The 72,089-nt window shown below is 44.5% G+C and overlaps 1 protein-coding gene and 1 long non-coding RNA gene across 2 annotated transcripts; both read right to left on the bottom strand.

Annotated features, from left to right (window-relative positions):
* Positions 1-2,780: 2,780 nt before the first annotated feature.
* Positions 2,781-5,174, bottom strand: LOC311247772. Its single transcript, XR_014620874.1, has 3 exons — positions 5,073-5,174; positions 4,242-4,311; positions 2,781-2,979 (listed from the first exon to the last, which is right to left on the bottom strand). It is a non-coding gene; the product is annotated as an uncharacterized lncRNA (long non-coding RNA).
* A 27,853-nt stretch (positions 5,175-33,027) lies between these two features.
* Positions 33,028-55,705, bottom strand: LOC311247770 (adenosine 3'-phospho 5'-phosphosulfate transporter 2-like; the record flags this gene model as incomplete). Its single annotated transcript, XM_084338771.1, has 7 exons — positions 33,028-33,229; positions 34,456-34,525; positions 35,290-35,401; positions 36,045-36,137; positions 38,222-38,324; positions 55,542-55,549; positions 55,655-55,705. The coding sequence occupies 7 exons, from the start codon at positions 55,703-55,705 to the stop codon at positions 33,079-33,081; spliced, it is 588 nt and encodes a 195-aa protein (XP_084194897.1). The 3' UTR covers positions 33,028-33,078.
* Positions 55,706-72,089: the final 16,384 nt, after the last annotated feature.

Below are 72,089 nucleotides of genomic sequence, written 5' to 3'. Positions count from 1 at the left end.
TATAAACAATACTTTGCGGCGTCGTTTCTTGCGCTAGCTCCTGTTAGCCAGCATTAGCCTTAATTAGCGTGAGCAAGTAAACTAACAGTAAACGTTTTTACATGAAATACAGCCCAAAAACCCTGCTGACAAACGTTTGCTTATTAAATACATTCTATACTATAATAATACAAACGTTTCATTACCTCTCTGTGACGACAAAGTCGTTTAAATAACGGGAGAAAAGTAGCTAAAAACAATGTATTTGGATGGGACAGGAAGTACCATTCGCAACCTGAAGTCAGCCGGAAGTGCCTACTTTCAGGTTGTGCAAGTGGAGAATATGCATGATCGTGTGCAAACGTGCACACACACAAACATTACACACAAACATTGTGCAAATAATGTAAATATGCACACACATACACTTTTCAACAAATGTCCCTGTTTTGTTTTTAATGTAAAAAGAGCGATACCTTATCACCCAATCAAATGGTTACAAACGATGGCAGTGGACATGTTGCTAAACATTAAGAGCACGCAGGCTCCGCCCCCCATGATCACATGTATTCTTAGAGCACAATCATATATAAATTACATATATACCACACCACTTCTACCAAGACAATGATCGAGTAAAACCTTCTCGGTTGCTCTGGCACATGCGGGTGAAAATAAAATACAACCCTTTCCTTATGAATATGTATTTTTTTCTTTGTATTTAAAAAAAGGGGAATGCTTACATTGTCATAATTCACGTACATTCTTCCTGGGCCCCAGGACAGTTCAGTCTGTATTTGTGAGCACGAACACACCTCTCTCTCCTAAAGCTAGACATCAGAGAGAACCCTCTAATCAGTGATGTCACTGGGATGTAAAATCTGGGGGGCGCTTCATAGACAATGAAGGGGGCTCTGACAAAAATATTATATTGAATTTTAACACCCATATGAGGTTATGTTCTAGTATTACTAAAATATTAAGCAGAGTTCTCTCACCTAAATGTGGTTTATATTCCAGTGTTGCTAACAGCTTGGAATCAGCATTTAAAACTCATTCGTGTGTAATAGCTCAGACAAACATTTTACGGCCTCACAAATTCAGAGGCCCATCCATGGAGCAGAGATGGATTTTAAACCCAGATGACATCACAGGAAGAATATAAGTGAATACTTAAAGTGGGCGCCATTTCCCTTCCAGTGGGGGGGAAGGTTACAGGACACATTCATTGCGGACACGATTCATTAACCCCGTCTGCTCCGTTCCCGTCGACCACTCCTTCCCGTCGGTTCAGTCCTTCCACCCGCTAAAGCGTTAAAGTCAACAAGTCAACAGTGCAAAACTGTGCTATTTGGTTAGCTAACGACCCGGCTTCCCTTTTATCTTTGTCTTTAAAAAAAAGAAGAAAAAAAAGGTCCTCCGTGTCCGTCGTCCTACCAAAAGGTTTCCGTGGGGCTTTCAGAGCCCGTCAGCCCGTCAGCAGGGCCACGTTAAGACCGGGTGGAAGGAAGTGTCCAAATGTGGCCCCCGTTCCGTGTGCCTGGGATCAGGCGGCCATTTTATCCACCAGTAGCGGTACAAGAGGTGGGGCCTACTGTGTGACGTCATCACCCCGACATGGTCACGTTCATCGTGGTGGTCATTAAGGTGGATCGGTGGGCGTTCTCTATAGAACCAAAGAGAGAGATGGGTGAATCGCTTCACGCCTTGAACACCACTGACATTATCGTTCGTCGACGGTACACAGGGTGCTGGAACTCTCCATATAACCCAGAGAAAGAGAGGTGAGCATATCCTGTGTCGGACAACAACACCCCTCACTACATCCTATGCCGTCTGCCCCACCCTCACTACATCGCTGGTTGTGTTGTGTTGACGGTAACCGTTCCATACAGGAAGGAAGAAGTGGACATCCTGTATCAGGTGTGCCCCGATGGCCTCCATGGTTTCATTGTGTGTATTGGTAGTGATTAGTTTGATACAGTATATAGGTACTCTGTACCGAGTGTGTTGTTGGAACTCAGGCTGGCTTCTGTGGTGCTGTGTGCACCCTGTGTGTCCTTGGCCTCACCACAGTGTTACCACATGTTAATGGTGATGGGGCTGATTGGTGGGCATCGTCAATCTGCCCGGAGAGAGAGAGAGAGAGAGAGAGAGAGAGAGAGAGAGAGAGAGAGAGAGAGAGAGAGAGAGAGAGAGAGAGAGAGAGAGAGAGAGAGAGAGAGAGAGAGGGGCACACTACCCTCAAAGAGAGATAGAGAGAGAGAGAGAGAGAGAGAGGCACACTATCCCCAAAGAGAGAGAGAGAGAGAGAGAGAGAGAGAGAGAGAGAGAGAGAGAGAGAGAGAGAGAGAGAGAGAGAGAGAGAGGCACACTACCCCCAAAGAGAGAGAGAGAGAGAGAGAGAGAGAGAGGGGCACACTACCCTCAAAGAGAGAGAGGCACACTACCCTCAAAGAGAGAGAGAAAGAGAGAGAGAGAGAGGTGGCACACTACCCTCAAAGAGAGAGAGGCACACTACCACCAGAGAGCGAGAGAGAGATAGGTGCCACACTACACCCCAGAGCGAGGTGCCACACAGAGAGAGGTGTCACACAACCCCCCAGAGAGAGGTGCCACACAGAGAGAGGTGCCACACTACCCCCCCCCAGAGAGAGGTGCCACACAGAGAGAGGTGCCACACTACCCCCCCCCCAGAGAGAGGTGCCACACAGAGAGAGGTGCCACACTACCCCCCCCAGAGAGAGGTGCCACACAGAGAGAGGTGCCACACTACCCCCCCCAGAGAGAGGTGCCACACAGAGAGAGGAATGCCTGGTGTATCTCCACCAACACGTCGGGCTCTTCTCCTAGATGTTCTGAGAGAGCAGTCGGACCTTCTTGGCGCTGACCAGCCAGCTCCGGAGATCCTGGACGGAGGGAAGCTTCATCCGGTCTCTGTTCTTACTGTAGACGTTGAGGAAGATGCCGAACAGGACCAGCAGGCCGCCCCAGATGTACCTGAAGAGGAGGACACGGAGGGCACTTAAAGAAACAGCAACATTTGGGGAAACCACTGATCACTACACCATTGATCCTCTCCGTCAGGGTCTTAACCAATATACCATTGATCATCTCTGTCAGGGTCTTAACCAATATACCATTGATCATCTCTGTCAGGGTCTTAACCAATATACCATTGATCATCTCTGTCAGGGTCTTAACCAATATACCATTGATCATCTCTGTCAGGGTCTTAACCACGACACCATTGATCATCTCTGTCAGGGTCTTAACCAATACATCATTGATCCTCTCTGTCAGGGTTTTAACCACTACATCATTGATCATCTCTGTCAGGGTTTTAACCACTACATCATTGATCATCTCTGTCAGGGTCTTAACCACTACATCATTGATCATCTCTGTCAGGGTCTTAACCACTACATCATTGATCATCTCTGTCAGGGTCTTAACCACTACATCATTGATCATCTCTGTCAGGGTCTTAACCACTACACCACTGATCATCTCTGTCAGGGTCTTAACCACTACACCATTGATCCTCTCTGTCAGGGTCTTAACCACTACATCATTGATCATCTCTGTCAGGGTCTTAACCAATACATCATTGATCCTCTCTGTCAGGGTCTTAACCAATACATCATTGATCATCTCTGTCAGGGTCTTAACCAATACATCATTGATCCTCTCTGTCAGGGTCTTAACCACTACATCATTGATCCTCTCTGTCAGGGTCTTAACCACTACATCATTGATCCTCTCTGTCAGGGTCTTAACCACTACATCATTGATCCTCTCTGTCAGGGTCTTAACCACTACATCATTGATCATCTCTGTCAGGGTCTTAACCACTACACCACTGATCATCTCTGTCAGGGTCTTAACCACTACATCATTGATCCTATCTGTCGGGGTCTTAACCACTACATCATTGATCCTCTCTGTCGGGGTCTTAACCACTACATCATTGATCCTCTCTGTCAGGGTCTTAACCACTACATCATTGATCATCTCTGTCAGGGTCTTAACCACTACACCACTGATCATCTCTGTCAGGGTCTTAACCACTACATCATTGATCCTCTCTGTCAGGGTCTTAACCAATATATATTGATCATCTCTGTCAGGGTCTTAACCACTACATCATTGATCCTCTCTGTCAGGGTCTTAACCAATATATATTGATAATCTCTGGACACAGTGTAAACTCTACGAGCAACGAGCAAAGTGGGCCAAAGTGAGGTGAGCAGGACACTTACTGGAAGGTGAAAGGCTTTGAGAAGAACATGAAGGAGAGCACGATGGTCATGGCCTTCCGTCCGGTGGTGACTGCAGACGGCGTGAAGGAGACCGTTAGTTAGAACAACATGTCGTGTCCTCAACCTTCCCTGGAAACTGTAGCTTAAAAAGGGATCGTTCAGATTTGTTGGAACTCTAGCCCTATTCCCCCACTTATCATTAGCAATGTTAGTCGAGCTCTTTCTATCCAGAAGGTCAAGGTTCCGTCTCTGTACAAGCTGACTGGAGAACTGGTCACAGTGCTTGGATATGTGTGCGAGATGATGTGCTAATAACTAAATCAGCATTCGTTTTCGGTGACCTGGGATAATAATAATAATAATAATAATAATAATAAATAATAAACTTATACGTTTACGTTGTATAGCACCTTTCATACAAAAACTGCAGCTCAAAGTGCTTCACAACAGAAAAAGACAGACATACAATGAGCACATAAAGTGCAGACATATAAAATCACAGTTTTTCACATTAGGATCTTAACATCCCAACAGGCCACCTTGTTTATGGTTTGATTCAGTTTTAAAAATAGACAATAATAAAAATAATAAGATAGAATAGACAGAGTAAAATAGTGCAGTGCAATAAAATAGTAGAATAGAATAGATATAAAATGAGCACATGAAGTGCAGACAGACACATACAAATGTTTTCACAGTGCAATAAAACAGTTCTGGATTACCGTTTTAACAGTTTAAAGTCGTCTTTACCTTCTCCGTTTGGTAAATCATAATAGATAACATAATAGGATAGAGCAGAACTGAACTGAATAGAATAATAGCAGCTCTCACCCGTGACTGCCACCAGGGCTCCGAAGAGTTTGATCAGCGCCAACACGAAGGAGATGCCGAAGTAACCCGTCAGGGAGAAGAAGAACGCGTAACCGTACGTCGTCACCGGATGCTGAGGGGACAGAGGGTTCAGGGGAAGTTACTTTCACTGCCACACGACAGCCGGTTAACCCGTTCACTGTGGCAATACAGAAGGTTAGCCCTTTACTATCACACAACCGACGGCGATGCTCCATCATTAGCAGCATTAGCTCCGCAGATGCGGAGCTAATGCTGCTAATGATGGAGCATCGCCGTCGGTTGTGTGATACCAAAGGGCTAACCTTCTGTCGTGTGGCAGTGAAAGGGTTAAGGCGAGACAGCCTAGAGGCGAAGAGGCAAATATTATATTTTAATAGATATCACTATGAAACTTTCCCAACTAAGAAAAAAATTTTTGCAAGTTTTCTGAGATTTTATGTTTATATATTATGCAAAATAGGCGTCACCTAATTAAATATGCGCTAATTTGCATCCATCACCAGGAACAGAATCACCAAACATTGGATGTGATGCCAGATTAAAGATTTGTTTCATCATGTTGAAAAATAAAATACAATGCATACGACATACATAGAATATACGATGGCGATAACAAACAGTTAAAACGGTCTGAAACGCTGGCGCCAGGGAGTAGAGATGGGAAAACAAAACAGCATGCAAAACAAAATACATTGAATGTGAATTCATAGTCCTGTCGTCAGGCGACCTCTGACCTCTGAACAGAAGGCTACTGCAGGGCCCAGACCCCCCACCATGAACAGGCCGGTCAGGATGTACAGGAAGCCGATGGAGTACGAGTACAGCACCTGCAACACAAACCAGTACAGACCAGTCACATCACACACACAAACCAGTACAAACCAGTCACATCACACACACAAACCAGTACAAACCAGTCACATCACACACACAAACCAGTACAAACCAGTCACATCACACACACAAACCAGTACAAACCAGTCACATCACACACACAAACCAGTACAAACCAGTACACACCAGTCACATCACACACACAAACCAGTACATACCAGTCACATCACACACACAAACCAGTACATACCAGTACATACCAGTCACATCACACACACAAACCAGTACACACCAGTCACATCACACACACAAACCAGTACAAACCAGTCACATCACACACACAAACCAGTACATACCAGTCACATCACACACACAAACCAGTCACATCACACACAAACCAGTACATACCAGTTACATCACTGTGTCGTCAGCGTAGTTTGAATTGTACTGTGTCGTCAGCGTAGTTTGAATTGTACTGTGTAGTTTGAATTGTACTGTGTAGTCGGTGTAGTTTGAATTGTACTGTGTAGTTTGAATTGTACTGTGTAGTCGGTGTAGTTTGAATTGTACTGTGTAGTTTGAATTGTACTGTGTAGTCGGTGTAGTTTGAATTGTACTGTGTAGTTTGAATTGTACTGTGTAGTCGGTGTAGTTTGAATTGTACTGGGTCGTCAGTAGGGGTGTAACGGTACACGGAAGCCACGGTTCGGTATGTACCTCGGTTTTGGGCTCACGGTTCGGTACACAGGAAAACAATATTTATGATTATTATATATTTATAATAATAATAATTATTATATATAATTATTTTGTATTAAGTTATACTTAGTTCCACCTAGGCTTGCTAGTCAGTCAGTGATAACGGTGTCATTCTGTGTTCAGGAATCCACTCGAGTAAATTACTTGCCTACTGCCGCCTCCCCCCACCGTTGTATAGTTTCACTTTCACTTCTAGAGTAGATTTTACTTCATGTGACGCAGAGAAAGACTAGAGAAGAGATGCCATGTTACGCAACAATGAGAGGATTTATCAATGTTTTGGATTTAAACACCGGAGCAGCTCGACTGGAGAGGAGCTCAAAGGACCAGTCCAGATCAGCAAAAGTACGCTTGCGTGTTTTATTTTTTTTCCTTTTTTTCTCGGATCAGCTGGAAAGTAGCGCAAAAGAAAGTTGGTGTGTTTGTGTGTGTGCGCGTCTTTCCATTGATTAACATTATTAGGCGAACAAGAAAACGATGAAAATGTTCAGCCTATTGTATATGCTGTGTTACAAACATATTGTATGTATGGTTTTGTTTCAGTAACGCCTGTAGGTAAGGGGAGGGGAGGAGAGGAGAGGAGAGGAGGAGAGGAGAGGAGAGGAGAGGAGAGGAGAGGAGAGGAGAGGAGAGGAGAGGAGAGGAGAGGAGAGGAGAGGAGAGGAGAGGAGGAGAGGAGAGGAGAGGAGAGGAGAAATAGCCGAGTGCAGCAGAGTGCGCGTTCATTTGTTCCGTCGGCTTGTTCATGCCTTTACAAGCTTCAACGTTTTATTCATCATCTAAATGTGGCAATCCAAGCTTGATATGCAACGTTAAATGAATGACCTTCTGACTGTTAGTAAGCCAGTGTAAAGTAAAGTAAAGATATTGAGCATAGCCTTTCACCTAGTGGTATGTATGAAACGTATTCTTCGTATGGCTGCACGTACCGCACCGTGAGACACGTACCGTAAATTCGCGTGACGAATACATGTACCGTTACACCCCTAGTCGTCAGCGTAGTTTGAATTGTACTGTGTCGTAGGGCTGGGCGATATAACGATAACGATAAATATCGCGATATATTTTAATAATCGATATCGAATATCGAAATAAAAAAAAATCGAAAAATCGTTTTTCTTTTTTTTTACCTGCAACAGGGCAGAGACAGTGGACAGACTTGTCTTTCTTGCCTGCAACTTAAAGTAATGGCTTTGCTTGTCCAAATGACAATACTGACCAAATTCAGATTTCTTTTTCTCTTGTCCATTTATTTTGTTTGCTTTCTAATTTAAAATACATTTTGAAACCGTCTGTACACAGTAGGCTATGTGTGCTAGCAGAACTAGACGCCAGTCACGAGTCACGGTGCACATGTGCGGTGGTTTGTCCACCAAAAAAGCGCCAAAAGATCGAAAATAAACTAGCAGAGCCAGAACTGTTCAACTCCTCTGGAGCCACAGCCAGCAGAGAAGCCGGTTTACTTTAGCTTTTAAACCAGCTGCAGCCTGAGAACTGGAGTGTGAGGGGATGTAACACTAAAGATGGCGGCAATGACAAAGAATTGCTGCAAAATAAACATACATCTGTTGTTAAAAAAAAAAAAAAAAAAAAAATTTATACTTATAACAATTCGATAATTATCGATATCGAGAAATAAAATAAAATTATCATATCGTTATCGCGATATGATTTTTTTCCATATCGCCCAGCCCTACTGTGTCGTCAGCGTAGTTTGAATTGCACTGTGTCGTCAGCGTAGTTTGAATTGCACTGTGTCGTCAGCGTAGTTTGAATTGCACTGTGTCGTCAGCGTAGTTTGAATTGCACTGTGTCGTCAGCGTAGTTTGAATTGCACTGTGTCGTCAGCGTAGTTTGAATTGTACTGTGTCGTCAGCGTAGTTTGAATTGCACTGTGTCGTCAGCGTAGTTTGAATTGCACTGTGTCGTCAGCGTAGTAAGAATTTGTACCATTTCAGAGTTGGAGCCATTATGGAGCTTCATTGCTTTCTCCTGCACGTTCCCAATGGCAGCATCCGGACATAACGCTAGGGATATAAGCATCACACCTGAAACACACACACACACACACACGCGTACACAAATATTGTTTTAGAGCATGGAAATATGACCACATGTGTAAAAGGTGCTGAAGATCAAGCTTGATGTTGAGTTTAATGCCCTCCCTCAGAACATTTGTCCAGCCCATAATATTATTATTAATAATAATATTATTTCTTGGTGCACATTGACAGCAGGAGACATATGATGAGAAAATAAACACAAGTCAGTCGTCGCACAACGAGGCTGAAACGTGTCCTCTTTTTAACCCTTTGTGGTGTGAGATTCCTCCGACTTATATCTTGGAATTCGAATAGAATTCGCAACGAATTCTAGAACTATATACTGTAGCTCTCAATGACCAGTAGTCACTATGACATCACCATTAGAATGCTTTCATTCAGAACACTTTAATTTATTTAGAAATACTTTATTTAGAAATACTTTATTTGGTAGAAAAGAGGGTAACCACTGCGCTCAGACAGGTGCGTAGTCCAACATTAATTATGCAAAAAAAAAAGGGAGGTAGGGACCGCACTCGGAATATCGTTGTTTTTTATTTTACAAGTTGTTTAAAGGACACAAAACGTTTTCAGCCATCCGGCCTTCATCAGTGTGCTATACTTTATTTATCACGAGGGAAATTCTGCGTTTTCACTGGATGTGAAGTTGTTGAAAGACTTCTTCTCTTTTCCTTTTACAGTTCTTGAAACAAAACCCTTAAAAGGAACACGCCAACATTATAGGACATGTGCTTACCGTCTTCCCCAGAGAGAGACAAGGAGATGGATACCAGTTTCCTCTCTGTGCGTTCAGTAGAAAGCTATCCGGCTTAGCACAAATGAATGGAAGCGAATAGGGACCAGCTAGCCTACAGTAGCTGTTGGCCAAAAACACCTCTCGCAGGGGTGTTAAGATAGAATATAGGTCTGTATCCGCCTCCATTCATTTGTGCCAAGTTAGGCTAGCTTGGAGTCGGATGGCGTTCTACTGAACGCACAGAGAGGAAGTTCTTCTTGTCTTCTTGTCTGAAGAAGATGGTAGTGCATTTCCCATAATGTTGGTGTGTTCCTTTAACCCTTTCACTACAGACGGTTAACCTTTCACTGCCACACTACAGACGGTAAACAGTCTGTAGTGTGGCAGTGAAAGGGTTAACCTTCTGTAGTGTGACAGTGAAAGGATTAACCTTCTGTAGTGTGGTTGTGAAAGGATTAGCCCGTTGTCGTGTGGCAGTGAAAGGGTTAACCTGATGTATTGTCGCAGTGAAAGGATTAACCATTTTGGCAGTGTGGCAGTGAAATGGTTAAATGTGTTCAGGGTATTCTGGTGTGGTGTTGTGGCTTAAAACTGTTACTACCGGACCTCGTTCAGAACACGGCCAGCACTTCCACCACAGGACTCGGCAAAGTCAGCTTAAGTATTTCATACAATTTAATGTAAAATAAACTATTTGAACTATCCCTTTAAAACCCTTTCACTCAGGGACCGAAACTAAAGCCCGCCGCCCGCCAGGGGCGGTCAGTTTTTACCGTTGGCGCTTGACACTTAGAGGGCTGCCCGCCGTGTGACGTGTAATCAATCAAGTTCATAACGATACTCTTATTTTGAAAATCTGTGCAGGTCTCATTTCCGCCCCAAGCGCATCTCCAGTCATAATATCGATGGCTCTGGCAGTTAGCAACAATTAGGTTCGTATGATACTCTTATTTTGAAAAAAAACGTGGCAACGAGTCATATCCGCCCAGCCCTGCAGCGGGATACTATTGGCTAAGGGCTTCTGCTCGCAGTGCTCATGTCAACACAGGCAGTCTGCTCTAGAAGAGCGGACCTCCGTTCAGTGGCGGACTGGGACACAAATTCAGCCCGGGACATTCAGACGCACCAGCCCACACACCGGCCCACGCACCGGCCGTTATGAAACACTTGTCCAGTATTAAACAACCCAAGGCTGTGGCTAAGGAGTCAACATCAGGGAGACCAAATCTACACCCCGCCCGTAGATGTGCACTTGTGCACAGTGCACACACACACACACACACACACACACCCACACACACACATATACCGTTACTTCCTGTCATTGGCATATGTTTTTTTTTACTAACATCTTAGTGCCTCATTAGCCTAGGGATTAAGGATACATGAAGTATTAACTACACCATAATAATGTCTGTCTGTCTGTCTGCATTCACACTCACACAGTCATATGCTACTGGTGGTCGTGAGCAACATCAGCAAACACAGCTGCCCTGTGGCAGACTGACGGAATCATGTCTGCTATTCAGCGCCAACCACCATCAACAACCTTCATAAATACATTCAACATTAATGGAATAGGCTAACTACCAACTTAGCTGTAGCAGTTAGCCGTTATATGCAATCACATTTGTTTAACTACGGGGTAGTAGTTGACCTAGTTGTTAGCTTAAGCTAGTTAGCTGTGGTTATTTACAAACATGTATATGAGACTAATCATATACAGATCGAGAACATGGCTAACAGTTGGGAATTCTAAGGCACATCAATTCAATCAATTAGATTACCAATATTATATCAACATGAAAATTTGGAAGGGAACATAATAGTATTTTATTTTAGTATTTACTATTATAATATTAGTAGCCGATTAATTTGCAGCCCGTCCTAGGTTCTGATTGGCTCTCTAGGTTAGCACTTTAGCTTCTGTTGCTGTGGTGGGCACTAGTCCTAACATTGCTAACTAAACTTTTAGTCAGAGAAAAAAACTTCACGAGTCACGACTATTTACGTCCACGTGCTGTAAGGAATCAGGAATACGGAAAGCACATTGTCTTGTAATAGAATGACTGAAATCACTGCAAGAGCTAGTATAGGCTAGCTAGCCCTCATGAACCGGCAGACACCAACAGTAGAATATGCACTAGGCTACTGCACTGTTGGTTCCTTCCACTTGAACTTCATCATCATTAGCAGCAGCAGCTACTCTAACGCCAGCCCTTCCTCTACTAAGCATGTCTGTAATTTTAGAACATTGTTCTGCGTCTTTTACTAGCAATTTTAGTTTTTTAATTCTAGCTTTTTCAGCTCCACCCTTTCTTTTTTTTTGTGTTCTCCATTTCTGCGCTTCTAGGCCTACTCGCGGTTGGGAGGAAACGTGAATCTCATTCACTGATGTCTCATGTCTCATTCAAGACTGGCTAACAAAAGAATGTCTTTCACTTAACACCAAGAAAACATTGTGTATGATGTTCACAAAGTCACCAGTAGAAGTCACTCACTCTGATGTGTTTCTGGGAGAAGCGGAGCTGGACATTGTACATTAATTCAAGTATCTTGGGGTCACATTGGACTCTACATTGACCTTCAAAAAGTAATGTGAAGAAAGTGACAAACACAGTCAAGTTTAACATCGAAAACTTCAGGCAGATCAAGCCCTGCCTGCCAGTTAATGCTGCAAGGATGTTTCTGCATTCAATGATTTTATCACACATCGAGTACTGTTTTATCAACTGGTCTCTTTCATATGTCACTACTCTTACACCAATATAATTACTCTACAAAAAAGCCATAAAAGTATTTGATAGGAAACCAATTTAATTTCATCACTGTAATGTTTTAGAAAAACATAACATGCTAAGTTTCGAGAATTTCCAAGTTTTCAAATATACTTGCTTCATGTACAAGGTTCTGCATGGACTTGCCCCTCCCCCATTGAATGAGTTCATCCAACAGAAAGCAGACACTGGCATTACCACCAGGGCCATCAGTAGAGGGGACTGTAAGGTGCCTTTTCGGTATACTACCTTTGCAAAAACTGTGTTCTCTGTTATATATATATATATTTTTTTTTTATATTTTAAAATAGTACACTCATTTGAGTAGTGGAAAGGGGGTAGGATTAAATAAGTGTATACTTCTTCCTACTCCTTTTCGAACATGTAGATTGAGTTGTGTTTTGCTTTTGTTATTGTTTGTTTGTATTCATTGCATGTTCGAAATAAAGATTTCAAATCAAAAGGTGGTAACTACTGGAATAGCCTACCAGTTGTGATTAGAGAGTGCCCTACATACTCCATGTTCAAGACCCATCTTAAACTGCATTTTAAGGCAAACCAGAACTGTGATCATTTTTAATCTGATTTAGTTTATGCAACTTGTTTATTGTTTTATTGCCGGCCCACACACTGGCCCACACACCGGCCCACATAATGGCCCACACACCGGCCCACATACGGCCCACACACTGGCCCACACACTACACCAGCCCACACACTACACCGGCCCACACACCGGCCCACATTAGTGGCCCACACACTGGCCCACACACTGGCCCACACACTGGCCCACACTGGCCCACATACTGGCCCACACACTGGCCCACATACTGGCCCACACACCGGCCCACACACTGGCCCACATTAGTGGCCCACACACCGACTCACACACTGGCCCACACACCGGCCCACACACCGGCCCACATACTGGCCCACACACCGGCCCACACACTGGCCCACACACTGGCCCACACACCGGCCCACACACTGGCCCACACACCGGCCCACACACCGGCCCACACACTGGCCCACACACTGGCCCACAGCGGCCCACATACTGGCCCACACACTGGCCCACATTAGTGGCCCACACACCGACTCACACACTGGCCCACACACTGGCCCACACACCGGCCCACACACCGGCCCACACACTGGCCCACACACTGGCCCACAGCAGCCCACATACTGGCCCACACACTGGCCCACATTAGTGGCCCACACACCGACTCACACACTGGCCCACACACTGGCCCACACACTGGCCCACACACTGGCCCACACACCGGCCCACATTAGTGGCCCACACACTGGCAAAAAAAACTTACATTTTTTTTTTTTTTTGGACCAGCCCACTTTGGTTCCGGCCCATCGGGATTCGTCCCGAACGTCCCGATGGCCAGTCCGCCACTGCCTCCGTTACTGTTTAAACAATGACCCAGTCAACTATTCACTTTTAGTTTAATACATGACGAGGCATTGTCTAACGGTATCTAGCTGGCTAGCTACTGATAGCTGCTGATATCAACAAATGCTCCAGCAATAGTCGAGTGCGTAATACCTCCGTTCCCTCGTTAGCTCGCGTTAGCTAGCTCACGTTAGTCGATCTGTCCCAGTAAACTAAATTGTCTTAACGTTATCTACCGGGCTAGCAGTAGCTACAGATAGCTCCTGATATCAATGTCTTATAACATTGATTGAATGCGTATTCTAGCTGAGGGCATTTGCCTATTGTCAGCGACTTTGGGTCCTTGAAAAGCGCTATACAAAATAAATGAATTATTATTATTATTATTATTATTATTATTATGCGTGTGTGTAAATGCGTGCCTGTGTGTGTAAATGCGTGCCTGTGTGTGTAAATGCGTGCCTGTGTGTGTGTGCGTGCCTGCTTGTGTATATGTGTGCCTGTGTGTGTGTGTGTGCAGTGTGCGCACGCCTGTGTGTGTTCCAGCAGTCCTGTAGCTGGGAGCCCTTGGCCCCCGGAGAAGAGAGCAGCCCTGTCAGTGTGTCATCATCCCGCGGAACCTGCCAGGCTTTTATGAAATACCAAATTACTAATTGGCCCGGCGTTGGGTTTCCCGCATGGCAGTAACAGTGTAATATCTGCTCCTCCATTAGAGGAGAGCGACACTGTGAGCCACGTCCTCCGTACCCTCCTGCTGCGCTGGCAAGTCTCTGTCGTTTCACACCACGAGGAGCTGAGCCAGAGACACACGGACATAACAAAGACACACACACACACACACACACAAGCAGGAGATCATCAAGGACGAAACAAAAGACTTTCCTAACATTTCCTGCCAACTTGGGATATCGCTGTTGTTGTTCTGCCTTCTGATGGCGTGTGGCAGCCTGTTAGCTCTGTGTGAGGCGTCACCGGAGACCTCCTGCATCTGATGAATCTACCACGCGATTAGCTTAGAGACTGTAGCATCTGATGAATATCTACAAACGATTAGCTTAGACTGTAGCATCTGATGAATAACTACAAACGATTAGCTTAGACTGTAGAATCTGATGAATAACTACAAACGATTAGCTTAGACTGTAGCATCTGATGAATATCTACAAACGATTAGCTTAGACTGTAGCATCTGATGAATCTCTACAAACGATTAGCTTAAACTGTAGCATCTGATGAATATCTACCACACGATTAGCTTAGACTGTAGCATCTGATGAATCTCTACAAACGATTAGCTTAAACTGTAGCATCTGATGAATATCTACCACACGATTAGCTTAAACTGTAGCATCTGATGAATAACTACAAACGATTAGCTTAGACTGTAGCATCTGATGAATATCTACAAACGATTAGCTTAGACTGTAGCATCTGATGAATATCTACAAACGATTAGCTTAGACTGTAGCATCTGATGAATACCTACCACCAGTGATGGGAATAACGGCGTTATAAATAACGGCGTTACTAACGGCGTTAGTTTTTTCAGTAACGAGTAATCTAACGGATTACTCTTCCAATCTTAATAACGCCGTTACCGTTACTGCCAAAAAATGCCACGCGTTACTATGCAGTTTTTTTCATCAGACAGATCTCTGCGCCAACACACACACACACGCCGCGCATCGCCAACACACACACGCCGCGGCATCGCCGACACACACACACACACGCCGCGCATCGCCAACACACACACACACACACACGCCGCGCATCGCAGAAACACACACACACACACACGCACGTCGCCAACAAACAACAACAACAACATTCTCCCCGCTGGACTCACGCTGATCAAATAAAAAAAGAAACATACTTTTTCGGACTGATCATCTGAGCTCCTCTCCAGTTAAATCCAAATAATCCTCTGCCATTGTTGTAATATGTAATCTGTTCTCTAGTATTTAGTCTCGTGCAGTTAAATCCTCTCTAGAAGGGAAAGTGAAACTTACCAAGCCTATAAGTTGTTAAAGGGGCAGTAGGCAATTAATTTACTCTGGATGCCTGAACACAGAATGACACCAGTATCCCACGGCAAGCCTATAGAAAATTATTCTATTTAATAATAATAATTATAATAATGATCATAAATATAATATATTTAAAAAAAGTAATTAAAAAAATTTATTGTATTAATAATAATAATTATACATATTTTTTTTCTGTTGTACCAAACTCGTACCGAACCGTGACCCCAATACAGAGGTACGTACCGAAACGTGGCTTCTGTGTACCGTTACACCCCTAATCTATTGTGTTTGTATTTGTATGATCCACTATATAAACATAGTAATTATAATATCTACATATACATGGCATTTGATTGGAGGCTAGTCTCACTTTGTCCCACAGCAACATTAAAATAGTTCAGATTTGTGTATATTGTTTATGGAAAAAATTTACTTGAAAGTAACGCAATAGTTACTTTCTGACGTAACTAGTTACTTTTATAATTTGTAGCTGAGTAAGTAATTTAGTTACTTTTTGGAAGAAGTAACTAGTAACTGTAACTAGTTACTTTTTAAAAGTAACTTGCCCAACACTGGTCATCATACAGCATAAGTACATTACAATGAAAATAAGTGGGGCATCCAACCCGAGTGCAAATGTAACAGTAAAGTGCAATAGTAATATTAATATAGTGATTAAGCTGGGTATAAGATATATACATTTGTTCTACTGAGTATAATGCTAATCACATGTATGTACAGAGTTGTAATATATTTAAATGTTTAAAAAATGTACCCCAGTTGCTATTGCATGCACATATTTCTGTTTTATTACACGTATATGTACATACATACCAACTATTCACCTGTTTTATTCTCCACCCATCCATAGCAACACTATTATCACCGACATCCAAGAAGGGGGATCCCCCCTTGAACGGCCCTTCTAAGGTTTCTCTCCTCCACATCGCCTGTGGTGCTTTTTTCCTATTGCTATAGGTTTTTCCTTACCTTCGCTGGGGTATGTCTGGGAGTGTTGCATTTATTATTTTACATTTATTTTGGATTTCATGGTGGGTTTTTTGTTCTTGATTTATTGGGATGTTTCTTCTTGAATAGTTTAAAGAAGACTTGTCCGGCCCATGGGGACATTAACTTGTGATTTCGGGCTTTACAAATCAATTTGATTTAATATGCATTTATATGTCCAGTGATACAGGTATAAAGACACTATGGTCAGGCACTCTACTACTGGCCCCTGAGCAGCTAACACTGGAGCGGTTAAAGCTGAGGTGCCTTGCTCAAGGGCACAGCGAGCAGGCATGTGCACACATAGAGCCCAACGGGTGCACAAGCACCTGCCCTTTTGTGCCTCATAAAAAAGTGCCCTTTTTATGCCAATTATTTTTACCATACTTTCTTTTTTACCTCCATATAGAGAGAGTGATCTGCAATCTGCTTGGGTTGGGGGTGCAATTCCTAACAGGCTCAACCATATGGATAAAAGTTCCCATATTATGTGCATTACACAAACTAAAAACAGATATTACATTACATTACACAAACTAAAAACAGATATTACATTACATTACACAAACTAAAAACAGATATTACATTACATTACACAAACAAAAAAACGATATTGTCTGAATTACTAGAAGAAAGAAATGCACCACCTTTGGCTGATAGTAATTTATTAATTTCTTAGGATTTCTTTTGGTCTAATAAATGTTTAAAGGTCAACCTCCACGTTGTATTTTTGTTCAATAAACAATGTGGACTAGGCCAACAGTGACTTTCATGAAGAATTGGAAAAAAAAGTATTGAAATTGACCCAGTTTTAGCATTTTTATCAAAACATTTTGTCTGCCCAACACAATCAACATGCACATGCATATTTTAATCAATGGTTTATAACGTGCACGTGTAATGTCGTCACAACAGGTATTGGTCACCAGTGGGCGCTGAGAGTCACACAGCTAGTGGCAGGCATAGAGCCTTGCTAACATAGATATATGCTTGCTACTACTAGCCGAATGGAAATGTATCTGTTTCACCTCACTATTGCTCCGTGATTATAGCCATCCATCCATCTCTAAAGCTAACCACTATTTGTAAAAGCCACAACCACGTTACCATATTTGTAATAATGTAAATCATTGTGTCATTGTACACATATTGTGTTTATAACGTTAGTAGATAACATAGCTTAGCTTGGTAGCTATTGTGCTAACAACATATCCCGACATCCGGCTCGCTGGCCGGCATGAACGGCCGACCCAAAATGGTTCTCTCCTCTCTGTACACCCCGACCCGTCCCCACGGGTGCCCTGCCGGGGGGCCCATGGACGCGACGGCGGCGGCAGCCGCAGGGCGCCCGAGCCCGCAAAGGCTAGTGTTACACGATAGCTATGAGCTAACTAGCTCTGCGGGCTCCGGCGCCCTGCGGCCGCCGCTGTTGTCGAGTCCACAAGCTTCACTCGGTGCATCAGTCACGAAAGGGGCTATGATGAGCTTGGCAAGCCAGAGTAAAACACAGTTTTCATTCAATCAATCAATAACAACATTAACCAGACTCTCGTTGTGTCTATTATGCTAACGCTAACGTTACCTCATTGTGGCTATTCTACACAGATAGCCTCTCGTGTCTATCTGCTAACGTTAGCATTAGGCTAACTAACGTTACGTCCCTAACCCCCAACAACAAGCGTAACTAATCAGCGATCTTTTTGTCAGACTAAACTCTCCGCTCGGTGGCAAATTGTGTTGATGTCGGTTTTGTTTCATCAATAAATGAGGCAGAATACACAGTGACTGTATCCTTTTTTATTGCACTTGTTTCTTGCTGCAAACATACAAAAGACATCCTACGCGAGACATTAAAGATGGCGGCGTTCTGTTTCCGTTCAGACTCCCCAAACAGTGACGTGTCTCTCTTCTGACCAATCAGTGGTCTGCAGTTTTTCACGTGTCATTTCTGGAGCTCTCATGCTGATCATCAGCAGCCCTGCCTCCCCACACGGAGACAAACTGAGTACTTTATTTTAGTGGAAAAGCAACATTAGATTCGGCTCATTAATATGCAAGCCACACCTGTTGTGACGTCGGCGTTTGATAAGCTTTTTTGATTCGCGCGTGCATGTTATTCGTGCGTGGACCTTTTTAACTCTTTCAGAGTGGCATTTCCGGTGTCAAATGGAAAAAATAAATAATGAAATTATATACCAATGATGTAAACTACCCATAATTGATCAGTAGGGTTTAACCTAGAGGTTGGGCTTTAAGGTTCTTAGATGGATCCCCTGCTGCCTCCTCCTCCTGCTCCTCCTCTTCCTCATCTTCCTCCTCCTCTTCCTCATCTTCCTCCTCCGCCTTCTCCTTCTCCTCCTCTTCCTCATCTTCCTCGTCCTCCTTCTAATCCTCCTCCTCCTCCTCCTACTCTTCCTCCTCTTCCTTCTAATCCTCCTCCTCCTCCTCCTCCTAATCCTCCTCCTGCTCCTGTTCCTACTCTTCCTCATCTTCCTCCTCCTCCTCCTCCTGCTCATCCTGCTCCTACTCTTCCTCATCTTCCTCCTCCTCCTCCTCCTTCTCCTCCTCCTCCTGCTCCTCCTCTTCCTCATTCTCCTCCTCTTCCTCCTCCTCCTCCTCCTCCTCATCCTGCTCCTCCTCTTCCTCCTCCTCCTCCCTCCTCATCCTCCTCCTGCTCCTCTTCCTTCCTCCTCATCCTCCTCTTCCTCCTCCTCATCCTCCTCATCTTCCTCCTTCTCCTCCTCCTCCTGCTCCTCCTCTTCCTCCTCCTCATCTTCTTCCTCCTCCTGCTCCTCCTCTTCCTCCTCCTCCTCCTCCTCCTCCTCCTGCCCCTCCTCCTCATTCTCCTCCTCATCTTCCTCCTGCTCCTCCTCTTCCTCCTCCTCCTCCTAATCCTCCTCCTCCTCCTCTTCCTCATCCTCTTCCTCATCCTCCTCCTCCTGCTCCTCCTCCTCATTCTCCTCTTCCTCCTCCTCTTCCACCTCCTCCTCCTGCTCCTCATCCTGCTCCTCCTCTTCTTCCACCTCCTCCTCTTCCTCTTCCTCCTCCTCCTGCTCCTCCTCCTCCTCCTCTTCCTCCTGCTCCTCATCCTCCTCCTCTTACTCCTCCTCCTCCTCTCCTACTCTTCCTCATCTTCCTCATCCTGCTCCTCCTCTTCTTCCCCCTCCTCCTCTTCCTCCTCCTCCTCTTCCTCCTCCTCCTCTTCCACCTCCTCCTCCTCCTGCTCCTCCTCCTCCTCCTGCTCCTCATCCTCCTCCTCTTACTCCTCCTCCTCCTCTCCTACACTTCCTCATCTTCCTCCTTATCCTCCTCCTCCTCATCTTCCTCATTCTCCTCCTCTTCCTCCTCATCCTGCTCCTCCTCCTGCTCCTCCTCCTCTTCCTCCTCTCCTCCTCCTCCTCCTCCTCCTCCTCCTCTCCTCCTTCTCCTCCTCCTCCTGCTCCTCCTCCTCCTCATCCTCCTCCTCCTAGTCCTCCTTCTCCTCCTCCTCCTCCTGCTCCTCCTCCTCCTCCTCCTCCTCCTCGTCCTGCTCCTCCTCCTCCTCCACGGGGAGCAGCGTACTGGCTCATGTTAGGCAGGCCATGCATTATGCAGCAGCTTAGGCCTCGGCGCCGGTTATTCATGTCCTCGGCTGCAGTCCACCTGTTGCTGCTCTGGTCGTAGCGCTCCACCTTGGAGAGGGAGATGAAGCCCTTGATGCCTCAGACCACGAAGAGCAGGTCGTCCAGCACCGCGATGCCAAAGTCGGTGCGGGGGGTGAGCATGTTGGGCAGGGCGCTCCAGGAGTCAGTCAAGGGGCTGAAGGCCTCCGCGCTACGCAGGATGTTTCCACCGTCACACCCTCCCACCTGAGGACAGGACACATGAGAGGAATGTTTTAGTGTGTGGCTCAGGCAGGCAGACACTGTATTAATCCATTTAGGGAAATGAGGGCATCACAGAAGCATTGAAAGTCAAATGATAAAAATATCTAGTATAAAGCATTTGTCTCTGTGTGCACCTACCGCATAGACCTGTCCTCCATATGCAGCCACTCCCACTCCGCTACGCCTGCTGCTCATGGGGGCAATCAGAGTCCACTGGTCGGTGTCTGGGCTGTAGCACTCAGCTGTGAGCTGGAAGTAGCCACCACAGATGTAAACCTGTAATAAGAAAGAATATTCTAATTTAGTTTATATATTCCATTTGATTTCATTCTACTTTAATTGTCTGTTAATGTTGATGCACCAAAGGACCCAGACACATCTTTTGTATGTGCAAGCTTACTTGGCAATAAAGACATTTATGATTTCTGATCTAACGTTCCTTGTGTTCATCTACCACCCTGTGTCCCTCAGTTCCACCCACCTTGCCCTGGAGGGCTGCTGCCCCGGCCTGGCTCCTGTGCTCCAGCATGGGTGAGATCACTGTCCACTGGTTGGTTTCAGGCTCGTAGCACTCGGCGGTGTTCAGTATCCTGTCTCCGTCCCACCCTCCCATGGCGTAGATACAGCCGTCCAACGCGACCACGCTGAGTTCACTGCGGCGTGAGTGCATGGGAGCCGCCTGCAGCCAGCTGCGAGTGACGGGGTTGAACCTGCTCACACTGCTGAGATGCTGTAAGGCGTAGTCCAAGCCACCGACGCAGTAGACCAGACCGTGGAGATAAGCGGTGCCGTGGTCGGCCCGGGGACTCTCCCCCTCAACGCTCACGTCCATCCATCCACCGGCTCGGATATCGTAAGCCTCCATGTCAATGGTCACGCTGCCACCACTCCAGCCTCCGATGGCCAATAGGACCTCCTGGGGCAGGCGTGGGCGGGTCAGGGGGTTTGGGAGCCTGTCGGAGCCAGAGGGGTTCAGGACGCTGAGGATGAGGGGCCTGCAGTCGTGGCTGTCCCTCACCACAGGGTTGTTCTGGACGTTGTTCCTGAAGTAGTCAGGCCTCATCAAGCCCATGCGAACCTGGGAAGAGACAAGCAGACAGCGGGTACAACTTAGACATCGGTTGTAGACGGTTTCTGTTGCTAGGGAACAGTTTGGACCCAAATGTTTGAGAACCACTGTACTAGGGAACCTAGTGTTGTTTTAATGTAATGCACAGTAATAATTTTTTTTTTTTTTTTTTTTATAAATGTTTTTATTTTATTTTATTTTCATACATAAAACAGAACATAACACTACAATAATAACAATAACAATAACAATAACAATAATAATAATAATAATAATAATAATAATAATAATAATAATAATAATAATAATAATAATAACAATGACAACAGCGACGACAACAATAATAACAGTAACATGAATCATAATGACCTTGACAAGAGACAGACAAACAAAAGTTCTCTATCTCACTGGCGCTGCTCTGATGGCTGCCTTTCTGATCGCTCCGACGAGACTGTGCTTTATTTTGTTAATTTTTATAGTATTAGGAGTTTTATTTGCACCAACTGTTGGTGCATTATATGTGTATGACCGTCAGTCAATCATTGACATTGGATTAAGAAAAACGTACCGTTTGGATTGCTCTCTGGATCGGATCGCTGAACAGCAGAAATGGCCCGCCGAGATCCTTTGTTATGCCGGCCATGGCCAAGACAAGAAGAAGCCGCCGCGAAGACGAGGAAAGAGAGCCGGGGTCCGGAACAGACTGAGGTCCAAACGACACAGAACCACATTGCCCAGCATATTGTTGGCCAATGTGCAATCGATAGGAAACAAATTGGACGACATCAGAGCAAGGATCCAATTCCAGAGGGACATTCGGGATTGTAACGTCCTCTGTTTCACAGAAACTTGGCTGAGTCCAGATGTCCCGAATCACGCAATAGAACCGGCAGACCATTTCTTCGTTCTCCGCAAAGACCGGACGGCAGAAGAGTCATTAAAGACGAGAGGAGGCGGCATTGCCTTCATGATAAACAAGGAGTGGTGCGATTTAGGCAACACAAAGGAACTGTCTAACCACTGCTCCCCAGACCTGGAGTTTATCACGATAAAATGTCGACCCTTCTTCCTCCCAAGAGAGTTAACGTCCATCATCCTCATCGGAGTGTACATTCCACCACACGCGAACACTGGGGTCGCACTTTCAAAACTTCACGACGAGGTAAACAAACTCCAGGCAGCTAATGTTGACGCTGCCATTTTGGTCTTGGGGGATTTCAACAGCGCGCGTCTTAAAAAGGTGCTGCCGAATTTCTATCAGCATGTGACCTGTCCCACCAGAGGCGAGAACATATTAGACCATGTATACTCGCAATTTAAGAATGGGTACAAGTCACAGGCTCTTAGTCCATTCGGTAAAAGCGATCACGCCGCCATTTTTCTTTTGCCTAAGTACAAACAGAGTCTCAAGCGAACGCCGGTGGTCTCGCGAGAGGTTAAGCGTTGGGCCGTGACGTCAGTGGAGTCACTCCAAGCAGTGCTGGGAAGCACAGAATGGAGTGTATTCCGTGATAACACAGCCAATATTAACGAATACACCGAAACGGTGATTGACTATGTCTGTACTCAGGTAGAAGTAATAATCCCCACCACCAAAATTAATATCTACCCAAATCAAAAGCCCTGGGTAGACAAATCCGTCCGTGAGGCTCTGAAAGTGCGCACATCAGCATACAACACCGGGCTGGTGACAGGCAACATGGAAGAACACAAGATGGCAAGATACAACGTCAGGAGAGCAGTAATAGAGTCAGAACAGGCTGACTCTAGAGGCATGTGGCAGGGCCTCAGAACAATGACAGACTACAAAGGAACCTCCCTCAAACTGAACAGTGACATCTCCTTAGCAAATGATCTCAACTCCTTCTATGCGAGGTTTGAGGCTGTGAATAACAACACCAGCCTACAAACCACGGCAATGGGGGGGGGGGGGGTCTGCTGATGGAGACTCAGTGTTCAGGGTAACAGAGCATGAGGTGAGACGGATCTTTAAAAAAGTGGATATCAGGAAGGCAGCAGGACCGGACGGCATCCCCGGCCGCGTCCTAAAAGTCTGTGCCGACCAACTGGCCCCGGTATTCACTGACATCTTCAACCTGTCCTTGGAACAGGCCGTCATCCCCACCTGTCTGAAGAAGTCCACCATCATCCCTGTACCCAAAAAATCTACGCCCGCTTGCCTCAACGACTACCGCCCTGTAGCCCTCACCTCCATAGCCATGAAGTGCTTTGAGAAGCTAGTGAAGGGCTACATCTGTTCCTCCCTCCCCATCAACCTGGACCCTCTGCAATTTGCATATCGCCCCAACAGGTCCACGGAGGACGCCATAGCCCATGTGCTACACACAGCAGCATCACATCTGGACAAGAGGCAGGGGAACTATGTGAGAATGCTGTTCATCGACTACAGCTCAGCATTCAATACCATAGTCCCCTCCAAACTCATAGCCAAGCTCAGGGACCTGGGCTTGAACTATGACCTGTGCCAGTGGGTCCTGGACTTCCTGACGGGCAGACCCCAGGTGGTAAGAGCCGGCAACTGCACCTCCTCATCCATCACGCTCAACATAGGGGCCCCCCAGGGCTGTGTTCTGAGCCCCCTCCTCTACTCCCTGTACACACATGACTGCGTAGCACAGCGGAACAACAACACCATCATCAAATTTGCTGATGACACAGTAGTGGTGGGCCTGATCTCTGCCAACGACGAAAGGGCCTACCTGGAAGAGGTAGAGAACCTGTCACAGTGGTGTCAGGAGAACTGCCTCTCCCTGAACGTCAGCAAAACAAAAGAGATGATTGTGGACTTCAGGAGGTCGGGGGTCAAGGACTACAGCCCCCTCAGCATCGACGGGGCACCAGTTGAGAGAGTGAACAGTTTCAAGTACCTCGGAGCCCACATATCCGAGGACTTGACATGGACCACACACATTGACAGTGTTGTGAAGAAGGCACGACAACGCCTCTACTTCCTCAGGCGCCTAAGGAAGTTCCAAGTCAGTCAGAAGATCCTTAGGAACTTCTACTCATGTACAATAGAGAGCATCCTGACCGGCAACATCACCTCCTGGTTTGGGAATAGCACTGCACAAGACCGTAGCAGACTACAAAGAGTGACACGTTCAGCCGAACGCACAATTAGAGGGGGGCTTCCCACCCTCCAGAACATTTACAACAAGCGGTGCAAGGGGAAGGCTAAGAGAATTATTAAGGACTCGAGCCACCCGAACAACTGCCTCTTTGAACTGCTGCCGTCAGGCAAGCGATACCGGAGTCTTATGGCGAGCACAGAAAGACTCAGAAGGAGCTTCTATCCCCAGGCCATCAGGCTGCTAAACGAAAATAATCGCTAAACGAACAATAATCACTATGCAACAACCATCAAATGCACACAGCACACACACCCACACGCACACACTCACTCAAACAAACAACACACTGCAGCACCCACTCTCCACACTTTAGATCACACAAACACACTTACACTTTATATTTATTGATAAAGGATTTGCACTACAACTCGTACACCTACTGTGAATTGTACCTAAACTGCACCTCGTCCATTTATGCCTTGCACTATATTGTATTGTATATTAGTACACTGCACAGTATTGTATATTGTATGGTAACTACGTCTACGAACATTGTACATATGTCAAAACTGAACACTGTGACCTCTTTTTTTACTTCTAATTTTTACTATGTTTTTATTTCATACTTATCTTGTCATGCACAGTCTCTGGAGCGCAACAGTAAGAAGCATTTTGTACAAAAGTATTCTGTACTTCTGTATGACAACTATTAAAGAAACTTGAAAACTTGAACTTGAAGAAAAAGTAAAATAATAAAAATTAAATTAAAAATAATGTGGCTCAGGCACTAGCAACCATGTTTGTGTATCCGTAATACAATTAGTTACCTTGGGCAGCAGCAAAGGGATGTGTGTTTTACGCTCCTCACGGGAGTGGTCGATCCAACGGAGGACGGCCTCGAACACCGTCTCCTCGCTCTTCACGTTCAGATCATCTCTCTCGATGATGTCCACCAGTTGCTGCGGGGACAGCTCCACAAACTCCTGTGAGACGTGCAACATCTCCTCAAAGTGGCACACGATGAAGAGATGGGCCTTGCGCCTCAGGTCAGGGCAGCAGTAGATGTCTGTGAACCTCCAGATGCCGACACAGTTTTCCAGAGACAGCTGGCCCTCTAGGAAGTCAGAGCACGCTCGTACTATGCCAGTGACGCGAAGCTGGTCTGCAGCCACCAGAAGCTCTTTCACGTTCTCTGCTGTCACCAGCACAACGCGTGTGTAGGCGTACTCTATGATGAGCTGCATCATACCCGGGGACACCCCAGGGATACTGTAGACTGCTTTCTCTGAGTCGCTCCAGCGAGTGAAGAGGGCTCTGTGGGACGCAGAGTACAGAGATATCTGATGAGTAAACAGTAAGCAACATTCTGTCCTGTGTAGTAATTAGGGCTGACCCCTATCAGTTGAATAGTCGACTAATGGGTCGAAAGGAGCCGTAGTCGACTGCCAACCTCTTAGAAGCGTGGCTAACGCTAATAGCACGCATACCAGAGGCCAACTGCCTAAGAAAACAGGCACAGAGGTACTGAACGAGGATTTCACCCATCTAATGAACACACTAGACTAGACAAATATCAAGATGTATCCATCAGTGGACCAATTGCATGCTTTTGCAGAGGACAACAAGCCTTCAGTCGACTCCTTCAGACATTAAGCACCCCCACAGCCCAAATGGAATGATAAAAAAATATATATATTTATTATACTTATTTTTATTTCTTTTATATAGTCGACTAATAGTCGACTAACGGCAAATTTTGGCCAATCATAGTCAACTATCCAAATCCTTAGTCGGGGACAGCCCTAGTAGTAATATATTTTCACTGTAGAAGTATAGGGTCTTAGAACAGTAGAAGTATAGTATCTTTTTACAGTAGAAGTAGAGTATAGTATCTGTTTACAGTAGAAGTACAGTATAGTATATGTTTACAGTAGAAGTACAGTATATTATCTGTTTACAGTAGAAGTGCAGTATAGTATCTTTTTACAGTATAAGTACAGTATAGTATCTGTTTACAGTAGAAGTGCAGTATAGTATCTGTTTACAGTAAAAGTACAGTATGGTATCTGTTTACTAACAAAGCTAACCTGAACCAAGCTAACCTGAACCAAGCTAAACTTACCTGAAATAGTCACTGCAGTCACACAGGAGGGCCTTGTGGGCATTCAACTCAGTGCTGTTGACTTTAATAACCACATCACAGACCCTTCCCTCCAGACGCAGGTCATTAAGGATTGTACAGGACATTGTTTCCTTTTCCATGTGGGGATTTTAAATTGTATCTACAGAATATATTCAAGCTTACAGACAAGTAGCCGGAAACAACAAGTGAGATCTTCACTTGGTCTTCTGCGATCTGAGAACTTCTGAGAGAATTGTTGAATATATAATGTACCAAATGTTCTAGAATGTTCTATTATGACATCATACTGTGACATCACAAATGTTCTAGAATGTTTGATTATGACATCATACTGTGACATCACAAATGTTCTAGTGTTTGATTATTACATCATACTGTGACATCACAAATGTTCTAGAATGTTTGATATGACATCATACTGTGACATCACAAATGTTCTAGAATGTTTGATTATGACATCATACTGTGACATCACAAATGTTCTAGAATGTACTATTATGACATCATACTGTGACATCACAAATGTTCTAGAATGTTCTATTATGACATCATACTATGACATCCAGTGATGGGAATAACGCGTTAGTTTTTTCAGTAACGAGTAATCTCGTATTTAATGTTGCCCAGTTGTGGCAGCTATTGTGTTTGTATTTGTATGATCCACTATATAAACATAGTAATCATAATATCTACATACATGGCATTTGATTGGAGGCTAGTCTCACTTTGTCCCACAGCAACATTAAAATAGTTTAGATTTGTGTATGTTGTTTATGTAACAAATTTACTTGAAAGTAACGCAATAGTTACTTTCTGAAGTAACTAGTTACTTTTATAATTTGTAACTGAGTAAGTAATTTAGTTACTTTTTGGAAGAAGTAACTAGTAACTGTAACTAGTTACTTTTTAAGAGTAACTTGCCCAACACTGCCTACCACACGATTAGCTTAGACTGTAGCATCTGATGAATATCTACCACATGATTAGCTTAGACTGTAGCATCTGATGAATATCTACCACACGATTAGCTTAGACAGTAGCATCTGATGAATATCTACCACACGATTAGCTTAGACAGTAGCATCTGATGAATAACTACCACACGATTAGCTTAGACTGTAGCATCTGATGAATAACTACCACACTATTAGCTTAGACTGTAGCATCTGATGAATAACTACAAACGATTAGCTTAGACAGTAGCATCTGATGAATATCTACAAACGATTAGCTTAGACTGTAGCATCTGATGAATAACTACAAACGATTAGCTTAGACTGTAGCATCTGATGAATAACTACAAACGATTAGCTTAGACTGTAACATCTGATGAATATCTACCACACGATTAGCTTAGACTGTAGCATCTGATGAATAACTACAAACGATTAGCTTAGACTGTAGCATCTGATGAATAACTACAAACGATTAGCTTAGACAGTAGCATCTGATGAATAACTACCACACTATTAGCTTAGACTGTAGCATCTGATGAATAACTACCACACTATTAGCTTAGACTGTAGCATCTGATGAATATCTACCACACGATTAGCTTAGACAGTAGGTGTATTATGATAATAAAATGTGTGTAGATGTAAAGCTGAGTAACATTAACATTGAGTAACATTAAAGTTAAAGAGTTGTCTCCCACTGCCAAGACCCTGCCAAGTCGTATTTGGCAAATTTACTGCATTTATATAGTGCTTTTATTTAGTTTATACCTCACATTCACTTACACATTCACACACCAACGGTAGTCGCAACCCTGCTCATCAGAAGCAGTTAGGGGTTAAGTACACTTTGACATGCTGTTGGGAGGATCTGGAATCGAACCAGGAACCTTCCGATTGCCAGACAACCGCTCTACCTCCTGGGCCACCTGTCACCCCCCTATCCTTGTAGAGACCAAGGATAGCTGGAAATGTGTAAATCTTGTGTCAATTTGACGTGGTGTAAAAGTTATTTCTTGTCAAAGTTGTACATTTTGATCTGTGATTATCGCACCACTATCTGGCCAATCAGTGTGATATTTGTTGCGAGGCATTAGTTCACCAAGATCTACCAATGTGGAGTTTTGAGAATAGCGCCACCGTGCCTGGTAGCAGGATTCCACTCCAGTAGGAGGTAAGCCAGAGCCATATTTTCTGAAAATGTGCCATACATACCCAAGTAAATGGAAGATTGCTCCACTTCGACATGGTCCATTTGCATGTTATTGGTATCTATGGACATCTATGGACCTCAGGGAATGTATTCCCAGTGTCAGAAATATTGTGTCTGTTACTAGGCTTGAGTAAATTGTAATGAACCAAAGGAGAATATAAATTATTATTATTATGTTTTTTCCCCCTTCATCTTTGATAGTGAATGCCACCATGCTAACATTGACCAGGCATGGAACATTGTCATTGAGCTCATTCAGCACCTTCTTGAGATCAGGTGTACTAGAAATCTAAGCAAATTAACAAAGGGCAGATGATTTACAGGGCTTTTTGGAGATACAGTAGTGAATTTTCACATCCGGTCACATGCAATATGAATATAGAATATAAATGACATCTGACCCCGATTAGTTGAATAGTCGACTAATCGATCGAAAGGAGACGTAGTCGACTGCCAACCTCTTAGTCGAATGCAAAAATATATATATAATAATTTTTTTGTATAATTTTTTCCAAAAGCAAAGAGGCCTAGAAGCGTGGCTAACGCTAATGGTACGCATACCAGCAATGCTAACTGCCTAAGAAAACACTGAAGGCACTGAAAGAGGATTTCACTCATCTAATGAACACACTAGAGTAGACAAATATCAAGATGCATCAATTGCATGCTTTAGCATTCATTCGGGGGGGTAGTCGACTATTAGTCGACTATCAGCCAATCAAAGTCGACTATCCAAATCCTTATGGCCAAGTCACACATCTATGGATCGGCCAACATTACCTGTCTATATAATTTGTTCCTCAACATTAGCTTCTAACTGTAGCAGGCTGCAGCTTGCTGGCTAACGTTAGCTTCTAACTGTAGCAGGCTGCAGCTTGCTGGCTAACGTTAGCTTCTAACTGTAGCAGGCTGCAGCTTGCTGGCTAACGTTAGCTTCTAACTGTAGCAGGCTGCAGCTTGCTGGCTAACGTTAGCTTCTAACTGTAGCAGGCTGCAGTTAGTTTACAAAACATTACCTGTCTATATAACGTTGAGGAACAAATGATATAGACAGGTAATGTTTTGAACAACTATCGTTACGTTTAGAATGGAATGTATCGGCAAAGATCGTTAGCTCAAAGCTATTCCGGCCAGTTTATCAACTTCCTGTCATTTAGAAATATGATTTTATAGTGAAAATCATTACCAAGACGTCCGGAAAAACCTCACGGGAGCATTATAGACTGTCATACAAATGTACAAATGCTATAAGGTGGCAAGAAATGCACTATAAACAATACTTTGCTGCGTCGTTTCTTGCGCTAGCTCCTGTTAGCCAGCATTAGCCTTAATTAGCGTGAGCAAGTAAACTAACAGTAAACGTTTTTACATGAAATACAGCCCAAAAACCCTGCTGACAAACGTTTGCTTATTAAATACATTCTATACTATAATAATACAAACGTTTCATTACCTCTCTGTGACGACAAAGTCGTTTAAATAACGGGAGAAAAGTAGCTAAAAACAATGTATTTGGATGGGACAGGAAGTACCATTCGCAACCTGAAGTCAGCCGGAAGTGCCTACTTTCAGGTTGTGCAAGTGGAGAATATGCATGATCGTGTGCAAACGTGCACACACACAAACATTACACACAAACATTGTGCAAATAATGTAAATATGCACACACATACACTTTTCAACAAATGTCCCTGTTTTGTTTTTAATGTAAAAAGAGCGATACCTTATCACCCAATCAAATGGTTACAAACGATGGCAGTGGACATGTTGCTAAACATTAAGAGCACGCAGGCTCCGCCCCCCATGATCACATGTATTCTTAGAGCACAATCATATATAAATTACATATATACCACACCACTTCTACCAAGACAATGATCGAGTAAAACCTTCTCGGTTGCTCTGGCACATGCGGGTGAAAATAAAATACAACCCTTTCCTTATGAATATGTATTTTTTTCTTTGTATTTAAAAAAAAAGGGGAATGCTTACATTGTCATAATTCACGTACATTCTTCCTGGGCCCCAGGACAGTTCAGTCTGTATTTGTGAGCATGAACACACCTCTCTCTCCTAAAGCTAGACATCAGAGAGAACCCTCTAATCAGTGATGTCACTGGGATGTAAAACCTGGGGGGCGCTTCATAGACAATGAAGGGGGCTCTGACAAAAATATTATATTGAATTTTAACACCCATATGAGGTTATGTTCTAGTATTACTAAAATATTAAGCAGAGTTCTCTCACCTAAATGTGGTTTATATTCCAGTGTTGCTAACAGCTTGGAATCAGCATTTAAAACTCATTTGTGTGTAATAGCTCAGACAAACATTTTACGGCCTCACAAATTCAGAGGCCCATTCATGGAGCAGAGATGGATTTTAAACCCATATGACATCACAGGAAGAATATAAGTGAATACTTAAAGTGGGCGCCATTTCCCTTCCAGTGGGGGGGGAAGGTTACAGGACACATTCATTGCGGACACGATTCATTAACCCTGTCTGCTCCGTTCCCGTCGACCACTCCTTCCCGTCGGTTCAGTCCTTCCACCCGCTAAAGCGTTAAAGTCAACAAGTCAACAGTGCAAAACTGTGCTATTTGGTTAGCTAACGACCCGGCTTCCCTTTTATCTTTGTCTTTAAAAAAAGAAGAAAAAAAGGTCCTCCCGTGTCCGTCGTCCTACCAAAAGGTTTCCGTGGGGCTTTCAGAGCCCGTCAGCCCGTCAGCAGGGCCACGTTAAGACTGGGTGGAAGTGTCCAAATGTGGTCCCCGTTCCGTGTGCCTGGGATCAGGCGGCCATTTTATCCACCAGTAGCGGTACAAGAGGTGGGGCCTACTGGGACGTCCATCACCCCGGGCCCGACATGGTCACGTTCATCGTGGTGGTCATTAAGGTGGATCGGTGGGCGTTCTCTATAGAACCAAAGAGAGAGATGGGTGAATCGCTTCACGCCTTGAACACCACTGACATTATCGTTCGTCGACGGTACACAGGGTGCTGGAACTCTCCATATAACCCAGAGAAAGAGAGGTGAGCATATCCTGTGTCGGACAACAACACCCCTCACTACATCCTACGCCGTCTGCCCCACCCTCACTACATCGCTGGTTGTGTTGTGTTGTGTTGTGTTGACGGTAACCGTTCCATACAGGAAGGAAGAAGTGGACATCCTGTATCAGGTGTGCCCCGATGGCCTCCATGGTTTCATTGTGTGTATTGGTAGTGATTAGTTTGATACAGTATATAGGTACTCTGTACCGAGTGTGTTGTTGTTGGAACTCAGGCTGGCTTCTGTGGTGCTGTGTGCACCCTGTGTGTCCTTGGCCTCACCACAGTGTTACCACATGTTAATGGTGATGGGGCTGATTGGTGGGCATCGTCAATCTGCCCGGAGAGAGAGAGAGAGAGAGAGAGAGAGAGAGAGAGAGAGAGAGGGGCACACTACCCTCAAAGAGAGAGAGAGAGAGAGAGAGAGAGAGAGGCACACTATCCCCAAAGAGAGAGAGAGAGAGAGAGAGAGAGAGAGAGAGAGAGAGAGAGAGAGAGAGAGAGAGAGAGAGAGGCACACTACCCCCAAAGAGAGAGAGAGAGAGAGAGAGAGAGAGAGAGAGAGAGGGCACACTACCCTCAAAGAGAGAGAGGCACACTACCCTCAAAGAGAGAGAGAAAGAGAGAGAGAGAGAGGTGGCACACTACCCTCAAAGAGAGAGAGGCACACTACCCTCAAAGAGAGAGAGAAAGAGAGAGAGAGAGAGGGGCACACTACCCTCAAAGAGAGAGAGGCACACTACCACCAGAGAGCGAGAGAGAGATAGGTGCCACACTACCCCCCAGAGCGAGGTGCCACACAGAGAGAGGTGTCACACAACCCCCCAGAGAGAGGTGCCACACAGAGAGAGGTGCCACACTACCCCCCCCCAGAGAGAGGTGCCACACAGAGAGAGGTGCCACACTACCCCCCCCCAGAGAGAGGTGCCACACAGAGAGAGGAATGCCTGGTGTATCTCCACCAACACGTCGGGCTCTTCTCCTAGATGTTCTGAGAGAGCAGTCGGACCTTCTTGGCGCTGACCAGCCAGCTCCGGAGATCCTGGACGGAGGGAAGCTTCATCCGGTCTCTGTTCTTACTGTAGACGTTGAGGAAGATGCCGAACAGGACCAGCAGGCCGCCCCAGATGTACCTGAAGAGGAGAACACGGAGGGCACTTCAAGAAACAGCAACATTTGGGGAAACCACTGATCACTACACCATTGATCCTCTCCGTCAGGGTCTTAACCAATATACCATTGATCATCTCTGTCAGGGTCTTAGCCAATATACCATTGATCATCTCTGTCAGGGTCTTAACCAATATACCATTGATCATCTCTGTCAGGGTCTTAACCAATATACCATTGATCATCTCTGTCAGGGTCTTAACCACGACACCATTGATCATCTCTGTCAGGGTCTTAACCAATACATCATTGATCCTCTCTGTCAGGGTTTTAACCACTACATCATTGATCATCTCTGTCAGGGTCTTAACCACTACATCATTGATCATCTCTGTCAGGGTCTTAACCACTACATCATTGATCATCTCTGTCAGGGTCTTAACCACTACATCATTGATCATCTCTGTCAGGGTCTTAACCACTACACCACTGATCATCTCTGTCAGGGTCTTAACCACTACACCATTGATCCTCTCTGTCAGGGTCTTAACCACTACATCATTGATCATCTCTGTCAGGGTCTTAACCAATACATCATTGATCCTCTCTGTCAGGGTCTTAACCAATACATCATTGATCATCTCTGTCAGGGTCTTAACCAATACATCATTGATCCTCTCTGTCAGGGTCTTAATCACTACATCATTGATCCTCTCTGTCAGGGTCTTAACCACTACATCATTGATCCTCTCTGTCAGGGTCTTAACCACTACATCATTGATCCTCTCTGTCAGGGTCTTAACCACTACATCATTGATCATCTCTGTCAGGGTCTTAACCACTACACCACTGATCATCTCTGTCAGGGTCTTAACCACTACATCATTGATCCTCTCTGTCGGGGTCTTAACCACTACATCATTGATCCTCTCTGTCGGGGTCTTAACCACTACATCATTGATCCTCTCTGTCAGGGTCTTAACCACTACATCATTGATCATCTCTGTCAGGGTCTTAACCACTACACCACTGATCATCTCTGTCAGGGTCTTAACCACTACATCATTGATCCTCTCTGTCAGGGTCTTAACCAATATATATTGATCATCTCTGTCAGGGTCTTAACCACTACATCATTGATCCTCTCTGTCAGGGTCTTAACCAATATATATTGATAATCTCTGGACACAGTGTAAACTCTACGAGCAACGAGCAAAGTGGGCCAAAGTGAGGTGAGCAGGACACTTACTGGAAGGTGAAAGGCTTTGAGAAGAACATGAAGGAGAGCACGATGGTCATGGCCTTCCGTCCGGTGGTGACTGCAGACGGCGTGAAGGAGACTGTTAGTTAGAACAACATGTCGTGTCCTCAACCTTCCCTGGAAACTGTAGCTTAAAAAGGGATCGTTCAGATTTGTTGGAACTCTAGCCCTATTCCCCCACTTATCATTAGCAATGTTAGTCGAGCTCTTTCTATCCAGAAGGTCAAGGTTCCGTCTCTGTACAAGCTGACTGGAGAACTGGTCACAGTGCTTGGATATGTGTGCGAGATGATGTGCTAATAACTAAATCAGCATTCGTTTTCGGTGACCTGGGATAATAATAATAATAATAATAATAATAATAATAAATAATAAACTTATACGTTTACGTTGTATAGCACCTTTCATACAAAAACTGCAGCTCAAAGTGCTTCACAACAGAAAAAGACAGACATACAATGAGCACATAAAGTGCAGACATATAAAATCACAGTTTTTCACATTAGGATCTTAACATCCCAACAGGCCACCTTGTTTATGGTTTGATTCAGTTTTAAAAATAGACAATAATAAAAATAATAAGATAGAATAGACAGAGTAAAATAGTGCAGTGCAATAAAATAGTAGAATAGAATAGATATAAAATGAGCACATGAAGTGCAGACAGACACATACAAATGTTTTCACAGTGCAATAAAACAGTTCTGGATTACCGTTTTAACAGTTTAAAGTCGTCTTTACCTTCTCCGTTTGGTAAATCATAATAGATAACATAATAGGATAGAGCAGAACTGAACTGAATAGAATAATAGCAGCTCTCACCCGTGACTGCCACCAGGGCTCCGAAGAGTTTGATCAGCGCCAACACGAAGGAGATGCCGAAGTAACCCGTCAGGGAGAAGAAGAACGCGTAACCGTACGTCGTCACCGGATGCTGAGGGGACAGAGGGTTCAGGGGAAGTTACTTTCACTGCCACACGACAGCCGGTTAACCCGTTCACTGTGGCAATACAGAAGGTTAGCCCTTTACTATCACACAACCGACGGCGATGCTCCATCATTAGCAGCATTAGCTCCGCAGATGCGGAGCTAATGCTGCTAATGATGGAGCATCGCCGTCGGTTGTGTGATACCAAAGGGCTAACCTTCTGTCGTGTGGCAGTGAAAGGGTTAAGGCGAGACAGCCTAGAGGCGAAGAGGCAAATATTATATTTTAATAGATATCACTATGAAACTTTCCCAACTAAGAAAAAATTTATTGCAAGTTTTCTGAGATTTTATGTTTATATATTATGCAAAATAGGCGTCACCTAATTAAATATGCGCTAATTTGCATCCATCACCAGGAACAGAATCACCAAACATTGGATGTGATGCCAGATTAAAGATTTGTTTCATCATGTTGAAAAATAAAATACAATGCATACGACATACATAGAATATACGATGGCGATAACAAACAGTTAAAACGGTCTGAAACGCTGGCGCCAGGGAGTAGAGATGGGAAAACAAAACAGCATGCAAAACAAAATACATTGAATGTGAATTCATAGTCCTGTCGTCAGGCGACCTCTGACCTCTGAACAGAAGGCTACTGCAGGGCCCAGACCCCCCACCATGAACAGGCCGGTCAGGATGTATAGGAAGCCGATGGAGTACGAGTACAGCACCTGCAACACAAACCAGTACAGACCAGTCACATCACACACACAAACCAGTACAAACCAGTCACATCACACACACAAACCAGTACAAACCAGTCACATCACACACACAAACCAGTACAAACCAGTCACATCACACACACAAACCAGTACAAACCAGTCACATCACACACACAAACCAGTACAAACCAGTACACACCAGTCACATCACACACACAAACCAGTACATACCAGTCACATCACACACACAAACCAGTACATACCAGTACATACCAGTCACATCACACACACAAACCAGTACACACCAGTCACATCACACACACAAACCAGTACAAACCAGTCACATCACACACACAAACCAGTACATACCAGTCACATCACACACACAAACCAGTCACATCACACACAAACCAGTACATACCAGTTACATCACTGTGTCGTCAGCGTAGTTTGAATTGTACTGTGTCGTCAGCGTAGTTTGAATTGTACTGTGTAGTTTGAATTGTACTGTGTAGTCGGTGTAGTTTGAATTGTACTGTGTAGTTTGAATTGTACTGTGTAGTCGGTGTAGTTTGAATTGTACTGTGTAGTTTGAATTGTACTGTGTAGTCGGTGTAGTTTGAATTGTACTGTGTCGTCAGTAGGGGTGTAACGGTACACGGAAGCCACGGTTCGGTACGTACCTCGGTTTTGGGCTCACGGTTCGGTACACAGGAAAACAATATTTATGATTATTATATATTTATAATAATAATTATTATTATATATCATTATTTTTTATTAAGTTATACTTAGTTCCACCTAGGCTTGCTAGTCAGTCAGTGATAACGGTGTCATTCTGTGTTCAGGAATCCACTCGAGTAAATTACTTGCCTACTGCCGCCTCCCCCCACCGTTGTATAGTTTCACTTTCACTTCTAGAGTAGATTTTACTTCATGTGACGCAGAGAAAGACTAGAGAAGAGATGCCATGTTACGCAACAATGAGAGGATTTATCAATGTTTTGGATTTAAACACCGGAGCAGCTCGACTGGAGAGGAGCTCAAAGGACCAGTCCAGATCAGCAAAAGTACGCTTGCGTGTTTTATTTTTTTCCCTTTTTTTCTCGGATCAGCTGGAAAGTAGCGCAAAAGAAAGTTGGTGTGTTTGTGTGTGTGCGTGTCTTTCCATTGATTAACATTATTAGGCGAACAAGAAAACGATGAAAATTTTCAGCCTATTGCATATGCTGTGTTACAAACATATTGTATGTATGGTTTTGTTTCAGTAACGCCTGTAGGTAAGGGGAGGAGGGGAGGAGAGGAGAGGAGAGGAGAGGAGAGGAGAGGAGAGGAGAGGAGAGGGAGATGAGAGGAGGGGAGGAGAGGAGAGGAGAGGAGAGGAGAGGAGAGGAGAGGAGAGGAGAGGAGAGGAGAGGAGAGGAGAGGAGAGGGGAGGGGAGGGGAGAGGAGGAGAGGAGAGGAGAGGAGAGGAGAGGAGAGGAGAGGAGAGGAGAGGAGAGGAGAGGAGAGGAGAGGAGAGGAGAGGAGAGGAGAGGAGAGGAGAGGAGAAACAGCCGAGTGCAGCAGAGTGCGCGTTCATTTGTTCCGTCGGCTTGTTCATGCCTTTACAAGCTTCAACGTTTTATTCATCATCTAAATGTGGCAATCCAAGCTTGATATGCAACGTTAAATGAATGACCTTCTGACTGTTAGTAAGCCAGTGTAAAGTAAAGTAAAGATATTGAGCATAGCCTTTCACCTAGTGGTATGTATGAAACGTATTCTTCGTATGGCTGCACGTACCGCACCGTGAGACACGTACCGTAAATTCGCGTGACGAATACATGTACCGTTACACCCCTAGTCGTCAGCGTAGTTTGAATTGTACTGTGTCGTCAGCGTAGTTTGAATTGTACTGTGTCGTCAGCGTAGTTTGAATTGTACTGTGTCGTCAGCGTAGTTTGTACTGTGTCGTCAGCGTAGTTTGAATTGTACTGTGTCGTCAGCGTAGTTTGAATTGTACTGTGTCGTCAGCGTAGTTTGAATTGTACTGTGTCGTCAGTGTAGTTTGAATTGTACTGTGTCGTCAGCGTAGTAAGAATTTGTACCATTTCAGAGTTGGAGCCATTATGGAGCTTCATTGCTTTCTCCTGCACGTTCCCAATGGCAGCGTCCGCACATACTGTAACGCTAGGGATATGAGCATCACACCTGAAAAACACACACACACACGCACGTACGCAAATATTGTTTTAGAGCATGGAAATATGACCACATGTGTAAAAGGTGCTGAAGATCAAGCTTGATGCGAGTTTAATGCCCTCCTCAGAACATTTGTCCAGCCCATAATATTATTATTAATAATAATATTATTTCTTGGTGCACATCGACAGCAGGAGACATATGATGAGAAAATAAACACAAGTCAGTCGCCTCCACAACGAGGCTGAAACGCGTCCTCTTTTGAACCCTTTGTGGTGTGAGATTCCTCCGACTTATATCTTGGAATTCTAGAACTATATACTGTAGCTCTCAACGAATTCTAGAACTATATACTGTAGCTCTCAACGGCCAGTAGTCACTATGACATCACCATTAGAATGGTTTCATTCAGAACACTTTAATTTATTTAGAAATACTTTATTTAGAAATACCTTATGTAGAAATACTTTATTCATCACAAGGGAAATTCTGCGTTTTCACTGGATGTGAAGTTGTTGAAAGACTTATTTTCATTTCCTTTTACAGTTCTTGAAACAAAACCCTTAACACATTCCCGCCCGACCACGGATAAATCCGTGTTTCGAATCCAACGGTTGAGGACCAATCACGGACATGTCCGTGGCAAGCTTGTTTTGGCTTTTATTCCATTTTAATAACCTACTCAATGTCACCGAGCAGCACTGCAGAAGTACCCTACTCTTTTGAATTCGAAAAAGTGCATTACCGGCCAGATCCTCTTAGGGCGCTATCTCGATAATGCAGTGTTCCCTGTGGCAGAAGTTGTCTTGTTTTTTATGGAACTCCAATGTAGTTTTCTGCTAACATGAAGCGATGCCTATAGGCTGTAGCTTGGAATACGTTTTGGGACGCGGATTTCAGTGTGCAGTAAAGGAATATATCATCAGCCAATGGACATATCGATCTACCAGATGGCGATCGATAACTGGGAAATCATTTGGGGAATCCAACCGGCCCACGGTAAGATCTTTTTCACGTAAATTACATGCTGATCAGGGCTTGTTATGATAGCCATCCACCCGGTCAGCGAATGTGGCTACTGAGGCTAACGCGGTTATTGGTAATCAATAATCAGAAACGACGTCCCCCGCCCCCCCCCCCCCCTTTCATGCATTCATGGTGGACCATCATATCGATTATATGCAGTTTGAGTTTTAACTGTAGCTTCTGTATCCGAAATGCCATTGTATTTAACGTTAGTAGCTTAGCGGCCTGTATCTCGCCTTCCAGGAAATATACTAGACCAAATCCCTTATAACGCTTATATTCAAGACGCTATAAAATGAGAACGTATAGATGAAAAAATGTTTTCTTTAAGCCATTTTGAAGGGACGGTTTATGGTGTCAATTGACAATGAGAATGGACAGATAGCAATACTATAAAGTATAGATTTAGCTCTACAAACAGCCCCACAGACTATGCAAGTCTATTATGAAATGCTGGCCGTCTAGAGTGATTTTAGACGGATCCAAGTGTTAAAAGGAACACGCCAACATTATAGGACATGTGCTTACCGTCTTCCCCAGAGAGAGACAAGAAGATGGATACCAGTTTTCCTCTCTGTGCGTTCAGTAGAAAGCTATCCGGCTTAGCACAAATGAATGGAAGCGAATAGGGACCAGCTAGCCTACAGTAGCTGTTGGCCAAAAACACCTCTCGCAGGGGTGTTAAGCTAGAATATAGGTCTGTATCCGCCTCCATTCATTTGTGCCAAGTTAGGCTAGCTTGGAGTCGGATGGCGTTCTACTGAACGCACAGAGAGGAAGTTCTTCTTGTCTTCTTGTCTGAAGAAGATGGTAGTGCATTTCCCATAATGTTGGTGTGTTCCTTTAACCCTTTCACTACAGACGGTTAACCTTTCACTGCCACACTACAGACGGTAAACAGTCTGTAGTGTGGCAGTGAAATGGTTAACCTTCTGTAGTGTGGCTGTGAAAGGATTGGCCCGTTGTCGTGTGGCAGTGAAAGGGTTAACCTGATGTATTGTCGCAGTGAAAGGATTAACCATTTTGGTAGTGTGGCAGTGAAAGGGTTAAATGTGTTCAGGGTATTCTGGTGTGGTGTTGTGGCTTAAAACTGTTACTACCGGACCTCGTTCAGAACACGGCCAGCACTTCCACCACAGGACTCGGCAAAGTCAGCTTAAGTATTTCATACAATTTAATGTAAAATAAACTATTTGAACTATCCCTTTAAAACCCTTTCACTCAGGGACCGAAACTAAAGCCCGCCGCCCGCCAGGGGCGGTCAGTTTTTACCGTTGGCGCTTGACACTTAGAGGGCTGCCCGCCGTGTGACGTGTAATCAATCAAGTTCATAACGATACTCTTATTTTGAAAATCTGTGCAGGTCTCATTTCCGCCCCAAGCGCATCTCCAGTCATAATATCGATGGCTCTGGCAGTTAGCAACAATTAGGTTCGTATGATACTCTTATTTTGAAAAAAAACGTGGCAACGAGTCATATCCGCCCAGCCCTGCAGCGGGATACTATTGGCTAAGGGCTTCTGCTCGCAGTGCTCATGTCAACACAGGCAGTCTGCTCTAGAAGAGCGGACCTCCGTTACTGTTTAAACAATGACCCAGTCAACTATTCACTTTTAGTTTAATACATGACGAGGCATTGTCTAACGGTATCTAGCTGGCTAGCTACTGATAGCTGCTGATATCAACAAATGCTCCAGCAATAGTCGAGTGCGTAATACCTCCGTTCCCTCGTTAGCTCGCGTTAGCTAGCTCACGTTAGTCGATCTGTCCCAGTAAACTAAATTGTCTTAACGTTATCTACCGGGCTAGCAGTAGCTACAGATAGCTCCTGATATCAATGTCTTATAACATTGATTGAATGCGTATTCTAGCTGAGGGCATTTGCCTATTGTCAGCGACTTTGGGTCCTTGAAAAGCGCTATACAAAATAAATGAATTATTATTATTATTATTATTATTATTATTATTATGCGTGTGTGTAAATGCGTGCCTGTGTGTGTAAATGCGTGCCTGTGTGTGTAAATGCGTGCCTGTGTGTGTAAATGCGTGCCTGTGTGTGTGTGCGTGCCTGCTTGTGTATATGTGTGCCTGTGTGTGTGTGTGTGCAGTGTGCGCACGCCTGTGTGTGTTCCAGCAGTCCTGTAGCTGGGAGCCCTTGGCCCCCGGAGAAGAGAGCAGCCCTGTCAGTGTGTCATCATCCCGCAGAACCTGCCAGGCTTTTATGAAATACCAAATTACTAATTGGCCCGGCGTTGGGTTTCCCGCATGGCAGTAACAGTGTAATATCTGCTCCTCCATTAGAGGAGACCGACACTGTGAGCCACGTCCTCCGTACCCTCCTGCTGCGCTGGCAAGTCTCTGTCGTTTCACACCACGAGGAGCTGAGCCAGAGACACACGGACATAACAAAGACACACACACACACACACAAGCAGGAGATCATCATCAAGGACGAAACAAAAGACTTTCCTAACATTTCCTGCCAACTTGGGATATCGCTGTTGTTGTTCTGCCTTCTGATGGCGTGTGGCAGCCTGTTAGCTCCGTGTGAGGCGTCACCGGAGACCTCCTGCATCTGATGAATCTACCACGCGATTAGCTTAGAGACTGTAGCATCTGATGAATATCTACAAACGATTAGCTTAGACTGTAGCATCTGATGAATAACTACAAACGATTAGCTTAGACTGTAGCATCTGATGAATATCTACAAACGATTAGCTTAGACTGTAGAATCTGATGAATAACTACAAACGATTAGCTTAGACTGTAGCATCTGATGAATATCTACAAACGATTAGCTTAGACTGTAGCATCTGATGAATCTCTACAAACGATTAGCTTAGAGACAGTAGCATCTGATGAATAACTACCACACGATTAGCTTAGACTGTAGCATCTGATGAATATCTACAAACGATTAGCTTAGACTGTAGCATCTGATGAATAACTACCACACGATTAGCTTAGACAGTAGCATCTGATGAATAACTACCACACGATTAGCTTAGACTGTAGCATCTGATGAATAACTACCACCAGTGATGGGAATAACGGCGTTATAAATAACGGCGTTACTAACGGCGTTAGTTTTTTCAGTAACGAGTAATCTAACGGATTACTCTTCCAATCTTAATAACGCCGTTACCGTTACTGCCAAAAAATGCCACGCGTTACTATGCAGTTTTTTTCATCAGACAGATCTCTGCGCCAACACACACACACACGCCGCGCATCGCCAACACACACACGCCGCGGCATCGCCGACACACACACACACACGCCGCGCATCGCCAACACACACACACGCCGCGCATCGCAGAAACACACACACACACACACGCACGTCGCCAACAAACAACAACAACAACATTCTCCCCGCTGGACTCACGCTGATCAAATAAAAAAAGAAACATACTTTTTCGGACTGATCATCTGAGCTCCTCTCCAGTTAAATCCAAATAATCCTCTGCCATTGTTGTAATATGTAATCTGTTCTCTAGTATTTAGTCTCGTGCAGTTAAATCCTCTCTAGAAGGGAAAGTGAAACTTACCAAGCCTATAAGTTGTTAAAGGGGCAGTAGGCAATTAATTTACTCTGGATGCCTGAACACAGAATGACACCAGTATCCCACGGCAAGCCTATAGAAAATTATTCTATTTAATAATAATAATTATAATAATGATCATAAATATAATATATTTAAAAAAAGTAATTAAAAAAATGTATTGTATTAATAATAATAATTATACATATTTTTTTTCTGTTGTACCAAACTCGTACCGAACCGTGACCCCAATACAGAGGTACGTACCGAAACGTGGCTTCTGTGTACCGTTACACCCCTAATCTATTGTGTTTGTATTTGTATGATCCACTATATAAACATAGTAATTATAATATCTACATATACATGGCATTTGATTGGAGGCTAGTCTCACTTTGTCCCACAGCAACATTAAAATAGTTCAGATTTGTGTATATTGTTTATGGAAAAAATTTACTTGAAAGTAACGCAATAGTTACTTTCTGACGTAACTAGTTACTTTTATAATTTGTAGCTGAGTAAGTAATTTAGTTACTTTTTGGAAGAAGTAACTAGTAACTGTAACTAGTTACTTTTTAAAAGTAACTTGCCCAACACTGCCCATCATACAGCATAAGTACATTACAATGAAAATAAGTGGGGCATCCAACCCGAGTGCAAATGTAACAGTAAAGTGCAATAGTAATATTAATATAGTGATTAAGCTGGGTATAAGATATATACATTTGTTCTACTGAGTATAATGCTAATCACATGTATGTACAGAGTTGTAATATATTTAAATGTTTAAAAAATGTACCCCAGTTGCTATTGCATGCACATATTTGTGTTTTATTACACGTATATGTACATACATACCAACTATTCACCTGTTTTATTCTCCACCCATCCATAGCAACACTATTATCACCGACATCCAAGAAGGGGGATCCCCCCTTGAACGGCCCTTCTAAGGTTTCTCTCCTCCACATCGCCTGTGGTGCTTTTTTCCTATTGCTATAGGTTTTTCCTTACCTTCGCTGGGGTATGTCTGGGAGTGTTGCATTTATTATTTTACATTTATTTTGGATTTCATGGTGGGTTTTTTGTTCTTGATTTATTGGGATGTTTCTTCTTGAATAGTTTAAAGAAGACTTGTCCGGCCCATGGGGACATTAACTTGTGATTTCGGGCTTTACAAATCAATTTGATTTAATATGCATTTATATGTCCAGTGATACAGGTATAAAGACACTATGGTCAGGCACTCTACTACTGGCCCCTGAGCAGCTAACACTGGAGCGGTTAAAGCTGAGGTGCCTTGCTCAAGGGCACAGCGAGCAGGCATGTGCACACATAGAGCCCAACGGGTGCACAAGCACCTGCCCTTTTGTGCCTCATAAAAAAGTGCCCTTTTTATGCCAATTATTTTTACCATACTTTCTTTTTTACCTCCATATAGAGAGAGTGATCTGCAATCTGCTTGGGTTGGGGGTGCAATTCCTAACAGGCTCAACCATATGGATAAAAGTTCCCATATTATGTGCATTACACAAACTAAAAACAGATATTACATTACATTACACAAACTAAAAACAGATATTACATTACATTACACAAACTAAAAACAGATATTACATTACATTACACAAACAAAAAAACGATATTGTCTGAATTACTAGAAGAAAGAAATGCACCACCTTTGGCTGATAGTAATTTATTAATTTCTTTGGATTTCTTTTGGTCTAATAAATGTTTAAAGGTCAACCTCCACGTTGTATTTTTGTTCAATAAACAATGTGGACTAGGCCAACAGTGACTTTCATGAAGAATTGGAAAAAAAAGTATTGAAATTGACCCAGTTTTAGCATTTTTATCAAAACATTTTGTCTGCCCAACACAATCAACATGCACATGCATATTTTAATCAATGGTTTATAACGTGCACGTGTAATGTCGTCACAACAGGTATTGGTCACCAGGGGGCTCACCAGTGGGCGCTGAGAGTCACACAGCTAGTGGCAGGCATAGAGCCTTGCTACCATAGATATATGCTTGCTACTACTAGCCGAATGGAAATGTATCTGTTTCACCTCACTATTGCTCCGTGATTATAGCCATCCATCCATCTCTAAAGCTAACCACTATTTGTAAAAGCCACAACCACGTTACCATATTTGTAATAATGTAAATCATTGTGTCGTTGTACACATATTGTGTTTATAACGTTAGTAGATAACATAGCTTAGCTTGGTAGCTATTGTGCTAACAACATATCCCGACATCCGGCTCGCTGGCCGGCATGAACGGCCGACCCAAAATGGTTCTCTCCTCTCTGTACACCCCGACCCGTCCCCACGGGTGCCCTGCCGGGGGGCCCATGGACGCGACGGCGGCGGCAGCCGCAGGGCGCCCGAGCCCGCAAAGGCTAGTGTTACACGATAGCTATGAGCTAACTAGCGCTGCGGGCTCCGGCGCCCTGCGGCCGCCGCTGTTGTCGAGTCCACAAGCTTCACTCGGTGCATCAGTCACGAAAGGGGCTATGATGAGCTTGGCAAGCCAGAGTAAAACACAGTTTTCATTCAATCAATCAATAACAACATTAACCAGACTCTCGTTGTGTCTATTATGCTAACGCTAACGTTACCTCATTGTGGCTATTCTACACAGATAGCCTCTCGTGTCTATCTGCTAACGTTAGCATTAGGCTAACTAACGTTACGTCCCTAACCCCCAACAACAAGCGTAACTAATCAGCGATCTTTTTGTCAGACTAAACTCTCCGCTCGGTGGCAAATTGTGATGATGTCGGTTTTGTTTCATCAATAAATGAGGCAGAATACACAGTGACTGTATCCTTTTTTATTGCACTTGTTTCTTGCTGCAAACATACAAAAGACATCCTACGCGAGACATTAAAGATGGCGGCGTTCTGTTTCCGTTCAGACTCCCCAAACAGTGACATGTCTCTCTTCTGACCAATCAGTGGTCTGCAGTTTTTCACGTGTCATTTCTGGAGCTCTCATGCTGATCATCAGCAGCCCTGCCTCCCCACACGGAGACAAACTGAGTACTTTATTTTAGTGGAAAAGCAACATTAGATTCGGCTCATTAATATGCAAGCCACACCTGTTGTGACGTCGGCGTTTGATAAGCTTTTTTGATTCGCGCGTGCATGTTATTCGTGCGTGGACCTTTTTAACTCTTTCAGAGTGGCATTTCCGGTGTCAAATGGAAAAAAATAAATAATGAAATTATATACCAATGATGTAAACTACCCATAATTGTTCAGTAGGGTTTAACCTAGAGGTTGGGCTTTAAGGTTCTTAGATGGATCCCCTGCTGCCTCCTCCTCCTGCTCCTCCTCTTCCTCATCTTCCTCCTCCTCTTCCTCATCTTCCTCCTCCGCCTTCTCCTTCTCCTCCTCTTCCTCATCTTCCTCGTCCTCCTTCTAATCCTCCTCCTCCTCCTCCTACTCTTCCTCCTCTTCCTTCTAATCCTCCTCCTCCTCCTCCTCCTGCTCCTGTTCCTACTCTTCCTCATCTTCCTCCTCCTCCTCCTCCTGCTCATCCTGCTCCTACTCTTCCTCATCTTCCTCCTCCTCCTCCTCCTCCTCCTGCTCCTCCTCCTCCTCTTCCTCATTCTCCTCCTCTTCCTCCTCCTCCTCCTCCTCCTCATCCTGCTCCTCCTCTTCCTCCTCCTCCTCCCTCCTCATCCTCCTCCTGCTCCTCTTCCTTCCTCCTCATCCTCCTCTTCCTCCTCCTCATCCTCCTCATCTTCCTCCTTCTCCTCCTGCTCCTCCTCTTCCTCCTCCTCCTTCTCCTGCTCCTCCTCCTCATTCTCCTCCTCATCTTCCTCCTGCTCCTCCTCTTCCTCCTCCTCCTCCTAATCCTCCTCCTCTTCCTCATCCTCCTCCTCCTGCTCCTCCTCCTCATTCTCCTCTTCCTCCTCCTCTTCCACCTCCTCCTCCTGCTCCTCCTCCTCATCCTGCTCCTCCTCTTCTTCCACCTCCTCCTCTTCCTCCTCCTCCTCTTCCTCCTCCTCCTCTTCCTCCTGCTCCTCATCCTCCTCCTCTTACTCCTCCTCCTCCTCTCCTACTCTTCCTCATCTTCCTCCTCCTGCTCCTCCTCTTCTTCCCCCTCCTCCTCTTCCTCCGCCTCCTCTTCCTCCTCCTCCTCTTCCACCTCCTCCTCCTCCTGCTCCTCCTCCTCCTCCTGCTCCTCATCCTCCTCCTCTTACTCCTCCTCCTCCTCTCCTACACTTCCTCATCTTCCTCCTTCTCCTCCTCCTCCTCCTCTTCCTCATTCTCCTCCTCTTCCTCCTCATCCTGCTCCTCCTCCTACTCCTGCTCCTCCTCCTCTTCCTCCTCTCCTCCTTCTCCTCCTCCTCCTGCTCCTCCTCCTCCTCCTCCTCCTCATCCTCCTCCTCCTAGTCCTCCTTCTCCTCCTCCTCCTCCTCCTGCTCCTCCTCCTCCTCCTCCTCCTCGTCCTCCTCCTCCTCCTCCTCCACGGGGAGCAGCGTACTGGCTCATGTTAGGCAGGCCATGCATTATGCAGCAGCTTAGGCCTCGGCGCCGGATATTCATGTCCTTGGCTGCAGTCCACCTGTTGCTGCTCTGGTCGTAGCGCTCCACCTTGGAGAGGGAGATGAAGCCATTGATGCCTCCGACCACGAAGAGCAGGTCGTCCAGCACCGCAATGCCAAAGTCGGTGCGGGGGGTGAGCATGTTGGGCAGGGCGCTCCAGGAGTCAGTCAAGGGGCTGAAGGCCTCCGCGCTACGCAGGATGTTTCCACCGTCACACCCTCCCACCTGAGGACAGGACACATGAGAGGAATGTTTTAGTGTGTGGCTCAGGCAGGCAGACACTGTATTAATCCATTTAGGGAAATGAGGGCATCACAGAAGCATTGAAAGTCAAATGATAAAAATATCTAGTATAAAGCATTTGTCTCTGTGTGCACCTACCGCATAGACCTGTCCTCCATATGCAGCCACTCCCACTCCGCTACGCCTGCTGCTCATGGGGGCAATCAGAGTCCACTGGTCGGTGTCTGGGCTGTAGCACTCAGCTGTGAGCTGGAAGTAGCCACCACAGATGTAAACCTGTAATAAGAAAGAATATTCTAATTTAGTTTATATATTCCATTTGATTTCATTCTACTTTAATTGTCTGTTAATGTTGATGCACCAAAGGACCCAGACACATCTTTTGTATGTGCAAGCTTACTTGGCAATAAAGACATTTATGATTTCTGATCTAACGTTCCTTGTGTTCATCTACCACCCTGTGTCCCTCAGTTCCACCCACCTTGCCCTGGAGGGCTGCTGCCCCGGCCAGGCTCCTGTGCTCCAGCATGGGTGAGATCACTGTCCACTGGTTGGTTTCAGGCTCGTAGCACTCGGCGGTGTTCAGTATCCTGTCTCCGTCCCACCCTCCCATGGCGTAGATACAGCCGTCCAACGCGACCACGCTGAGCTCACTGCGGCGTGAGTGCATGGGAGCCGCCTGCAGCCAGCTGCGAGTGACGGGGTTGAACCTGCTCACACTGCTGAGATGCTGTAAGGCGTAGTCCAAGCCACCGACGCAGTAGACCAGACCGTGGAGATAAGCGGTGCCGTGGTCGGCCCGGGGACTCTCCCCCTCAACGCTCACGTCCATCCATCCACCGGCTCGGATATCGTAAGCCTCCATGTCAATGGTCACGCTGCCACCACTCCAGCCTCCGATGGCCAATAGGACCTCCTGGGGCAGGCGTGGGCGGGTCAGGGGGTTTGGGAGCCTGTCGGAGCCAGAGGGGTTCAGGACGCTGAGGATGAGGGGCCTGCAGTCGTGGCTGTCCCTCACCACAGGGTTGTTCTGGACGTTGTTCCTGAAGTAGTCAGGCCTCATCAAGCCCATGCGAACCTGGGAAGAGACAAGCAGACAGCGGGTACACCTTAGACATCGGTTGTAGACGGTTTATGTTGCTAGGGAACAGTTTGGACCCAAATGTTTGAGAACCACTGTACTAGGGAACCTAGTGTTGTTTTAATGTAATGCACAGTAATAATTTTTTTTTTTTTATTTTTTATAAATGTTTTTATTTTATTTTATTTTCATACATAAAACAGAACATAACACTACAATAATAACAATAACAATAACAATAACAATAATAATAATAATAATAATAATAATAATAATAATAATAATAATAATAATAATAATAATAATAACAATGACAACAGCGACGACAACAATAATAACAGTAACATGAATCATAATGACCTTGACAAGAGACAGACAAACAAGAAAAAGTAAAATAATAAAAATAAAATTAAAAATAATGTGGCTCAGGCACTAGCAACCATGTTTGTGTATCCGTAATACAATTAGTTACCTTGGGCAGCAGCAAAGGGATGTGTGTTTTACGCTCCTCACGGGAGTGGTCGATCCAACGGAGGACGGCCTCGAACACCGTCTCCTCGCTCTTCACGTTCAGATCATCTCTCTCGATGATGTCCACCAGTTGCTGCGGGGACAGCTCCACAAACTCCTGTGAGACGTGCAACATCTCCTCAAAGTGGCACACGATGAAGAGATGGGCATTGCGCCTCAGGTCAGGGCAGCAGTAGATGTCCGTGAACCTCCAGATGCCGACACAGTTTTCCAGAGACAGCTGGCCCTCTAGGAAGTCAGAGCACGCTCGTACTATGCCAGTGACGCGAAGCTGGTCTGCAGCCACCAGAAGCTCTTCCACGTTCTCTGCTGTCACCAGCACAAAGCGTGTGTAGGCGTACTCTATGATGAGCTGCATCATACCCGGGGACACCCCAGGGATACTGTAGACTGCTTTCTCTGAGTCGCTCCAGCGAGTGAAGAGGGCTCTGTGGGACGCAGAGTATAGAGATATCTGATGAGTAAACAGTAAGCAACATTCTGTCCTGTGTAGTAATTAGGGCTGACCCCTATTAGTTGAATAGTCGACTAATCGGTCGAAAGGAGCCGTAGTCGACTGCCAACCTCTTAGAAGCGTGGCTAACGCTAATAGCACGCATACCAGAGGCCAACTGCCTAAGAAAACAGGCACAGAGGTACTGAACGAGGATTTCACCCATCGAATGAACACACTAGACTAGACAAATATCAAGATGTATCCATCAGTGGACCAATTGCATGCTTTTGCAGAGGACAACAAGCCTTCAGTCGACTCCTTCAGACATTAAGCACCCCCACAGCCCAAATGGAATGATAAAAAAATATATATATTTATTATACTTATTTTTATTTCTTTTATATAGTCGACTAATAGTCGACTAACGGCAAATTTTGGCCAATCATAGTCAACTATCCAAATCCTTAGTCGGGGACAGCCCTAGTAGTAATATATTTTCACTGTAGAAGTATAGGGTCTTAGCACAGTAGAAGTATAGTATCTTTTTACAGTAGAAGTAGAGTATAGTATCTGTTTACAGTATAAGTACAGTATAGTATATGTTTACAGTAGAAGTACAGTATATTATCTGTTTACAGTAGAAGTGCAGTATAGTATCTTTTTACAGTATAAGTACAGTATAGTATCTGTTTACAGTAGAAGTGCAGTATAGTATCTGTTTACAGTAAAAGTACAGTATGGTATCTGTTTACTAACAAAGCTAACCTGAACCAAGCTAACCTGAACCAAGCTAAACTTACCTGAAATAGTCACTGCAGTCACACAGGAGGGCCTTGTGGGCATTCAACTCAGTGCTGTTGACTTTAATAACCACATCACAGACCCTTCCCTCCAGACGCAGGTCATTAAGGATTGTACAGGACATTGTTTCCTTTTCCATGTGGGGATTTTAAATTGTATCTACAGAATATATTCAAGCTTACAGACAAGTAGCCGGAAACAACAAGTGAGATCTTCACTTGGTCTTCTGCGATCTGAGAACTTCTGAGAGAATTGTTGAATATATAATGTACCAAATGTTCTAGAATGTTCTATTATGACATCATACTGTGACATCACAAATGTTCTAGAATGTTTGATTATGACATCATACTGTGACATCACAAATGTTCTAGTGTTTGATTATTACATCATACTGTGACATCACAAATGTTCTAGAATGTTTGATATGACATCATACTGTGACATCACAAATGTTCTAGAATGTTTGATTATGACATCATACTGTGACATCACAAATGTTCTAGAATGTTCTAGAATGTACTATTATGACATCATACTGTGACATCACAAATGTTCTAGAATGTTCTATTATGACATCATACTATGACATCCAGTGATGGGAATAACGCGTTAGTTTTTTCAGTAACGAGTAATCTCGTATTTAATGTTGCCCAGTTGTGGCAGCTATTGTGTTTGTATTTGTATGATCCACTATATAAACATAGTAATCATAATATCTACATACATGGCATTTGATTGGAGGCTAGTCTCACTTTGTCCCACAGCAACATTAAAATAGTTTAGATTTGTGTATGTTGTTTATGTAACAAATTTACTTGAAAGTAACGCAATAGTTACTTTCTGAAGTAACTAGTTACTTTTATAATTTGTAACTGAGTAAGTAATTTAGTTACTTTTTGGAAGAAGTAACTAGTAACTGTAACTAGTTACTTTTTAAGAGTAACTTGCCCAACACTGCCTACCACACGATTAGCTTAGACAGTAGCATCTGATGAATAACTACCACACGATTAGCTTAGACAGTAGCATCTGATGAATAACTACAAACGATTAGCTTAGACTGTAGCATCTGATGAATATCTACCACACGATTAGCTTAGACTGTAGCATCTGATGAATATCTACCACACGATTAGCTTAGACTGTAGCATCTGATGAATAACTACCACACGATTAGCTTAGACTGTAGCATCTGATGAATAACTACCACACGATTAGCTTAGACAGTAGCATCTGATGAATAACTACCACACGATTAGCTTAGACTGTAGCATCTGATGAATATCTACCACACGATTAGCTTAGACAGTAGCATCTGATGAATAACTACCACATGATTAGCTTAGACTGTAGCATCTGATGAATATCTACCACACGATTAGCTTAGACTGTAGCATCTGATAAATATCTACCACACGATTAGCTTAGACTGTAGCATCTGATGAATAACTACCACATGATTAGCTTAGACAGTAGGTGTATTATGATAATAAAATGTGTGTAGATGTAAAGCTGAGTAACATTAACATTGAGTAACATTAAAGTTAAAGAGTTGTCTCCCACTGCCAAGACCCTGCCAAGTCGTATTTGCCAAATTTACTGCATTTATATAGTGCTTTTATTTAGTTTATACCTCACATTCACTTACACATTCACACACCAACGGTAGTCGCAACCCTGCTCATCAGAAGCAGTTAGGGGTTAAGTACACTTTGACATGCTGTTGGGAGGATCTGGAATCGAACCAGGAACCTTCCGATTGCCAGACAACCGCTCTACCTCCTGGGCCACCTGTCACCCCCCTATCCTTGTAGAGACCAAGGATAGCTGGAAATGTGTAAATCTTGTGTCAATTTGACGTGGTGTAAAAGTTATTTCTTGTCAAAGTTGTACATTTTGATCTGTGATTATCGCACCACTATCTGGCCAATCAGTGTGATATTTGTTGCGAGGCATTAGTTCACCAAGATCTACCAATGTGGAGTTTTGAGAATAGCGCCACCGTGCCTGGTAGCAGGATTCCACTCCAGTAGGAGGTAAGCCAGAGCCATATTTTCTGAAAATGTGCCATACATACCCAAGTAAATGGAAGATTGCTCCACTTCGACATGGTCCATTTGCATGTTATTGGTATCTATGGACATCTATGGACCTCAGGGAATGTATTCCCAGTGTCAGAAATATTGTGTCTGTTACTAGGCTTGAGTAAATTGTAATGAACCAAAGGAGAATATAAATTATTATTATTATGTTTTTTCCCCCTTCATCTTTGATAGTGAATGCCACCATGCTAACATTGACCAGGCATGGAACATTGTCATTGAGCTCATTCAGCACCTTCTTGAGATCAGGTGTACTAGAAATCTAAGCAAATTAACAAAGGGCAGATGATTTACAGGGCTTTTTGGAGATACAGTAGTGAATTTTCACATCCGGTCACATGCAATATGAATATAGAATATAAATGACATCTGACCCCGATTAGTTGAATAGTCGACTAATCGATCGAAAGGAGACGTAGTCGACTGCCAACCTCTTAGTCGAATGCAAAAATATATATATAATAATTTTTTTGTATAATTTTTTCCAAAAGCAAAGAGGCCTAGAAGCGTGGCTAACGCTAATGGTACGCATACCAGCAATGCTAACTGCCTAAGAAAACACTGAAGGCACTGAAAGAGGATTTCACTCATCTAATGAACACACTAGAGTAGACAAATATCAAGATGCATCAATTGCATGCTTTAGCATTCATTCGGGGGGGTAGTCGACTATTAGTCGACTATCAGCCAATCAAAGTCGACTATCCAAATCCTTATGGCCAAGTCACACATCTATGGATCGGCCAACATTACCTGTCTATATAATTTGTTCCTCAACATTAGCTTCTAACTGTAGCAGGCTGCAGCTTGCTGGCTAACGTTAGCTTCTAACTGTAGCAGGCTGCAGCTTGCTGGCTAACGTTAGCTTCTAACTGTAGCAGGCTGCAGTTAGTTTACAAAACATTACCTGTCTATATAACGTTGAGGAACAAATGATAAAGACAGGTAATGTTTTGAACAACTATCGTTACGTTTAGAATGGAATGTATCTGCAAAGATCGTTAGCTCAAAGCTATTCCGGCCAGTTTATCAACTTCCTGTCATTTAGAAATATGATTTTATAGTGAAAATCATTACCAAAACGTCCGGAAAAACCTCACGGGAGCATTATAGACTGTCATACAAATGTACAAATGCTATAAGGTGGCAAGAAATGCACTATAAACAATACTTTGCTGCGTCGTTTCTTGCGCTAGCTCCTGTTAGCCAGCATTAGCCTTAATTAGCGTGAGCAAGTAAACTAACAGTAAACGTTTTTACATGAAATACAGCCCAAAAACCCTGCTGACAAACGTTTGCTTATTAAATACATTCTATACTATAATAATACAAACGTTTCATTACCTCTCTGTGACGACAAAGTCGTTTAAATAACGGGAGAAAAGTAGCTAAAAACAATGTATTTGGATGGGACAGGAAGTACCATTCGCAACCTGAAGTCAGCCGGAAGTGCCTACTTTCAGGTTGTGCAAGTGGAGAATATGCATGATCGTGTGCAAACGTGCACACACACAAACATTACACACAAACATTGTGCAAATAATGTAAATATGCACACACATACACTTTTCAACAAATGTCCCTGTTTTGTTTTTAATGTAAAAAGAGCGATACCTTATCACCCAATCAAATAGTTACAAACGATGGCAGTGGACATGTTGCTAAACATTAAGAGCACGCAGGCTCCGCCCCCCATGATCACATGTATTCTTAGAGCACAATCATATATAAATTACATATATACCACACCACTTCTACCAAGACAATGATCGAGTAAAACCTTCTCGGTTGCTCTGGCACATGCGGGTGAAAATAAAATACAACCCTTTCTTTATGAATATGTATTTTTTTCTTTGTATTTAAAAAAAAAAGGGGAATGCTTACATTGTCATAATTCACGTACATTCTTCCTGGGCCCCAGGACAGTTCAGTCTGTATTTGTGAGCATGAACACACCTCTCTCTCCTAAAGCTAGACATCAGAGAGAACCCTCTAATCAGTGATGTCACTGGGATGTAAAATCTGGGGGGCGCTTCATAGACAATGAAGGGGGCTCTGACAAAAATATTATATTGAATTTTAACACCCATATGAGGTTATGTTCTAGTATTACTAAAATATTAAGCAGAGTTCTCTCACCTAAATGTGGTTTATATTCCAGTGTTGCTAACAGCTTGGAACCAGCATTTAAAACTCATTTGTGTGTAATAGCTCAGACAAACATTTTACGGCCTCACAAATTCAGAGGCCCATTCATGGAGCAGAGATGGATTTTAAACCCAGATGACATCACAGGAAGAATATAAGTGAATACTTAAAGTGGGCGCCATTTCCCTTCCAGTGGGGGGGAAGGTTACAGGACACATTCATTGCGGACACGATTCATTAACCCCGTCTGCTCCGTTCCCGTCGACCACTCCTTCCCGTCGGTTCAGTCCTTCCACCCGCTAAAGCGTTAAAGTCAACAAGTCAACAGTGCAAAACTGTGCTATTTGGTTAGCTAACGACCCGGCTTCCCTTTTATCTTTAAAAAAAAGAAGAAAAAAAAGGTCCTCCGTGTCCGTCGTCCTACCAAAAGGTTTCCGTGGGGCTTTCAGAGCCCGTCAGCCCGTCAGCAGGGCCACGTTAAGACTGGGTGGAAGTGTCCAAATGTGGTCCCCGTTCCGTGTGCCTGGGATCAGGCGGCCATTTTATCCACCAGTAGCGGTACAAGAGGTGGGGCCTACTGGGACGTCCATCACCCCGACATGGTCACGTTCATCGTGGTGGTCATTAAGGTGGATCGGTGGGCGTTCTCTATAGAACCAAAGAGAGAGATGGGTGAATCGCTTGACGCCTTGAACACCACTGACATTATCGTCCGTCGACGGTAGACAGGAGTCGGGACCGACCTGGAACTCTGCATATAACCCAGAGAAAGAGAGGTGAGCATATCCTGTGTCGGACAACACCCCTCACTACATCCTGGTTGTGTTGTGTTGTGTTGACGGTAACCGTTCCATACAGGCAGGAAGAAGTGGACATCCTGTATCAGGTGTGCCCCGATGGCCTCCATGGTTTCATTGTGTGTATTGGTAGTGATTAGTTTGATACAGTATATAGGTACTCTGTACCGAGTGTGTTGTTGGTACTCAGGCTGGCTTCTGTGGTGCTGTGTGCACCCTGTGTGTCCTTGGCCTCAGCACCTCACCACAGTGTTACCACATGTTAATGGTGATGGGGCTGATTGGTGGGCATCGTCAATCTGCCCGGAGAGAGAGAGAGATAGAGAGAGGTGGCACACTATCCCCAGAGAGAGAGAGAGAGAGAGAGAGAGAGAGGCACACTACCCCCAGAGAGAGAGAGAGAGAGAGAGAGAGAGAGAGGGGGGGGGGGGTAGCACACTACCACCAGAGAGAGGGAGAGAGATAGAGAGAGAGAGAGAGGTGGCACACTACCACCAGAGAGAGAGAGAGAGAGAGAGAGAGAGAGAGAGAGAGAGAGGTGGCACACTACCCCCAGAGAGAGAGGGGCACACTACCCCCAAAGAGAGAGAGAGAGAGAGAGAGAGAGAGAGGTGCCACACTACCCCCCAGAGCGAGAGAGAGAGAGGTGCCACACTACCCCCCAGAGCGAGAGAGAGAGAGAGATAGGTGCCACACTACCCCCCAGAGAGAGGTGCCACACAGAGAGAGGTGCCACAGAGAGAGAGGAATGCCTGGTGTATCTCCACCAACACGTTGGTCTCTTCTCCTAGATGTTCTGAGAGAGCAGTCGGACCTTCTTGGCACTGACCAGCCAGCTCCGGAGATCCTGGACGGAGGGAAGCTTCATCCGGTCTCTGTTCTTACTGTAGACGTTGAGGAAGATGCCGAACAGGACCAGCAGGCCGCCCCAGATGTACCTGAAGAGGAGACACGGAGGGCACTTCAAGAAACAGCAACATTTGGGGAAACCACTGATCACTACACCATTGATCCTCTCTGTCAGGGTCTTAACCAATATACCATTGATCATCTCTGTCAGGGTCTTAACCAATATACCATTGATCATCTCTGTCAGGGTCTTAACCACTACACCATTGATCCTCTCTGTCAGGGTCTTAACCACTACATCATTGATCATCTCTGTCAGGGTCTTAACCAATATACCATTGATCATCTCTGTCAGGGTCTTAACCACTACACCATTGATCCTCTCTGTCAGGGTCTTAACCACTACATCATTGATCATCTCTGTCAGGGTCTTAACCAATATACCATTGATCATCTCTGTCAGGGTCTTAACCACTACACCATTGATCCTCTCTGTCAGGGTCTTAACCACTACATCATTGATCATCTCTGTCAGGGTCTTAACCACTACATCATTGATCCTCTCTGTCAGGGTCTTAACCACTACACCACTGATCATCTCTGTCAGGGTCTTAACCACTACATCATTGATCCTCTCTGTCAGGGTCTTAACCAATATATATTGATCATCTCTGTCAGGGTCTTAACCACTACATCATTGATCCTCTCTGTCAGGGTCTTAACCAATATATATTGATAATCTCTGGACACAGTGTAAACTCTAACTCAAAGTTAGGTGAGCAGGACACTTACTGGAAGGTGAAAGGCTTTGAGAAGAACATGAAGGAGAGCACGATGGTCATGGCCTTCCGTCCGGTGGTGACTGCAGACGGCGTGAAGGAGACCCGTTAGTTAGAACAACATGTCGCGTCCTCAACCTTCCCTGGAAACTGTAGCTTAAAAAGGGATCGTTCAGATTTGTTGGAACTCTAGCCCTATTCCCCCACTTGTCATTAGCAATGTTAGTCGAGTTCTTTCTATCCAGAAGGTCAAGGTTCCGTCTCTGTACAAGCTGACTGGAGAACTGGTCACAGTGCTTGGATGTGTGTGCGAGATGATGTGCTAACTAAATCAGCATTCGTTTTCGGTGACCTGGGATAATAATAATAATAATAAATAATAAATGTATACATTTACGTTGTATAGCACCTTTCATACAAAAACTGCAGCTCAAAGTGCTTCACAACAGAAAAAGACAGACATACAATGAGCACATAAAGTGCAGACATATAAAATCACAGTTTTTCACATTAGGATCTTAACATCCCAACAGGCCACCTTGTTTATGATTTGATTCAGTTTTAAAAATAGACAATAATAAAAATAATAAGATAGAATAGACAGAGTAAAATAGTGCAGTGCAATAAAATAGTAGAATAGAATAGATATAAAATGAGCACATGAAGTGCAGACAGACACATACAAATGTTTTTACAGTGCAATAAAACAGTTCTGGATTACCGTTTTAACAGTTTAAAGTCGTCTTTACCTTCTCCGTTTGGTAAAACATAATAGATAACATAATAGGATAGAGCAGAACTGAACTGAATAGAATAATAGCAGCTCTCACCCGTGACTGCCACCAGGGCTCCGAAGAGTTTGATCAGCGCCAACACAAAGGAGATGCCGAAGTAACCCGTCAGGGAGAAGAAGAACGCGTAACCGTACGTCGTCACCGGATGCTGAGGGGACAGAGGGTTCAGGGGGAGTTACTGTCACTGCCACACGACAGCCGGTTAACCCGTTCACTGTGGCAATACAGAAGGTTAGCCCTTTACTATCACACAACCGACGGCGATGCTCCATCATTAGCATCATTAGCTCCGCGGATGCGGAGCTAATGCTGCTAATGATGGAGCATCGCCGTCGGTTGTGTGATACCAAAGGGCTAACCTTCTGTCGTGTGACAGTGAAAGGGTTAAGGCGAGACAGCCTAGAGGCGAAGAGGCAAATATTATATTTTAATAGATATCACTATGAAACTTTCCCAACTAAGAAAAAATGTATTGCAAGTTTTCTGAGATTTTATGTTTATATATTATGCAAAATAGGCGTCACCTAATTAACTCTTTCAGTGCCACGCCTGGTTTTCCGTTTTACCGCTTGAATGCCACCATCGGCGCCAATGTTAACGTTAATATCGCCTAATCTATGTTTTAAATTATGGCTATGTGTCTAATCTGCCCATCGCATTATCAAAGACTATTTTCCAGTCAGTGCTGTGAAGACAGATTGTTTTTTTATCGCGTCGTTTCCATTTCAGAGCAGTTAGAAAAGCCCCCGTTTTGATATAAAAAACAGCTCATTCTGGAGCATTCTATGAAAATCGTCTTTTAGTGGAATATTCCACAACGTTGATATTCGTCGGCCTTTTTATGAATCGTTTTCAAATAAACGCTAGATGATCAATATTATACGTGCACGCACGCACATTACGGCCGCGCACTGATAATCGCTCTGTTGATTACCTCACGGAGTTTTACAGTGAAACCGAAAGAAGACATTTCACAAAACAGCTTATAACTTCATCAAACTTACTCCGATTATCCTACCACTGATAACATAGAGTCCTTACCTGACATCAGATGGTATCCAACTGGTATATTCCAATTCCTGATCACCATTCGAAAAAATCGATACGTGTATGGATCCAACGCGACACAGTAGATCTCTATGATCCGCGGGGATCTGAGGCTCCAGAATGAACTGTGGTAACCCCGGCTGGATCAGTGAACTGGAAAATGTGGAGTACCGGATTTTTTTCCCCATTCATTTTCATTGAGTCCATTCCAAAATCACTTATGTCATCTGGGAGACGACAGGGGGCGCTTTTTTCCACAGTGATCGTCGGCGCCCGTCGGCTATACTCGGGTAGGCTCGGGTGATGCAATAATTTTTCAGATCGCAAAAAAAAAAAAAAAAAAAAAAATCAGAGAAATCTCGTGAGTGGCACTGAAAGAGTTAAATATGCGCTAATTTGCATCCATCACCAGGAACAGAATCACCAACGTTGGATGTGATGCCAGATTAAAGATTTTTGTTTCATCATGTTGACAAATAACAATGCATACGACATACATAGAACATACGATGGCGATGGGTCTACAAACAAACAGCGGTCTGAAAACGCTGGCGCCAGGGAGTAGAGATGGGAAAACAGCGTGCAAAACAAAATACATTGAATGTGAATTCATAGTCGTCTCGTCAGGCGACCTCTGACCTCTGAACAGAAGGCTACTGCAGGGCCCAGACTCCCCACCATGAACAGGCCCATCAGGATGTACAGGAAGCCGATGGAGTACGAGTACAGCACCTGCAACACAAACCAGTACAGACCAGTCACATCACACACACAAACCAGTACAAACCAGTACATACCAGTCACATCACACACACAAACCAGTACATACCAGTCACATCACACACACAAACCAGTACAAACCAGTCACATCACACACACAAACCAGTACAAACCAGTCACATCACACACACAAACCAGTACAAACCAGTCACATCACACACACAAACCAGTACAAACCAGTCACATCACACACACAAACCAGTACATACCAGTCACATCACACACACAAACCAGTACAAACCAGTCACATCACAGACACAAACCAGTACATACCAGTCACATCACACACACAAACCAGTACAAACCAGTCACATCACACACACAAACCAGTACATACCAGTCACATCACACACACAAACCAGTACATACCAGTCACATCACACACACAAACCAGTACAAACCAGTCACATCACACACACAAACCAGTACATACCAGTCACATCACACACACAAACCAGTACAAACCAGTCACATCACACACACAAACCAGTACAAACCAGTCACATCACACACACAAACCAGTACAAACCAGTCACATCACACACACAAACCAGTACATACCAGTCACATCACACACACAAACCAGTACATACCAGTCACATCACACACACAAACCAGTACAAACCAGTCACATCACACACACAAACCAGTACATACCAGTCACATCACACACACAAACCAGTACAAACCAGTCACACCACACACACAAACCAGTACAAACCAGTCACATCACACACACAAACCAGTACAAACCAGTCACATCACACACACAAACCAGTCACATCACACACACAAACCAGTACAAACCAGTCACATCACACACACAAACCAGTCACATCACACACACAAACCAGTACATACCAGTCACATCACACACACAAACCAGTACATACCAGTCACATCACACACACAAACCAGTACAAACCAGTCACATCACACACACAAACCAGTACAAACCAGTCACATCACACACACAAACCAGTCACATCACACACACAAACCAGTACATACCAGTCACATCACACACACAAACCAGTACATACCAGTCACATCACACACACAAACCAGTACAAACCAGTCACATCACACACACAAACCAGTACATACCAGTCACATCACACACACAAACCAGTACATACCAGTCACATCACACACACAAACCAGTACAAACCAGTCACATCACACACACAAACCAGTACATACCAGTCACATCACACACACAAACTAGTACAAACCAGTCACATCACACACACAAACCAGTACAAACCAGTACTTACCAGTCACATCACACACACAAACCAGTACATACCAGTTACATCACTGCGTCGTCAGTGTAGTTTGAATTGCACTGTGTCGTCAGCGTAGTTTGAATTGTACTGTGTCGTCAGCGTAGTAAGAATTTGTACCATTTCAGAGTTGGAGCCATTATGGAGCTTCATTGCTTTCTCCTGCACGTTCCCAATGGCAGCATCCGCACATAACGCTAGGGATATGAGCATCACACCTGAAACACACACACACACACACACACACACACACACACAAATATTGTTTTAGAGCATGGAAATATGACCACATGTGTAAAAGGTGCTGAAGATCAAGCTTGATGTGAGTTTAATGCCCTCCCTCAGAACATTTGTCCAGCCCATAATATTATTATTAATATTATTCTTGGTGCACATTGACAGCAGGAGACATATGATGAGCAAATAAACACAAGTCAGTCGTCGCACAACGAGGCTGAAACGTGTCCTCTTTTTAACCCTTTGTGGTGTGAGATTCCTCCGACTTGTATCTTGGAATTCGAATAGAATTCGCAACGAATTCTAGAACTATATACTGTAGCTCTCAATGACCAGTAGTCACTATGACATCACCATTAGAATGCTTTCATTCAGAACACTTTAATTTATTTAGAAATACTTTATTTAGAAATACTTTATTTGGTAGAAAAGAGGGTAACCACTGTGCTCAGACAGGTGCGTAGTCCAACATTAATTATGCAAAAAAAAAAGGGAGGTAGGGACCGCACTCGGAATATCGTTGTTTTTTATTTTACAAGTTGTTTAAAGGACACAAAACGTTTTCAGCCATCCGGCCTTCATCAGTGTGCTATACTTTATTTATCACGAGGGAAATTCTGCGTTTTCACTGGATGTGAAGTTGTTGAAAGACTTCTTCTCTTTTCCTTTTACAGTTCTTGAAACAAAACCCTTAAAAGGAACACGCCAACATTATAGGACATGTGCTTACCATCTTCCCCAGAGAGAGACAAGAAGATGGATACCAGTTTCCTCTCTGTGCGTTCAGTAGAAAGCTATCCGGCTTAGCACAAATGAATGGAAGCGAATACGGACCAGCTAGCCTACAGTAGCTGTTGGCCAAAAACACCTCTCGCAGGGGTGTTAAGATAGAATATAGGTCTGTATCCGCCTCCATTCATTTGTGCCAAGTTAGGCTAGCTTGCAGTCGGATGGCGTTCTACTGAACGCACAGAGAGGAAGTTCTTCTTCTTGTCTGACTCTGGAGAAGATGGTAGTGCATTTCCCATAATGTTGGTGTGTTCCTTTAACCCTTTCACTACCACACTACAGACGGTTAACCTTTCACTACCACACTACAGACGGTAAACAGTCTGTAGTGTGGCAGTGAAAGGGTTAACCTTCTGTAGTGTGGCTGTGAAAGGATTAGCCCGTTGTCGTGTGGCAGTGAAAGGGTTAACCTGATGTATTGTCGCAGTGAAAGGATTAACCATTTTGGCAGTGTGGCAGTGAAAGGGTTAAATGTGTTCAGGGTATTCTGGTGTGGTGTTGTGGCTTAAAACTGTTACTACCGGACCTCGTTCAGAACACGGCCAGCACTTCCACCACAGGACTCGGCAAAGTCAGCTTAAGTATTTCATACAATTTAATGTAAAATAAACTATTTGAACTATCCCTTTAAAACCCTTTCACTCAGGGACCGAAACTAAAGCCCGCCGGCGGTCAGTTTTTACCGTTGGCGCTTGACACTTAGAGGGCTGCCCGCCGTGTGACGTGTAATCAATCAAGTTCATAACGATACTCTTATTTTGAAAATCTGTGCGGGTCTCATTTCCGCCCCAAGCGCATCTCCAGTCATAATATCGATGGCTCTGGCAGTTAGCAACAATTAGGTTCGTATGATACTCTTATTTTGAAAAAAACGTGGCAACGAGTCATATCCGCCCAGCCCTGCAGCGGGATACTATTGGCTAAGGGCTTCTGCTCGCAGTGCTCATGTCAACACAGGCAGTCTGCTCTAGAAGAGCGGACCTCCGTTACTGTTTAAACAATGACCCAGTCAACTATTCACTTTTAGTTTAATACATGACGAGGCATTGTCTAACGGTATCTAGCTGGCTAGCTACTGATAGCTGCTGATATCAACAAATGCTCCAGCAATAGTCGAGTGCGTAATACCTCCGTTCCCTCGTTAGCTCGCGTTAGCTCGCGTTAGCTAGCTCACGTTAGTCGATCTGTCCCAGTAAACTAAATTGTCTTAACGTTATCTACCGGGCTAGCAGTAGCTACAGATAGCTCCTGATATCAATGTCTTATAACATTGATTGAATGCGTATTCTAGCTGAGGGCATTTGCCTATTGTCAGCGACTTTGGGTCCTTGAAAAGCGCTATACAAAATAAATGAATTATTATTATTATTATTATTATTATTATTATTATGCGTGTGTGTAAATGCGTGCCTGTGTGTGTAAATGCGTGCCTGTGTGTGTAAATGCGTGCCTGTGTGTGTGTGCGTGCCTGCTTGTGTATATGTGTGCCTGTGTGTGTGTGTGTGCAGTGTGCGCACGCCTGTGTGTGTTCCAGCAGTCCTGTAGCTGGGAGCCCTTGGCCCCCGGAGAAGAGAGCAGCCCTGTCAGTGTGTCATCATCCCGCGGAACCTGCCAGGCTTTTATGAAATACCAAATGACTAATTGGCCCGGCGTTGGGTTTCCCGCATGGCAGTAACAGTGTAATATCTGCTCCTCCATTAGAGGAGAGCGACACTGTGAGCCACGTCCTCCGTACCCTCCTGCTGCGCTGGCAAGTCTCTGTCGTTTCACACCACGAGGAGCTGAGCCAGAGACACACGGACATAACAAAGACACACACACACACACACACACACAAGCAGGAGATCATCATCAAGGACGAAACAAAAGACTTTCCTAACATTTCCTGCCAACTTGGGATATCGCTGTTGTTGTTCTGCCTTCTGATGGCGTGTGGCAGCCTGGTAGCTCTGTGTGAGGCGTCACCGGAGACCTCCTGCATCTGATGAATCTACCACGCGATTAGCTTAGACTGTAGCATCTGATGAATATCTACAAACGATTAGCTTAGACTGTAGCATCTGATGAATAACTACAAACGATTAGCTTAGACTGTAGCATCTGATGAATAACTACAAACGATTAGCTTAAACTGTAGCATCTGATGAATAACTACCACACGATTAGCTTAAACTGTAGCATCTGATGAATAACTACCACACGATTAGCTTAGACTGTAGCATCTGATGAATATCTACAAACGATTAGCTTAGACTGTAGCATCTGATGAATATCTACAAACGATTAGCTTAGACTGTAGCATCTGATGAATAACTACCACCAGTGATGGGAATAACGGCGTTATAAATAACGGCGTTACTAACGGCGTTAGTTTTTTCAGTAACGAGTAATCGAACGGATTACTCTTCCAATCTTAATAACGCCGTTACCGTTACTGCCAAAAAATGCCGCGCGTTACTATGCAGTTTTTTTCATCAGACAGATCTCTGCGCCAACACACACACACACGCCGCGCATCGCCAACACACACACACACACACACACACGCCGCGCATCGCAGAAACACACACACACACACACGCACGTCGCCAACAAACAACAACAACAACATTCTCCCCGCTGGACTCACGCTGATCAAATAAAAAAAGAAACATACTTTTTCGGACTGATCATCTGAGCTCCTCTCCAGTTAAATCCAAATAATCCTCTGCCATTGTTGTAATATGTAATCTGTTCTCTAGTATTTAGTCTCGTGCAGTTAAATCCTCTCTAGAAGGGAAAGTGAAACTTACCAAGCCTATAAGTTGTTAAAGGGGCAGTAGGCAATTCATTTACTCTGGATGCCTGAACACAGAATGACACCAGTATCCCACGGCAAGCCTATAGAAAATTATTCTATTTAATAATAATAATTATAATAATGATCATAAATATAATATATTTAAAAAAAGTAATTAAAAAAATTTATTGTATTAATAATAATAATTATACATATTTTTTTTCTGTTGTACCAAACTCGTACCGAACCGTGACCCCAATACAGAGGTACGTACCGAAACGTGGCTTCTGTGTACCGTTACACCCCTAATCTATTGTGTTTGTATTTGTATGATCCACTATATAAACATAGTAATTATAATATCTACATATACATGGCATTTGATTGGAGGCTAGTCTCACTTTGTCCCACAGCAACATTAAAATAGTTCAGATTTGTGTATATTGTTTATGGAAAAAATGTACTTGAAAGTAACGCAATAGTTACTTTCTGACGTAACTAGTTACTTTTATAATTTGTAGCTGAGTAAGTAATTTAGTTACTTTTTGGAAGAAGTAACTAGTAACTGTAACTAGTTACTTTTTAAAAGTAACTTGCCCAACACTGGTCATCATACAGCATAAGTACATTACAATGAAAATAAGTGGGGCATCCAACCCAAGTGCAAATGTAACAGTAAAGTGCAATAGTAATATTAATATAGTGATTAAGCTGGGTATAAGATATATACATTTGTTCTACTGAGTATAATGCTAATCACATGTATGTACAGAGTTGTAATATATTTAAATGTTTAAAAAATTTACCCCAGTTGCTATTGCATGCACATATTTGTGTTTTATTACACGTATATGTACATACATACCAACTATTCACCTGTTTTATTCTCCACCCATCCATAGCAACACTATTATCACCGACATCCAAGAAGGGGGATCCCCCCTTGAACGGCCCTTCTAAGGTTTCTCTCCTCCACATCGCCTGTGGTGCTTTTTTCCTATTGCTATAGGTTTTTCCTTACCTTCGCTGGGGTATGTCTGGGAGTGTTGCATTTATTATTTTACATTTATTTTGGATTTCATGGTGGGTTTTTTGTTCTTGATTTATTGGGATGTTTCTTCTTGAATAGTTTAAAGAAGACTTGTCCGGCCCATGGGGACATTAACTTGTGATTTCGGGCTTTACAAATCAATTTGATTTAATATGCATTTATATGTCCAGTGATACAGGTATAAAGACACTATGGTCAGGCACTCTACTACTGGCCCCTGAGCAGCTAACACTGGAGCGGTTAAAGCTGAGGTGCCTTGCTCAAGGGCACAGCGAGCAGGCATGTGCACACATAGAGCCCAACAGGTGCACAAGCACCTGCCCTTTTGTGCCTCATAAAAAAGTGCCCTTTTTATGCCAATTATTTTTACCATACTTTCTTTTTTACCTCCATATAGAGAGAGTGATCTGCAATCTGCTTGGGTTGGGGGTGCAATTCCTAACAGGCTCAACCATATGGATAAAAGTTCCCATATTATGTGCATTACACAAACTAAAAACAGATATTACATTACATTACACAAACTAAAAACAGATATTACATTACATTACACAAACAAAAAAACGATATTGTCTGAATTACTAGAAGAAAGAAATGCACCACCTTTGGCTGATAGTAATTTATTAATTTCTTAGGATTTCTTTTGGTCTAATAAATGTTTAAAGGTCAACCTCCACGTTGTATTTTTGTTCAATAAACAATGTGGACTAGGCCAACAGTGACTTTCATGAAGAATTGGAAAAAAAAGTATTGAAATTGACCCAGTTTTAGCATTTTTATCAAAACATTTTGTCTGCCCAACACAATCAACATGCACATGCATATTTTAATCAATGGTTTATAACGTGCACGTGTAATGTCGTCACAACAGGTATTGGTCACCAGGGGGCTCACCAGTGGGCGCTGAGAGTCACACAGCTAGTGGCAGGCAGAGAGCCTTGCTACCATAGATATATGCTTGCTACTACTAGCCGAATGGAAATGTATCTGTTTCACCTCACTATTGCTCCGTGATTATAGCCATCCATCCATCTCTAAAGCTAACCACTATTTGTAAAAGCCACAACCACGTTACCATATTTGTAATAATGTAAATCATTGTGTCGTTGTACACATATTGTGTTTATAACGTTAGTAGATAACATAGCTTAGCTTGGTAGCTATTGTGCTAACAACATATCCCGACATCCGGCTCGCTGGCCGGCATGAACGGCCGACCCAAAATGGTTCTCTCCTCTCTGTACACCCCGACCCGTCCCCATGGGTGCCCTGCCGGGGGGCCCATGGACGCGACGGCGGCGGTAGCCGCAGGGCGCCCGAGCCCGCAAAGGCTAGTGTTACACGATAGCTATGAGCTAACTAGCGCTGCGGGCTCCGGCGCCCTGCGGCCGCCGCTGTTGTCGAGTCCACAAGCTTCACTCGGTGCATCAGTCACGAAAGGGGCTATGATGAGCTTGGCAAGCCAGAGTAAAACACAGTTTTCATTCAATCAATCAATAACAACATTAACCAGACTCTCGTTGTGTCTATTATGCTAACGCTAACGTTACCTCATTGTGTCTATTCTACACAGATAGCCTCTCGTGTCTATCTGCTAACGTTAGCATTAGGCTAACTAACGTTACGTCCCTAACCCCCAACAACAAGCGTAACTAATCAGCGATCTTTTTGTCAGACTAAACTCTCCGCTCGGTGGCAAATTGTGTTGATGTCGGTTTTGTTTCATCAATAAATGAGGCAGAATACACAGTGACTGTATCCTTTTTTATTGCACTTGTTTCTTGCTGCAAACATACAAAAGACATCCTACGCGAGACATTAAAGATGGCGGCGTTCTGTTTCCGTTCAGACTCCCCAAACAGTGACGTGTCTCTCTTCTGACCAATCAGTGGTCTGCAGTTTTTCACGTGTCATTTCTGGAGCTCTCATGCTGATCATCAGCAGCCCTGCCTCCCCACACGGAGACAAACTGAGTACTTTATTTTAGTGGAAAAGCAACATTAGATTCGGCTCATTAATATGCAAGCCACACCTGTTGTGACGTCGGCGTTTGATAAGCTTTTTTGATTCGCGCGTGCATGTTATTCGTGCGTGGACCTTTTTAACTCTTTCAGAGTGGCATTTCCGGTGTCAAATGGAAAAAAATAAATAATGAAATTATATACCAATGATGTAAACTACCCATAATTGATCAGTAGGGTTTAACCTAGAGGTTGGGCTTTAAGGTTCTTAGATGGATCCCCTGCTGCCTCCTCCTCCTGCTCCTCCTCCTCCTCCTCTTCCTCATCTTCCTCCTCCTCCTCCTCCTCTTCCTCATCTTCCTCCTCCGCCTTCTCCTTCTCCTCCTCTTCCTCATCTTCCTCGTCCTCCTTCTAATCCTCCTCCTCCTCCTCCTACTCTTCCTCCTCTTCCTTCTAATCCTCCTCCTCCTCCTAATCCTCCTCCTGTTCCTACTCTTCCTCATCTTCCTCCTCCTGCTCATCCTGCTCCTGCTCCTACTCTTCCTCATCTTCCTCCTCCTCCTTCTCCTCCTCCTCCTGCTCCTCCTCCTCCTCTTCCTCATTCTCCTCCTCTTCCTCCTCCTCCTCATCCTGCTCCTCCTCTTCCTCCTCCTCCTCCCTCCTCATCCTCCTCCTGCTCCTCCTCCTTCCTCCTCATCCTCCTCTTCCTCCTCCTCCTCCTCATCTTCCTCCTTCTCCTCCTCCTCCTGCTCCTCCTCTTCCTCCTCCTCCTCTTCCTCCTCCTCCTGCTCCTCCTCTTCCTCCTCCTCCTCCTGCTCATTCTCCTCCTCATCTTCCTCCTGCTCCTCCTCTTCCTCCTCCTCCTCCTAATCCTCCTCCTCCTCCTCTTCCTCATCCTCTTCCTCATCCTCCTCCTCCTGCTCCTCCTCCTCATTCTCCTCATCCTCTTCCTCCTCCTCATCCTGCGCCTCCTCCTCCTCTTCCTCCTCCTCTTCCACCTCCTCCTCCTGCTCCTCCTCCTCATCCTGCTCCTCCTCTTCTTCCACCTCCTCCTCTTCCTCCTCCTCCTCCTCCTCTTCCTCCTCCTCCTGCTCCTCCTCCTCCTCCTCCTCCTCTTCCTCCTGCTCCTCATCCTCCTCCTCTTACTCCTCCTCCTCCTCTCCTACTCTTCCTCATCTTCCTCCTCCTGCTCCTCCTCTTCTTCCCCCTCCTCCTCTTCCTCCTCCTCTTCTTCCTCCTCCTCCTCTTCCACCTCCTCCTCCTCCTGCTCCTCCTCCTCCTCCTCCTGCTCATCATCCTCCTCCTCTTACTCCTCCTCCTCCTCTCCTACACTTCCTCAACTTCCTCCTTCTCCTCCTCCTCCTCTTCCTCATTCTCCTCCTCTTCCTCCTCCTCATCCTGCTCCTCCTCCTACTCCTGCTCCTCCTCCTCTTCCTCCTCTCCTCCTCCTCCTCCTCCTGCTCCTCCTCTCCTCCTTCTCCTCCTCCTCCTGCTCCTCCTCCTCATCCTCCTCCTCCTAGTCATCCTTCTCCGCCTCCTTCTCCTCCTCCTCCTCCTGCTCCTCCTCCTCGTCCTCCTCCTCCTCCTCCTCCACGGGGAGCAGCGTACTGGCTCATGTTAGGCAGGCCATGCATTATGCAGCAGCTTAGGCCTCGGCGCCGGATATTCATGTCCTCGGCTGCAGTCCACCTGTTGCTGCTCTGGTCGTAGCGCTCCACCTTGGAGAGGGAGATGAAGCCATTGATGCCTCCGACCACGAAGAGCAGGTCGTCCAGCACCGCGATGCCAAAGTCGGTGCGGGGGGTGAGCATGTTGGGCAGGGCGCTCCAGGAGTCAGTCAAGGGGCTGAAGGCCTCCGCGCTACGCAGGATGTTTCCACCGTCACACCCTCCCACCTGAGGACAGGACACGAGAGGAATGTTTTAGTGTGTGGCTCAGGCAGGCAGACACTGTATTAATCCATTTAGGGAAATGAGGGCATCACAGAAGCATTGAAAGTCAAATGATAAAAATATCTAGTATAAAGCATTTGTCTCTGTGTGCACCTACCGCATAGACCTGTCCTCCATATGCAGCCACTCCCACTCCGCTACGCCTGCTGCTCATGGGGGCAATCAGAGTCCACTGGTCGGTGTCTGGGCTGTAGCACTCAGCTGTGAGCTGGAAGTAGCCACCACAGATGTAAACCTGTAATAAGAAAGAATATTCTAATTTAGTTTATATATTCCATTTGATTTCATTCTACTTTAATTGTCTGTTAATGTTGATGCACCAAAGGACCCAGACACATCTTTTGTATGTGCAAGCTTACTTGGCAATAAAGACATTTATGATTTCTGATCTAACGTTCCTTGTGTTCATCTACCACCCTGTGTCCCTCAGTTCCACCCACCTTGCCCTGGAGGGCTGCTGCCCCGGCCTGGCTCCTGTGCTCCAGCATGGGTGAGATCACTGTCCACTGGTTGGTTTCAGGCTCGTAGCACTCGGCGGTGTTCAGTATCCTGTCTCCGTCCCACCCTCCCATGGCGTAGATACAGCCGTCCAACGCGACCGCGCTGAGGTCACTGCGGCGTGAGTGCATGGGAGCCGCCTGCAGCCAGCTGCGAGTGACGGGGTTGAACCTGCTCACACTGCTGAGATGCTGTAAGGCGTAGTCGAAGCCACCGACGCAGTAGACCAGACCGTGGAGATAAGCGGTGCCGTGGTCGGCCCGGGGACTCTCCCCCTCAACGCTCACGTCCATCCATCCACCGGCTCGGATATCGTAAGCCTCCATGTCAATGGTCACGCTGCCACCACTCCAGCCTCCGATGGCCAATAGGACCTCCTGGGGCAGGCGTGGGCGGGTCAGGGGGTTTGGGAGCCTGTCGGAGCCAGAGGGGTTCAGGACGCTGAGGATGAGGGGCCTGCAGTCGTGGCTGTCCCTCACCACAGGGTTGTCCTGGACGTTGTTCCTGAAGTAGTCAGGCCTCATCAGTTTGGACCCAAATGTTTGAGAACCACTGTACTAGGGAACCTAGTGTTGTTTTAATGTAATGCACAGTAATAAAAATTTTTTTTTTTTTTTTTATAAATGTTTTTATTTTATTTTATTTTCATACATAAAACAGAACATAACACTACAATAATAACAATAACAATAACAATAACAATAATAATAATAATAATAATAATAATAATAATGACAACAGCGACGACAACAATAATAACAGTAACATGAATCATAATGACCTTGACAAGAGACAGACAAACAAGAAAAAGTAAAATAATAAAAATAAAATTAAAAATAATGTGGCTCAGGCACTAGCAACCATGTTTGTGTATCCGTAATACAATTAGTTACCTTGGGCAGCAGCAAAGGGATGTGTGTTTTACGCTCCTCACGGGAGTGGTCGATCCAACGGAGGACGGCCTCGAACACCGTCTCCTCGCTCTTCACGTTCAGATCATCTCTCTCGATGATGTCCACCAGTTGCTGCGGGGACAGCTCCACAAACTCCTGTGAGACGTGCAACATCTCCTCAAAGTGGCACACGATGAAGAGATGGGCCTTGCGCCTCAGGTCAGGGCAGCAGTAGATGTCTGTGAACCTCCAGATGCCGACACAGTTTTCCAGAGACAGCTGGCCCTCTAGGAAGTCAGAGCACGCTCGTACTATGCCAGTGACGCGAAGCTGGTCTGCAGCCACCAGAAGCTCTTTCACGTTCTCTGCTGTCACCAGCACAACGCGTGTGTAGGCGTACTCTATGATGAGCTGCATCATACCCGGGGACACCCCAGGGATACTGTAGACTGCTTTCTCTGAGTCGCTCCAGCGAGTGAAGAGGGCTCTGTGGGACGCAGAGTACAGAGATATCTGATGAGTAAACAGTAAGCAACATTCTGTCCTGTGTAGTAATTAGGGCTGACCCCTATTAGTTGAATAGTCGACTAATCGGTCGAAAGGAGCCGTAGTCGACTGCCAACCTCTTAGAAGCGTGGCTAACGCTAATAGCACGCATACCAGAGGCCAACTGCCTAAGAAAACAGGCACAGAGGTACTGAACGAGGATTTCACCCATCTAATGAACACACTAGACTAGACAAATATCAAGATGTATCCATCAGTGGACCAATTGCATGCTTTTGCAGAGGACAACAAG

This window comes from Notolepis coatsorum (assembly GCF_963971535.1).
Source record: "Notolepis coatsorum genome assembly, contig: SCAFFOLD_300, whole genome shotgun sequence".
Classification (NCBI taxonomy): Eukaryota; Metazoa; Chordata; class Actinopteri; order Aulopiformes; family Paralepididae; genus Notolepis; species Notolepis coatsorum.
This window is presented reverse-complemented; position numbering and strand designations above follow the sequence as displayed.